We start from the raw sequence: 72,089 nt of genomic DNA on the forward strand, positions 1-72,089 counted from the left end.
TTTTTCATTTTTATGAATCAATTTGTGAAGCACCTGGGGTTCCAAGTGCTCACTGTGAATCTAGATAGGTGCCTTGGGGGGTCTAGTTTCCAAAATGGGGTCACTTGTGGGGGAGCTCCAATGTTTGGGCACACAGGGACTCTCCAAATGCAACATGATATCCGCTAACAAATTGTCGGCTCAAATTGTTAGCGGATATCATGTTGCATTTGGAGAGTCCCTGTGTGCCCAAACATTGGAGCTCCCCCACAAGTGACCCCATTTTGGAAACTAGACCCCCCAAGGCACCTATCTAGATGCATAGTGAGCACTTGGAACCCCAGGTGCTTCACAAATTGATTCATAAAAATGGAAAAGTGTTTTTTTTTTCACTTTTTCATTATTACGAATCAATTTGTGAAGCACCTGGGGGTTCCAAGTGCTCACTATGCATCTAGAAAGGTGCCTTGGGGGGTCTAGTTTCCAAAATGGGGTTACTTGTGGGGGAGCTCCAAAGTTTGGGCACAGAGGGGCTCTCCAAACGCAATGTGGTGTCCACTAACAATTTGAGCCGATTTTCCATTCAATTTGTTAGCGGATACCATGTTGCATTTAGAGAGTCCCTGTGTGCCCAAACATTGGAGCTCCCCCACAAGTGACCCCATTTTGGAAACTAGACCCCCCAAGGCACCTATCTAGATGCATAGTGAGCACTTGGAACCCCTAGGTGCTTCACAAATTGATTCGTAAAATGAAAAAGTGTTTTTTTTTTCACTTTTTCATTATTACGAATCAATTTGTGAAGCACCTGGGGGTTCCAAGTGCTCACTATGCATCTAGAAAGGTGCCTTGGGGGGTCTAGTTTCCAAAATGGGGTCACTTGTGGGGGAGCTCCAAAGTTTGGGCACAGAGGGGCTCTCCAAACGCAATGTGGTGTCCGCTAACAATTTGAGCCGATTTTCCATTCAATTTGTTAGCGGATACCATGTTGCATTTAGAGAGTCCCTGTGTGCCCAAACATTGGAGCTCCCCCACAAGTGACCCCATTTTGGAAACTAGACCCCCCAAGGCACCTATCTAGATGCATAGTGAGCACTTGGAACCCCTAGGTGCTTCACAAATTGATTCGTAAAAATGAAAAAGTGTTTTTTTTTTCACTTTTTCATTATTACGAATCAATTTGTGAAGCACCTGGGGGTTCCAAGTGCTCACTATGCATCTAGAAAGGTGCCTTGGGGGGTCTAGTTTCCAAAATGGGGTCACTTGTGGGGGAGCTCCAAAGTTTGGGCACACAGGGGCTCTCCAAACACAACATGGCGTCCGCTAATTATTCAAGCAAATTTTGCAATCAAAAAGTCAAATGGCGCTCCTTCCCTTCCGAGCCCTGCCGTGCGCCCAAACAGTGTTTCTTCCCCAAATATTGGGTATCTGCGTGCCCAGGGGAAATTGCACAACAAATTTTGGGGTCCATTTTTTCTTGTTACCCATGTGAAAATAAAAAAAATTGGGTCTAAAGTAACATTTTTGTGAAAAAAGTTAAATGTTCATTTTTTTCTTCCACATTCAAAAAATTCCTGTGAAGCACCTGAAGGGTTAATAAAGTTCTTGAATGTGGTTTTGAGCACCTTGAGGGGTGCAGTTTTTAGAATGGTGTCACTTTTGGGTATTTTCTGTCATAAAGACCTCTCCAAGTGACTTCAAATGTGATGTGGTCCCTAAAAAAAATGGTTTTATAAATTTTGTTGGAAAAATGAGAAATCACTGGTCACCTTTTAACCCTTATAGCTCCCTAACAAAAAAAAATTTTGGTTCCAAAATTGTGCTGATGTAAAGTAGACATGTGGGAAATGTTATTTATTAACTCTTTTGTGTGACATATCGCTCTGATTTCAGGGCTTAAAAATTCAAATTTTGAAAATTGCAAAATTTTCAAAATTTTCGCCAAATTTCCGTTTTTTTCACAAATAAACGCAAGTGATATCGAAGAAATTTTTCCACAATCATGAAGTACAATATGTCACGAAAAAACAATCTCAGAATCAGGGGGATCCGTTGAAGCGTTCCAGAGTAATTACCTCATAAAGTGACAGTGGTCAGAATTGTAAAAATTGGCCTGGTCATTAACGTGCAAACCACCCGCGGGGCTTAAGGGGTTAAGGACAATTGTACCAAATACTACTGAAATGGATGGAAAGTTTTGACTTTGTTTTAAGCATTTTTATTACTTACTGCATTCTCGCTCTCTCATTATTCTGGGATTTGGCAAATATTAAAAATGATGGTAATCCTAATTGACCTAAAACAGGAAAGGTTTATTCTGATTTCATGTCAGATATGGAGAGAAACATGCATATACTGTATGTCTTTTTATATAGTGTATGGAAACTTCTGGTTTCAACTGTATATGAGATATTGAAATGTAATTGGTCATATTGTAATTTATTTTGCATGAAGTAAGTGAATTCCCACATTAATTTGACATTATATAATAATGTCTTTATATTTAAATAAATCTCAAGTGATTTCAACAATACAACAGGATGTTATTTTCTTATAATAAAAAAATTAAAATAAAAAATTCTATTGTGGTGTTAATTTTGTAATATTGATTTCTTTATCTGTTTCATTTATGTCTCAGTGTTTGAAAAAGGCCTTTTGCATAAGGCTGAAATGTTACATTGAATTTTGGGATTTCTTTATGAAATAAAGAATTGCATTATCATTATGAATATTTGAGTGCCGAGTATCTATATATACACTGGCATGCCAGGCATGTCAATCTCCACTAGGAGAAAAATGACCCTTTAGATCCCAGTGAGAAGCCTCTCATACAGTCAAATCGGATCTCATGCTTTGTACTGACGAGGAGCAATACCCTGAAACACCGTGGCTGCAAATTGAGATTCTGGTTTGGCTTTTATCCCAAGTCATGTGACAAGGCTCGTTAAAGGGTCGATATTGACTTTTAGGATTGCTACTTCCAATAGACTTGTCACTTATCTCACTTTTAGCAAATCAGAATATACCGTAGATCTTATATAATAGAAATAATCATTATCCACTGTCTGTCTTTCCAAAAGTGATAATAGGAAGTGCAGCCATATCGGTTGTGGCCTTTGAATTAATTTCTCAGAAACAGACAGTGAACAGTCATTTTGTCAGGATGTTATATCAATGACTAAGTCATTAGTTTCCAAGAAGCTGCTTTAAAATTGACAAACTACTTCTTCCTATTTTTGCAGCGGTGCAATATTGCCATCTTATTAGAGAAGAGCAGTTAAAGAGAATGTGTTATCAAACAATAACCAATTGTTTAAATTACCTTTTTACATGAAATTTATTATTTTTTTTAACTTTTTTTTAACTATAGTAACCATCTAAACTAAAAAAACACACCCACAGATCCTGCAATTATCACCCTGGCCAAAATTAGTTTCATATTTCCTGTTGTATGCAGAAGATTTTTCAGCAGTTTTATTATCATCAGTGAAAATGACAATGAAAGATGACACCTCTATATAAAGCAGATAAAGTAGCCACCATTCACAAGAAATGATAGTCACAGCTCACCTCCTCACCCTTCCTTCACAATGAGTCTATTCTTAGGACTAGTGGCCAGTGTGAAAATTGTAAGACTTCAGGATTGTTTTTTTTGATTGTGATGTTAAAAAGTGAAATTCTAAAAAAATGACATTTAAAGTAAATTGAATGTAATCCCTTCTCACCATGGACAGTTTTAGTTTTTGGGCTTTTTCTTTGTTCCTCGCCTTCTTTCTCCCCTTTCGTGTGACATAGCTGTATGAGGGCTGTTTTTTTTTACCCTACAATATACTGGAAAACTGGAACAAAAATTCCAAGTGAAGTTAAATGGGATTGCGTTTTTCATTGTTTTTGGGTTTTGTTTCTAAGGTTTCATTGTGCAGTGAAAATGACCTGTGAACATGATTCTTCACGTCGAGCAAACTTGAAAAACCAGATATCAAACTTGTATAGTTTTATTTTGATGGTGAAAACATTTCAGAGATTCGGTCGATAGAGCTTTATGAGGGCTTGTTAATTGCTGAGGTTTTCATTAATAACATTTTTTGGGTTATATACGATGTTTCAATCCCACTTTTTCATGTACCAACATGGCAGCCATGGGGGCGGTCAGCAGGCTCATGGTTGCCACTGAAATCCATAAGCAGCACTTTCACTTAGTGAAGGGGGGTGGAAGGCAACATCCCATGGGCATCCAAAATGGTGAACCTCTGGGACATCGCACCTTAACTACCACGGTCAGGGATTTACTGCAGCATCTAAGGGGTTAACAGCAGCAACCAGAGCTGCTCTAATAGCGGCTTTTACAGACAAATACCGGCAGTATAACACAGCTGGAATCTGCAGGTATATTGCGGGTGGAGTTACAGAGTCCACTCCACACACTCGCACCCAACATGCACTATACATGTAGGGCAGATAGGGGTTAAACAACAGAGGACACGTTCCTTTTAAGCACTTAAGAATTTATTTATTTTTTACTTTGCAGATAGTATACTGGCATATGCTCTGTACTTAAAAGGAATGTCTGCATTAGTCAATGTCTTTTTGTTAGAAGGGCCCCAATATGCTGACTAAAGGATGATCTGTTGCTGGCAATCTCAGCGATAAGCCATTTGTTGAAAAATCTGGCAACAAGCATTTAATTCTCCTGCACTGCCACCAAAGGAAACAGGAGGTACTGCACAGTATCCAGTGAAATCAATAAGCTGACTATGTAATGAATGAAGTCCTGGGACCTTCAAAGTGGGAATGACTCCATGTAACTGCTCTCTAGTCTGCATAAAATGGGTTCAGGTTTACAACAGAGAATCCCCACTATTAACCTGTATAGTGCCCCAAGTATGTGCAAGTGGTTTCTAAACCAGACAACCTCATTAAGTCTCATAACACCTTTGTCAATAAACAGGTATTCTCAAGTTACTAAGTTGCTTTAATTAGTTAAACAGCATAAAAATGCGCAAGTTTGCCACTGACTTGCTTTTTCTATCTGCTGTCATTCTCCTGCAATGAGAGCTTTTATCTTACATAGTGTAAAGCTCATTTCCATGGAGTTCAGCCACTAGTAGACCTTGGTAGAGAGTGTGCAGTAGTCACATTCCAGGAGAAAAGTTAATTCCTAACATACCGTTATCTCTGTCCAGCCCATTCATTTCTATACACCAGTTAGCTGCTCCCTGCCTTCTCCCTTTAGGCTTTTGACGAGATGCTCTTATCCATCCTGTAGAATCACAATTCCTGCACCCAGTATCTAGGCTCTCACTGTCTGTGGCTGTGTGCTTGCTCATCAGAGCTATCACTCAGGGAGAAGAGCCCGTCCTGCCAGAAATCAGGAAGTAAGGAGACTGCATAGCTCTGAGCTGCTCAAGAGATCACTTATGAAAACTCCTTTTAGGCATCAAACATTTCCTTTGTTCAAATAGAAAGAATATAGATCTACATATTTTAGAATGTGTATGAACTACATGTCTGAAATAAAAATAAATGATTCTAAATAATATATATATATATATATATATATATATATATATATATATATATATATATAGTACAGACCAAAAGTTTGGATACACCTTCTCATTTAAAGATTGTTCTGTATTTTCATGACTATGAAAATTGTACATTCACACTGAAGGCATCAAGACTATGAATTAACACAGGTGGAATTATATACTTAACACAAAAAATTTGGGAAACAACTGAAAATATGTCTTATATTCTAGGTTCTTCAAAGTAGCCACCTTTAGCTTTGATAACTGCTTTGCACACTCTTGGCATTCTCTTGATGAGCTTCAAGAGGTAGTCACCGGAAATGGTCTTCCAACAATCTTGAAGGAGTTCCAAGAGATGCTTAGAACTTGTTGGCCCTTTTGCCTTCACTCTGCGGTCCAGCTCACCCCAAACCATCTCGATTGGGTTCAGGTCTGGTGACTGTGGAGGCCAGGTCATCTGGCGTAGCACCCCATCACTCTCATTTTGGTCAAATAGCCCTTACACAGCCTGCAGGTGTGTTTGGAGTCATTGTCTTGTTCAAAAATAAATGATGGTCCAACTGAACGCAAACCGGATGGAATAGCATGCCGCTGCAAGATGCTGTGGTAGCCCTGCTGGTTCAGTATGCCTTCAATTTTGAATAAATCCCCAACAGTGTCACCAGCAAAGCACCCCCACACCATCACACCTCCTCCTCCATGCTTCACGGTGGGAACCAGGCATGTAGAGTCCATCCGTTCACCTTTTCTGCATCGCACAAAGACACGGTGGTTGGAACCAAAGATCTCAAATTTGGACTCATCAGACCAAAGCACAGATCTCCACTGGTTTAATGTCCATTCCTTGTGTTCTTTAGCCCAAACAAGTCTCTTCTGCTTGTTGCCTGTCCTTAGCAGTGGTTTCCTAGCAGCTATTTTACCATGAAGGCCTGCTGCACAAAGTCTCCTCCTAACAGTTGTTGTAGAGATGTGTCTGCTGCTAGAACTCTGAGGAAGCCATACGGCGAGAGCGTGGGTTCGGGGATAGGCTGACGACCTGGTGCGGGCTGCACACACATGGGTATGCATTGTTTCTGACTGTTTCTCTCTCTACTTTTTGGGGAAGCTCCTCTTATATTCATGCTTTTATGGCATGCCTAATACATTCTTTACTGAGGGCTCCCATGTATAGGTATCTCACCTGTCATTAGTGGCACATTATTGCAGGGACTGTGATTATACAATCTACTGGGTAATCTATTGCATAGAGCTTTTGCATGGAACATTGAATGGATTACTACTATTATTATTTATTTTTCTTTGCGCAAGACACCTGCACTTTATGATTCATTGGGGAGATTATTACATGGACCTCTGCACGTAATATTGTATGGACTACCAATATATGTTTAACCCCCCCCTTCCCCTTTTTTTTCTCTCTGCAAAGTGCCTGCTATAAGTACTGCCCCATTTTTGTCCAATAAATGCAGCTGATCTCTGCGACCTGTGTATGTGCTGTGCGCCTGGGCACTTCAGCCCTCACTGGGTACTCATCTTTACATCTTAAACTGTATGTTAAATTATGTATGCAAGTTTTTAAGAAATTGAATTAATAAAAATTATGTTTTTTATCGCTAAACTCAATGTCCTTCTCTCTTTCTGCTAGAACTCTGTGTGGCATTGACCTAGTCTCTAATCTGAGCTGCTATTAACCTGCGATTTCTGAGGCTGGTGACTCGGATAAACTTATCCTCAGAAGCAGAGGTGACTCTTGGTCTTCCTTTCTTGGGGCGGTCCTCATGTGAGCCAGTTTCTTTGTAGCGCTTGATGGTTTTTGCAACTTCACTTGGGGACACTTTCAAAGTTTGCCCAATTTTTCGGACTGACTGACATTTATTTCTTAAAGTAATGATGGCCACTCATTTTTTCTATAATTAGCTGCTTTTTTCTTGCCATAATACAAATTCTAACAGTCTATTCAGTAGGACTCTCAGCTGTGTATCCACATGACTTCTGCACAACTGATGCTCCCAACCTAATTTATAAGGCAAGAAATTCCACTTATTAAACCTGACAGGGCACACCTGTGAAGTGAAAACCATTTCCGGTGACTACTTCTTAAAGCTCATCAAGAGAATGCCAAGAGTGTGCAAAGCAGTCATCAAAGCAAAAGGTGGCTACTTTGAAGAACCTAGAATATAAGACATATTTTCAGTTGTTTCACACTTTTTGTTAAGTATATAATTCCACATGTGTTAATTCATAGTTTTGATGCCTTCAGTCCAAAATTTATCCAAAATTAATGGGTATGCTTCAGATTTTTCCGCAATGATAATCCGCAGCGTAAATTTCCGCAGCATGTGCACAGTGTTGCACAGCTTCTGGATACCCACAGTTGCAGTATAAAACTTCACAAAGCAGATTACATGGGATAACAAGCTTTTACTTCTCAGAACATGAGGTAAAGGAAAAAACGCACAGTCACACAGTACTGCATCAGGAAGTAAGAACAAAATAGAAAATACAAGAGAGACTTTTTTTCTTTCACAATACAGTAAACAAGGAAACTTTACACAACATCGCCATCTACTGTCAGATCAGCATAAACTCCTCCTTCACACAAACAAAGAAGTCCACAACTGTTGCATATACCAACACACAGCACATGCGGGTTATCAGTGAGGACCATGGGGCACGCATTACCAAGCGTTTAAGCGTTTTCGCTTCGAAAATTCCGCAGCAAAAACGCTTGAAAAACGCACAGTGGGCACGCAGCCTCAAAGTCACTTCAAAACTGAACAGGTCCCTATAAAAATAAGTTTTGTAAATTTCCTTGAAAAAAATGAAAAATAACTGCTACATTTTTAAATCTTCTAAAATGCTAACAAAATAAAACAACATTTTACAAATGGTGCTGATGTAAAGCAGACATGAGGGAAATGTTATTTATTACTGTTTTTGTGTGGTATGACTATTGGGATTAAAGGCATAATCAATCAAAGTTTGAAAAGTGCAATTTTTAAAACATTTTTGCCAAGTTTCTGATATTTTTATAAATAAACGCAAACCATATCAGCCTAAATTTACCATTATTATAAAGTATCATGCATCACAAAAAACAGTCTCGAAAGCTATGGGATATGTTGAAGCATTCCAGAGTTATTACTATATAAAGTGACACTGGTCAGATTTAAAAAAAATTGGTTTGGTCATGAAGGGGTTAAGCCACTTTGTTACCATTTTGGCAGTATGCTTCGGGTCATTGTCCATTTGGAGGACCTATTTCTGCTCAAGCTTTAACTTCCTGGCTGATATCTTGAGATGTTGCTTCAGTATTGCCACATAATCTTCTTTTCTCATGAAGCCATCTATTTTGTGATGTGCACCAAGTCCCTCTTGCAGCAAAGGAACCCCACAACATGATGCTGCTGCCCCCGTGTTTCACAGTTGGGATGGTGTTCTTAGGCTTCTAAGCTTCTCCCTTTTTCCTCTAAACTTAACGATGGTCATTATGCACAAAAAGTTCAATTCTAGTTTCATCAGACCACAGGACATGTCTCCAAAAATTAAGGTCTTTGTTCCTGTGTGCATTTGCAAACATTAATCTGGCTTTTTTATGTTTCTTTTGGATTAATGGCTTCTTCCTGGCAGAGTGGTCTTTCAGCCCATGTTGATACAGTACTCGTTTCACTGTGAATTGTCACTCTGACAATCTTACTAGCTTCTGCCATCCTCTTCACAAGGTCTTTTGCTTTTGTCCTGGGGTTGATATGCACATGTCGGACCAAAGCACGTTCATCTCTGGGACACAGAACCCGTCTCTTTCCTGAGTGGTATGATGGCTGGACATTCCAATCTTGTTTGTACTTGCATATAATTGTTTGTACAGATGAACGAGGCACCTTCAGATATCTTGAAATTGTACCTAAGGATAAGCCAGACTTGTGCAAGTCTACAATTCTCTTCCTGATATCTTGGCTGATTTCTTTACACTTTCCCATGATGCTACACATAGAAGCAGTGTGTTTCAGGTGTGCATTAAAATACATCCACAGGTGTGTCTCTAATTAACTCAGATGTTGCCCAAAAAACTATTAGAAGCTTCCAAACACATGGCATCATCATATGGGCAGTCGAGAATTGTTTAAATACATAGTAATCTTAGTGTATGTAAACTTTTGACTTTGCAGTAAGTAATAAAAATGCCTTAAAACATTATCTCTCTCTCATTATTCTGGCATTTGGCAAATATTAAAAATGATGGTAATCCTAATTGACCTAAAACGGGAAAGGTTTATACTTATTTCATGTCAGATATTGAGAAAAACATGCATATGTGTCTTTTTATATAGTGTATGTAAACTTCTGGTTTCAAATGTGCACATCTCATTGCTATAGCAAATCAGTGGGAGTCATGAACAGTGATAAAGTAATAGAAAAAAGGAAGAAAATTGAATCCTTAGAGGAAAAGTAAGATAATTTGTCTAAAAAATGCCAGTGTAAGGAGGCTCATAAGCTCCCCGGGGAGCCATTGCATGGTTTATAAGCCTCCTTACTCTGGCATTTCACTCTCCTCACTGGGATCTAAGGGGTAAAGTTTTTCCTTCTGAAGTCTCTCACACAGCTAAATCAGATCTCATGCTTTGCACTGCTGAGGGGCAACACCCCGAAACACCATGGCTGCAAATTGAGATTCTAGTTTGCCATTTATCCTAAATCATGTGGCAAGGCTTGTTAAAAGGTTGATATTGACTTTTAGGATTGCTACTTCTAATAGGTTGCACTGGAAGAGACAGTTTGCAAGTTTTAGGTGGAATTTCTCTTCAATAAAAATACTTTTTGATTACACCAGTGATTTTTTTCCTTTCTTACAGACTGGACCAGTCATTGGGGAAGCCCTCACTGTTTCTTTCTGGATAGATTCCACTTCCTACCACTATGAAATGGAATAAATGCTATGTTTTAGAGAAATTAACAATAGTAATGGTAATAATCTGACACCATATGATGGCAAATCCAAGCAACATGCCGTCATTTGTAACAATGGGAAAGCCTTTTTTTAAGAGGTTGTCCAGAATAAGGATGCCATATTTCATCGCTTTGTGGAAGAATAGGTAAATCGTTTCTCATGTTATATTCTCTGAACTGTAAATCGTAAACGGTTTCACAAATTTGGTTGAATGCCAGTGGACCCAAAAAATGCTAATTTCTAATAGTAAATTTAAAAATGACTTTTTTTTACTTTTATTTATTTCCAGATAAAGTGAAAGATCGAGGCTCTAATACAATTGGGTCAAGATTGAACCGTGTCGAGGACAAGGTAAGAAAATAAGATAAAACCATATATATTTATATTATGCACAGCTACTACTTACACATACACACATGGAGTACAGGATATACAGACAATTACCACATACTACATACAGAATATTCCTCACTCTCTGAAAAAGTGTAAAATACATAATGGTGCATCCAGACACCAATTCTACAGCGCTGCTCATACACTGCAAAGAGTCTAAATACCTGTGGTCATCTGTGACTTGCACACACAAGTTAAGGTGGCCACACACAATAACTGAACGTTGATTGCTGGTTCGGCCGTCCACTACCTCTCCCAACTCTCATACACGAGAAGGTTTGGCTTGGTTAAATGTTCATGTGTTTTCAAAGTGGAGAACTATGAAAATCACTGCCAAACGGCTCTGGCAGCAGCTTATCACCTGAATAACAAAAGGGTCAGGCATTAAGGGTCAGGCAGTTTGAATTTTACCTCCTCTGACCTCATCTGTCAGGGAAGAGTCTGGATGTCCCCTTAGACTATTAGCTTAGTCTATTGTGTATGGAGGCTTAAAGGGGTTTTCCATTACTCAGACAACTCCTTCTCAATCCATATGTGTGTCCCCCAGTAAAATAATAACACCTATACTCACCTCCAGTGCCAGCACTATTCCAGCGGTGTCTGCACTGGCTCTCCTGGGGATTGCGTGTGTCATGGGTGTGTCAGAAGTGACAGACAGTCATCCTGCAGTTGGTTGCAGGAGATCTCTTCATTTGGCCTTACAGACAACTTCTTAGAATATGTATCTCTAGGACGCAGGGGCTAGCTTCCTCGGGCTAATTAACACCCTGGCCTGGATGTATAAATACCTGTTGTGAGCCAGAGGGAAGTGCCGGCGATATTCATTACCCCTTGTGAAGGCTTGAGCAAGAGCAGTACTTCTATCTCTCTGGTGCTAGAGAACGTGTGCGCATTTGTCTGGAGTCGAGTAAAGCTAAGCGATTTTCCCTTGTTTGTCCCCCCTTGTTGTCTTTAGTGTTCAGTGGGGATCAACTAGTGCTCATCCTTTCTGTTCCCTAGCCTGAGCCTAATGCCAGGGATAGACAGGCTGAGGTATGCGTGCGGCGATTGGTGAAGAACCAATAAAGGGACATTAGTGGAGACAGGGTGACACTAGATCAGCCTAGGAGTTCTCCACTCCCCACTTTCCCTAGTCTGGGTTCCCTTTCCGTTTTCCCTTTGTGTTGCACTTAGTCTTTCCCACACCTTGCGTGACAGCATGACATTATGTCTCATGATTCCTAGGGGCAATCAGTGCTGACTTTACTCTCCCCGCCTTTGGCCAACTTGCATACATCCAGAGGAAGTGAGAGATGTTGCTGCTCTTACTTCCTCCGGATGTACAGGTATGTGCTATAACTGGAGGCAGGAAGAGTGAAGCCAGCGCTGATTGGCAGCAGGGATCACTTGACATAACAATGTCACGTGATCCCAAGGAGAGCCAATGCCGACACGGCTGGAACACTGGAAGGGAGTATAGGTGTTATTATTTTACTGAGGGCAAAAATATATATATGGAGAAGGAGATGTCCGAGTAGTAGAAAACCCCTTTAACTGTTGGCTACTACTTTCATGGATGTGGACAGAAAGCTCTTTCTGAGTTCATTAAGCAGTTCAATCTGACAAAGGTTTCCAACAGAGTTGGTGCGAGTCAATTCGCAGGACCCAGTCCATCAGCCACATCCATAATCTGTGACCGCTGCATCGGAGCCCTGAGAACCACCTCCTACATCCCGGCATCCACTGCTGTTCTACTGATTAGCCGGCCTGATGCAATGTCACATATGCATCATGCTGTAACCATAAAGATGCAGCTAATCAGAAGAGAAGCAGGGAATCTTGGAAGGTAGAAGGCAGGTCTTGAGGCTCCTGTCCAGCATCCAAAGATTACTGACGTGGCCGATGGACCCAGTGCTGCGAAACGAATCGCACCAACTCTAGTTTTCAATTAAAACAACAATGTCTAAATGGCTAACCAATATTGCATTAAAGGATCTATCTACTTTATTTCTCCCCAAAACTGTGCCTCTCTTGTCCATGGGGTGTGTCTGGTATTGCAACTCAGTGCCCCATTGATTTGGTTAGGGATAAGCTACAATATCAGGCAGCACTCATGGGTAGTGTGAAATGTGTATGGAGTGTGGTCTGTATCTATGCTATTCTCTTTGTTTGAATTTTTTTTTATACATTTGTAGGTAACTCAAATGGATCATAAACTCAATCTCATAACCGATATGATTCACCACCTGATAGCAAACCAACAAAGCGGTCAGTCTACAAACAGAACACCGCACCGGAGCAACTCTCTGAACGACGGGAGCAACCTCTCCAGTACTCTGCCTACCAACAGTTAACAGTGCCAAGACGAGACCAAGATAATGCATCTTGATGAACAAACACAAACTAGTTCTTCTACTGTCCTCAATGCAGATATTCATTATTTTAATGAATGCATTTATAAGCAGAAAGTAAAATGAATGATGAAATTAGACTGAGTATCGAGTAAGTGTGTAACACTGTAAAGGACGTCTTGTCTATTCTCTGTAGATCCTATCAGGGTTCATTGAAGGTTTCTTAGAGGAAGGGACATGGAACATATGTGTATTGCTCCATGTAGAAACATGCAAGAAAGCATCTGATACATTGATGAATCCTTTCTCAGGAAGATTGTAGCTCATCGGCCTGTGGGATCGTAAATCGCTACGGGTCGTGCTGTAAAACTGGCAATACAACTGAACACTTACCCTGATTTTTTTATTGTATTAAAATACACTTTTTACATTGATTTTCAATTCTTGGGGGCCTAAAATGACAATTCTTTTGAGAAAAATAGAAATAAATATTGTACTGTAGAAAATTACACTTCTTTTTTTTTACAATGTATTTTTGGTAAAAATGGTATTAAAGAGTTAATTTTTCTTTAGGATTTCTGATCACAATTTTTTTTTTCTGGAATATTTTTTGACATCTGATCAAATGTATTGTATTTTCTCAAAAATGTTGATATTTGCACATTGATTGGTTTAAAGCAGTGATGGCGAATCTTTTAGAGACCGAGTGCCCAAACTGCATTCCAAAACCCACTTATTTATGGCCAAGTGCCAACACGGCAATTTATCCTAAATATTGAGGTTTTACTGATACAAACAACTGATACAAAGAGCAGACGAGGGCAGCATAGAGCAGCCACAGACAGGAGCAGGGGTAAGAGACTGCAGAAATAAAGAATGTGCTCACCCACATCCTGGTATATATGCTGGCCCTCCCCTCAATCCTGGTATATATGCTGGCCCTCCCCTCAATCCTGGTATATATGCTGGCCCCCCCTCAATCCTGGTATATATGCTGGCCCTCCCCTCAATCCTGGTATATATGCTGGCCCCCCCCTCAATCCTGGTATATATGCTGGCCCTCCCCTCAATCCTGGTATATATGCTGGCCCTCCCCTCAATCCTGGTATATATGCTGGCCCTCCCCTCAATCCTGGTATATATGCTGGCCCTCCCCTCAATCCTGGTATATATGCTGCCCCTCCCCTCAATCCTGGTATATATGCTGGCCACCCCCTCAATCCTGGTATATATGCTGGCCCTCCCCTCAATCCTGGTATATATGCTGCCCCTCCCCTCAATCCTGGTATATATGCTGGCCCTCTCCTCAATCCTGGTATATATGCTGCCCCCCCTCAATCCTGGTATATATGCTGGCCCTCCCCTCAATCCTGGTATATATGGTGGGCCTCTCCTCAATCCTGGTATATATGCTGGCCCTCCCCTCAATCCTGGTATATATGCTGGCCCTCCCCTCAATCCTGGTATATATGCTGGCCCTCCCCTCAATCCTGGTATATATGCTGCCCCCCCTCAATCCTGGTATATATGCTGGCCCTCCCCTCAATCCTGGTATATATGGTGGGCCTCCCCTCAATCCTGGTATATATGCTGGCCCTCCCCTCAATCCTGGTATATATGCTGGCCCTCCCCTCAATCCTGGTATATATGCTGGCCCTCCCCTCAATCCTGGTATATATGCTGCCCCCCCTCAATCCTGGTATATATGCTGGCCCTCCCCTCAATCCTGGTATATATGCTGGCCCTCCCCTCAATCCTGGTATATATGCTGCCCCCCCTCAATCCTGGTATATATGCTGGCCCTCCCCTCAATCCTGGTATATATGGTGGGCCTCCCCTCAATCCTGGTATATATGCTGGCCCTCCCCTCAATCCTGGTATATATGCTCCTCCCCCCCCCCCAGCCATTGTGCATCCCATATTAAAAAAAAAACAAAACACATAATAAACCCTCCTCCTCACCTTCCTTCTTCTCCCGCGCAGCGTCCTCTCCTGTAGTCGGCACATCTAGCTGAAGTGTATTGCCGCGCACGTACTAGCCAGGCCCGTGCGCGCTGCAGTACACGCTGCCGGCCAATCAGAGGCCAGCGGCCGCTGGCCTCTGATTGGCCAGCCGACGTCATGCTGGCCTCTGATTTGCCGGCAGCCGCTTCTGATTGTCCGGAAGCCACTAGCCTCTGATTGTCCGGCCAACGTCATGCTGGTCTCTGATTGGTCAGAAGCCGCAGGCCTCTAATTGGCCGGCCGAATTCATGCTGGCCTCTGATTGGAAGGAAGCCGCTGGCCTCTGATTGGCCGGTCGACGTCATGCTGGCCTCTGATTGGCCGGCAGACGCTGGCCTCTGATTGACCGGTCGACGTCATGCTGGCCTCTGATTGGCCGGCAGCCGCTTCTGATTGTCCGGAAGCCGCTAGCCTCTGATTGTCCGGCTGAATTCATGCTGGCCTCTGATTGACCGGCAGGCGTGATGCTGGCCTCTGATTGACCGGCCGACGTCATGCTGGCCTCTGATTGGGCGGCAGCCGCTGGCCTCTGATTGGCCGGCAGCGTGTATTGCCGCGCACAGGCCTGGCTAGTTCGTGCGCTGCAATACACTCCAGCTCGATGTGTTTCCGTCCGAGAGAGATCGCACATCTAGCTGCAGTAGCGGAGCTGGTGCCGGCACTCGGCGGCTCAGAGTTCTCCCCCGCCGGCCCTATCCAGTAGCGCTAGTGCTGCGGCCATGGTGCCCCCCAGGAGGGCTCTGCTGCCCCCTCTGCACGCTGCCATAGGTTCCCAGCACTGGTGTAAAGCATTTCTTCTTTTACAGCTGACGACCCAAAATTGGGGATTTTCTGAAAAAAAAATAAAAAATGGCCAGTCTGCATTATATATGGTGGAAGTGAGAATGTATCATCTGGATAAGGGGGTGGTCTTCACAGAGGGGTCTATGGAGAGATGTCACTTTATAAGAAGCACATAGCATGGAATACCGGGGGGAAGCCTTCTGGCTCCTTATGTTGCACCAGTCCGGAATGCTCCACTATGGTCCATCCTTCTATAGTTCCTCTCTTACACTTTCTGCTGGTCGGTATATGGACGTATTCGCTCTATGCTGACAGGCACTCCCTTAGTATAGCCCATGTAATGAACGGCACCACAATGTTGTAGGTTCTGACTACTGTGTAAAAAAACACCCACCCAGAGACCGGCCATAATCTTATAGTCTGGGTGTGAATACGCTGTAGGTAGAGCTACACTTTTGTTGTGGAAATTTTGGTAATTTTATTTACCTTTTTGCATTTAGGCTATGTGCCCACGATGCAGAAATGAAGCAGAAAATTTCTGCAGCATTTCTGCATCTCCCTGGCAGAAAAAACTCATGCAGATTGACAAGCGCTTTCCAGGCGATTTTAGCATCACTTGGAAAGTGCTTGACAACTAGGTCACACTGTATAAATTCATGGAAACAGCATGGATTTATATAGTGTGAACCGTAAAAATGAAAACAAATAAAGCTATACTCACCCCTGATGCCCGACGTGGCTGCAGCGCTGCTTCCTGTCTGGTTCCTGGATGCCGGCATATCGCGAGACAGAGCGGTGAAGGGCCTGCGGTCACATGATTGTGACGTCACCGCAGGTCCTCAAGCGATGCCGGCATTCAGAGAGAAGCCGCCGGACAGGTGAATATAAACTTTATTTGTTTTTTTATTCTTTTTTTACAGGTACAATGGTACCCAGGTCTGGATGAGAGTCTCCTCTTCACCAGAACTGGGTACCATCCGCACATAGAGACGCATAGAAGCCGCTTGTAAAAATGTACAGTCGCGGTTTCTATGCGTCTCAATGCAAGTCAATGGCGGGGCTTCCGCTGCGCTTCTGCAAAATTAAATGACATGCTGCAGATTTTTGTACGCAGCATAAACGCTGCGGAAAAATCCGCAGCATGTGCATAGAACATGCGGAATCCCCTTGGGGACCATGGGGTGTGGATTACCTAGCGTTTCACAAGCGTTTATGCTGCGGAAATTCCGCAGCATAAACGCTTGAAAAGCGCTACGTGGGCACTCAGCCTTACCCGAATGAGGCTTGTGAGAAATCCTTAAATATGCTGCAGATTTCTCCTGTATGATGCTGACCAATCATAAGCAAGCAGCAACACTCAAAGAAAAGAAGAACACGCCCCCACCATAGCTCAAAGCGGGTTTCTTAGGGTATAAAGCTACGTTCTCACTATGAGTTTTTAGTGAGTTTTTACGCTGCATATTTTAGAAATAATGCAAGTAACCTATCTTAATGGGTGCAGAAATTCTGCAACATCAAAAACTCACCAAAAGCTCATCGTGGGAACCTAGCCTAAGATGTGTAATGATGGAGAGTCCTGATCTCCTGGTCTAACCTTCTGCATGATTAGAAAGCAGAGGTAACAGCTCTTAGACAAGGAAGGAGCCACACAGCTGAGTTTCTCTGTGTCACATTACAAACCCTTTTATTGACTCTCCTGATTATGGAGTGTGCCAGTATCACACTTATGTCTTCTGTGCTCAAGCAACTTGTATTCTTTCTGCAGTGATATTAGGCTGTTATTACACCTCACAGAGGAGCAGTGTGTTCTGGGTTACTTCTATGGTGAAATGCAATGACAGTCTGCTCTAATCTCACTGCAGAATGAGTACAAGTTGAGCACAACGGATCTAAGTGTGATACTGACACTGTGCTCTCATTTCTGGACAGGCAGTTTGGGATAGGCGCAGAACAGCAGAGGTGAGAGTGCCATAAGAGGAGGAAAGCTGTTAGAAAGGTTTGTAATGTTGCACAACTAAACTCTCTTGTGCTGCCCCTTCACCCACAGAGACCTTAACTGAAAGGTATTAGTCAGTTGTGTGCTCTAATCATGCAGGAGGTTAGCCCAGGAGACCAGGTCTGTATCCTTACATCTTAGACACTGAGAAATCTGCTCTAAGCTATGGTGGGGATGTGATCATCTTTCTTTTCAGTGTTGTCGTCTGCTTATAATTGGTCAGCATCATGCAGGGAGAAGAATTTCGCACCCCCAGTGAAATCTCTGATAACATCTACTTGGACTTAATTTTTTTTAACTCATTAGGCGCCAAATACTTTCATTGCTAATATCTCTGCAAATGAAAGATAAAATAGAAAGAGCATGGATGAGATACCAGGACACTGTGTGTGGCACTTTATTATTATTATTATTTATTATTCTAGCTCCATTTATTCCATGGTGCTTTACATGTGAAAAAGGGGGTATACATAGCAAACACAATTGCAAAAATCTTGAACAAAAACGCAATGGCAAACTGGTACTGGAGGAGAGAGAACCCTACCTGCGATGTCTCACAATCTTCAAGGGATGGGTGAGGATACAGTAGGTGAGGGTAGAGCTGGTCATGCAGCGGTGTGGTGGAGCAATGATTACTGCAGGTTGTAGGCTTTTCGGAAGAGGTGGGTTTTCAGGTTCCTTTAGAAGGTTTCCACGGTAGGCGAGAGTCTGATGAGAGTCTGATGTTTTGGGGTAGAGAGTTCTAGAGTAGGGGGGATGCACGGGAGAAATCTTGTATGCAATTGTGAGAAGAAACGATAAGAGGGGAGTAGAGAAGGAGATCTTGTGAGGATCGTAGGTTGCGTGTAGGTGTGTACCGGGAGACTAGGTCACAGATGTATGGAGGAGACAGGTAGTGGATGGCTTGGTATGCCACGGTTAGGGTTTTGAACTGGAGTCTCTGGGCAATTGGGAGTCGGTGAGCCATTTGACAGAGAGGAGAGGCCGGGGAGTAGGCGGAAGGCAGGTGGATTAGTCGGGCAGCAGAGTTTATAATAGATTGGAGGGGTACGGGAGTGTTAGCGGGGAGGCCACAGAGCAGGAGGTTGTAGTAGTCGAGGCGGGAGATGATGAGGGCGTGCACTAGTGTTTTTGCAGATTCATGGTTGAGGAATATGCGGATCCATGTTTTTGAGTTGGAGTCGGCAGGAGGAGGAAAGGGCTTTGATATGTGGCTTGAAGGAGAGGTTAGAGTCCAGGGTTACTCTGATGCAGCGAGCTTGTGGGACTGGGGAAAGTGGACAGCCATTGATTTTGATGGATAGGTCAGATGGGGAGGCTGAGTGAAATGGGGGAAAGATGATGAATTCTGTTTTATCCATGTTAAGTTTTAGAAATCTAGCAGAGAAGAAGGATGAGATAGCGAACAGACATTTTGGGGTTCTGGTTAGTAAGGAGGTGATATCAGGTCCAGAGAGGTAAATCTGTGTGTCGTTAGCATAGAGATGATACTGAAAGCCGTGGGACTCTATGAGCTGTCCCAGGTCGAAGGTGTAGATGGAGAAGAGCAGTGGTCCTATGACTTAACCTTGGGGAACACTGACAGATAGGATGCGAGATGAGGAGGTGGTGTGTGAGTGAGAAACACTGAAGGTTCTGTCTGTTAAGTATGAGTAGATCCAAGATTATTATGATCTGCAACATAAACTAGGGAAAGAAGGGGAGAGCTGTCCCCACAGTAAGACTAAGCTGAGTCCCTACGTTGTAGCAGGCAACCTGTTCCTTGTGAACAGACCCGCCTTCGTCCTCGGCTAGTCTGAACGGAGACCTATAGAGAAAGGAAGGGGTCCCTAAAAGAACTAAGGACTGGGACAAAAATGGGACACCTCCTAACAGAAGTTGTTGCAGAGCAAAAGAAAAACTGACAAAAGTACTAGAGGTCCAGAGGACCAAGCAAACTAGAGATAGATAGGCACAAAAGCACCTGGCTAGAAAGACAGTCTAAACAACACTGAAGTCTAGCAAGGCCAGAAGGGCGGAGCTGGAATAAATAGGAAGATGGTCACGTGACCGCAAAACACAAGATAGAAACAAAAACAAACAGGAGGGTTCTAACAGTACCCCCTCTTTTATGAGGATCCTCCGGATCCTCCAGGCCCAGGCCTATCTGGAAATCTCCTGTGGAAAGCTCTGACAAGTCTAGGGGCAGAGACATCATCCGCCTTAACCCAGGAGTTATTCCTCGGGACCGAAACCTTTCCAAGCGACGAGATACTGCAATCTCCCTCTATGCTCTCTGGAATTCAGGATACGAGAAATTTCATATTCGCCGTCTTCCACCACCGGAGGAACTGTGACAGTGGCCTCCCTATCCGATACATCAGCCTTTTTCAACAAAGAAACATGAAACACAGGATTAATCTTCCAGGAGGAGGGAACCTCCAACCTAATAGCAGACTGGTTAACCACCTGAAGCACCTTAAAAGGCCCCACAAACTTCGGACCCAATTTTTTAGAGGAAATCCTCAATCGCAGATTCTTTGAGGACAACCAAACCATGTCACCCACAGTAAACAAAACCTCTTTACATTTCCTGTTAAAATACTTCTTGGACTTTTTGTTAGCCTCTTGAAGGTTACAACGTACATTAGTCCAAACTCCAAATCACCGGAAAAATTCTCCTCCTCCGGCACCGCCGACCGCAATTTGGAGAACGAACCAAAAGACGGATGTCTCCCAGTACAACAAAAAAAGAACACCCAGCAGAGGAGGATGTATGGTTGTTAAGAGCAAATTCTGCGAGTGGCAGAAACTCAGACCACCTCTCTTGATTGTCTGCCACAAATCAGCGCAAAAACTGTTCCACATCCTGGTTCTTTCTTTCAGTCTGTCCATTAGACTCAGGATGATAACCAGACGAAAATGACAAATGAACTCCCAACCTGTCATAAAAAGCACACCAAAAGCGAGCCACAAACTGAGGTCTCCTATCAGAAACAATGTCGGTGAGAACGCCATGGTGCCTGACAATTTCCTTAACAAACGCCTTAGCGAGTGTCTTAGCGCAGGGTAGCTTAATGAATGGAACCAAATGACACATCTTGCTAAAACGGTCCATGACCACCCAGATGTCAGTGAAACCCTCGGACACAGGAAGGTCAGTAATAAAATCCATTGCCAAATGCGTCCAAGGCGCACTAGGAACCTCCAGAGGTCAAAGCAACCCCGCAGCAGGGGTATGGGAAGCCTTTGACCTAGCACACACCGTACACTGACGCACCCGCTTGATGACTTCCTTCTGCCACCCGGGCCACCAAAAACTGCGACTGATAAGTCTCTTAGTCCCAGAAATTCCTGGATGACCTGCCAACTGAGACTCATGATACCCCACAAACAAATCTCTCCTAGAGGTTCTAGGCACAAACAATCTCCCATGAGGAGTGTTAGATGGGGCATCCTCTTGGGCTTTCAGAATCCCTTCTTCCAAAACAGAGTCTAATGCTGCTACCACAACTCCTTCCTGTAAAATGCTCTCCTCCTCCTCGGTACCAACCATGGGGGAAAAGCTGCGAGATAAAGCATCGGCTTTAACATTCCTAGTACCAGGGATATAGGTAACAGAAAAATTAAACCGAGAAAAAAAAAGTGCCCACCTAGCTTGACGGGCATTCAAGCGTTTGGCAGCATCCAGATAGATCAAATTCTTATGATCTGTGAAAACCTGAACAGGAAATGTAGCACTTTCCAAGAAATGATGCCAATGTTCAAACGCAAGTTTAATAGCCAACAATTCCCGATTACCAACATCGTAATTAAGTTCGGTTTCTGAAAATTTTTTTGAAAAAAAATCACAGGGATGTACTCCATCCTTGTTCTCCTGAGACAAAACTGCACTGACCCCCACCGAAGAAGCATCAACCTCGACCAAAAAAGGCTTGGTCTCGTCAGGCTGCATAAGGGTAGGGGCAGAACTGAACCTCTCCTTGAGATACACAAAAGCTTCAATGGCCTCAGTAGTCCACTGGACCGTATTCGCACCTTTCCTGGTGAGATCAGTCAGTGGCTTAACAATTATAGAAAAATTCTTAATGAATTTCCTGTAATAACTGGCGAAACCCAAAAATCTCTGTATCGATTTCAAACCAATAGGCCTAGGCCATTCCTGCACAGCCTGAACTTTCACCGGGTCCATCTCAAAGCCCTCGCTGGAGATAATGTAGCCCAAAAAACTAATTCTCTTCACAGTGAACTCACATTTCTCCAGCTTAGCAAAAAGTGAATTATCACTCAATAACTGCAACACCTCACGTATGCTCTACCAATGGGAATCCAGATCTGGTGAATAAATCAGAATGTCATCCAAATACACAACCACATTCTTGCCAATCAAAGGTCTCAGGATGTCATTAATAAGGTTCTGAAAAAACGCGGGTGCATTGGTAAGACCGAAGGGCATCACCAGATTCACAAAATGACCTACCGGAGTGTTAAAAGCAGTTTTCCATTCATCACCCTCCTTCATTCGTAACAAATTGTATGCCCCCCGGAGATCAATTTTATAGAACCACTTGGTCCCCACTAACTGGTTAAACAAGTCTGGAATTAACGGCAATGGGTAGGAATTGCGTACGGTAATCTTATTAATTTCACGAAAGTCCAGACATGGACGTAAACCACCGTCTTTTTTTTTAACAAAGAAAAATCCAACGGCCACAGGCGACTTAGAAGGTCTGATGTGACCAGCAGCCAAGCTCGTCTGTATGTATTCCTCCAAGGCCTTTCTTTCAGGGATAGTCAGATTTAATAAGCGACTCTTGGGAAGAGTAGCTCCAGAAACAAACTCAATGGTGCAATCATAGTCCCTATGAGGAGGTAAAACTTGCGACTCCTCCTCTGAAAAAACCTTCCAAAAATCCTGAATAGGTACAGGTAATTCCCCTTTTTCCACAGCCGCAATGCGACCATTACAACATTTATCATAGCACTTAGGACTCCAAGACTTAATCTCATTAGTAGACCAGTCCAGTAAAGGATTGTGCAGTTTTAACCAAGGCAAACCTACACATGCGGATTTCAATTGGGGAACATTGCTGCCCTTCTACCATGCGTTTTTCATGCGTTTCCGCGGCGTTTCCGCAACTGCAAAAATGCCGCGGAAACGCATGAAAAACGCATCGTGTGAACTCAGCCTCAGGCTATGTGCCCACGTTGCAGAAATGAAGCAGAAAATTTCTGCTTCATTTCTGCAAGTCCTCTCCCGGAAAAACGCATGCGGAATTCCGCACGCATTTATCGCGCGTTTTTCGTACGTTTATCTCACGTATTCCACATGCGGAATTGCCTTGCGTTTTTAATGCATTGCACAAGGCAATTCCGCTTGCGGAAACGCAAAATTAATTGACATGCTGCGGATTTTTGAACGCAGCATAAAAGCTGCGGAAAAATCCGCAGCATGTGCATAGAACTTGCGGAATCCCCTTGGGGACCATGGGGTGCGGATTACCATGCGTTTTACAAGTATTTCCGCTGCGGAAATTCCGCATCAAAAACGCTTGTAATCCGCAACGTGGGCACTCAGCCTAAAAGCAAAAGTATAAATACTAATTATTTATCAAAGCTGGACAAAATCTAGAAACCATATAATAAAACTGGCATAAAATATAGTGCTGAACAAGAGTTTAGGGAGAGATGTACAACTGGCACTGGCCTTTGAAAGGGATTGTGTAATCGCACAAAACTAGCAAAAATGTAAAGTGCCTGTAAAACAAGGAACGTGCAATTTACCTCTTAGTAAAAATCCTATTCTTTCTCAAGAACGGGAGGAATTTTAATTTCATGATTTTTTTTTAATCAAATAATTTTTATTGAAAAACTCCAAATACAAATTTTCCATCTTTCAAATAACATACATGACATAGTAATTCCATAGTATAAAACATGAACAAAGTATCTGAACTTCAATTCCCTAACCCACCCTAAACCCAAATCCCAACACTCCAGAGAGAACCATTTTCAGAGCAGTTCTAGAATAACGGACTACAGCATTCGTAGAAGGGGGAAGAAGATAAAAAAGTGACTAACAAAGGGAGAGCAGCGTTTTAATTTTATCATTTACTGCTTGATGCGTGAGCCGGGAAGTGCACGCTTGAAAACTGTTGCAGGCTGCTGTAATCACAGGACACAAGCAAACAGCATGGCATTTCCTATCAGCAGGGAGGAAGTAAAGGGAACAGTAATGAAAGTCTCCTCCTACTCCGCTCCATAATGAAATGAACAGTGTGCATCCTACAAATGCGATGCATACAGCAAACAATTCATTTTCCATACACAGGTTGTGAGTTGACCACTGGATATACACATGTGTATAACTAATTACCAGAACTGGAAATCGAAAAAAACGACGAGCAAGTTTGGGGTGAATCCTGCCTTCATTACTGCACAGCCGCTCATAGAGGGATCTGTACTAGGAACAGCAGGAGTGCCGGCGATGTTCACAGATTTACCTGCTGCGGGACTGAAGGAGTCTGATAGTGTTCGGCTCTAAGCTTTTTACCTTGTTTACGACAGGAATAATTGAAAGCTGTGCTTCAAAGGCGAGGAAGAAATTGGTCACCGTCTGCGCTTGAATACCCTTAAGGGGGGAAAAAATATATATATACATATATACAAATACTGAAACATCTAAATGCATTAGAACATCAAACCTGGTGAAGCGGTAAATGACTTGTCCTCCAGGGATACAGGCTACTGTCATTCAGTAATTATTTCATAGGAATTTTACATTTTATGTGATCACCACGCTAGAATGTAAATGATAAAAACACAACACAACTCCTCACCATATGAAGATATTTTGTGTTTTAGGCTGTGTGCCCACGTAGCATTTTTCAAGCGTATATGCTGCGGATTTTCCGCAGCGTAAACGCTTGAAAAACGCATGTATATCCGCACCCCATGTTCCCCAATGGGATTCCGCAAGTTCTATGCACATGCTGCGGATTTTTCCGCAGCGTTTATGCCGCGTTCAAAAATCCGCAGCATGTCATTTAATTTTGCGGAAGTGCAGCGGAATTGCCTTTGTCCAATGCATAAAAAACGCAAGGCAATTCCGCATGTGGAAAACGCGTGATAAACGCGCGAAAAATGCGCGATAAACGCGTGCGGAATTCCGCATGCGTTTTTCCGGGAGAGGACTTGCATTTATGCAGCAGAAATTTTCTGCTTCATAAATGCAACGTGGGCACATAGCCTTAGGCTATGTGCCCACAATGCAGAAATGAAGCAGAAAATTTCTGCAGCATTTCTGCATCTCCCTGGCAGAAAAAAACGCATGCAGATTGTGCATGCGTTTTTCCTGCAGAATACATGCGGATCCACATGCGGATTTACATGCATTTCTGCATGCAGATTGACAAGCACTTTCCAGGCGATTAGCATCACTTGGAAACTGCTTGACAACTAGGTCACACTATATAAATCCATGGAAACAGCATGGATTTATACAGTGTGAACCGTAAAAATTAAAACAAATAAAGCTATACTCACCCCCGAGGCCCCGGCGTGGCTGCAGCGCTGCTTCCTGGCTGGTTCCCGGCTGCCGGCATATCGCGAGACAGAGCGGTGAAGGGCCTGCGGTCACATGACTGTGACGTCACCGAAGGTCCTTCAGCGCTGCTGGCATTCAGAGAGAAGACGCCGGACAGGTGAATATAAACTTTATTTGTTATTTTATTCTTTTTTTTACAGGTACAATGGTACCCAGGTCTGGATCAGAGTCTCCTCTCCTCCAGAACTGGGTACCATCCGCACTTAGAGACGCATAGAAGCCGCTTGTAAAAATGTACAGTCGCGGTTTCTGTGCGTCTCAATGCAAGTCAATGGCGGGAATTCCGCTGCACTTCCGCAAAATTAAATGACATGCTGCGGATTTTTGTACGCAGCATAAACGCTGCGGAAAAATCCGCAGCATGTGCATAGAACATGCGGAATCCCCTTGGGGACCATGGGGTGCGGATTACCTAGCGTTTTACAAGCGTTTCCGCTGCGGAAATTCCGCAGCATAAACGCTTGAAAAACGCTACGTGGGCACACAGCCTTATAGAACAGCATTTCTGTGGAATAACACGACTGATTTACTGTGTATGCACCATAGCCTTCATTTGATGTCACTTACTGTCACCTGTCACCTTGCCCTAACTCTGCAATCCCCAATATCAGTCCATGACCTCAATGGGGTCACTATAAAATTCTAAAGAGGACTGGTCATGTCTCTATTAGAAAATAGACAAACTTAGGATAGAAACAATATGAGCATATACCCTGCTATAAGTAAGTAAAAAGCAATAGTGAATATATATAATATAGGGTACTTAGTAAACATGGTTTTTGATTTAAAAAAAGCCATCCCACCCGCACCAAGGTGTACCCAGTCAGTTATGTGAAATATATAATAAAATACACTTTAGTACAATATTAGTGTTTTGTCCCTTTAAATCTGCTGCTACTTCTGTCACCATGGTAACTGCATTCATGCTCAGCCAATAGGATTGCTCGGTTTGAATTTGGAAAAAAAAAAAAAAGTCCTATATCGTCAGTTTGTTCCTTCTCATCTGAGTGTGAAGACAGACACCTGCGATCAGCGAGAGATTATAGGTATAAGACGTGATATAATATAACGGACGGAGCCACATCCCATCACACGCACTCAGCGACCACAACTCACAGGAATCAGCACATTTACCAGACAATAAGTTATTATTCCCCAACACATAATACGCTGAGACACCAGTGGGGGGCGCCGCACTCGTTACATCTCCCATCTGGATGGATCCAGCGACGAGATCCTGATATTTCCCCCCAGCTCCGCTCCTCCATAGGGAATGGCCCAGATGCACGCAGAACGGACCGAAGTGTAATACTGCTAGAACTCTGCATGATATCACATCCTCCATATATACCACATAATAAAGGGGTGCTCCCACTGGGACAGGTCATCACCTATCCAGAGATCAGTGATAACTTGTTCCAACTAGACATCCCCTTTAATGGAAGAGATCACATCTCTAACAGTCAATACGCTATTCATTCCCAATCTTCCCTGGCCCCAGTAATGCCCCTGAGTATATCGCCAATATGAGCCAATCATCAAACCCTCTGCTGACTGTTCCCGATGTTTTATAGAGTTTGGAGACGTTGCTACAAGAGAAGATATCAGCGGACACCATGGGGGTGGAGTATTCTGCCAGCGATGGAGCAGGTAGTATCCACCAGTCTGTGATATCTGACCTTCCTCCATATTCTGCTCTTACATGCGTTTCTTCAGCTTTACCCCTTCCCGACATAACCAATTTATGTTTTTTTTCTGTTTTTTCCTCCGCTTTTTCCAACTTTTCTAACTTTTTGATATCTGTCCACATAGTGTGAGGTCTTGTTATTTTGTAGGATGAGCTGTCCTTATAAATGACACCATTCATTTACCACATAGTCCTAGAAAACGGTAAAAACATTCCAAGTGCAGTAAAAGTGCGAAAAAAAAAGCCTGACATTGTTTTTCTGGGAACGGTTTTAACGGCGTACATTGTGTGGTAAAAATGACCTGGTAATAGGATCCTATCCTCAGTGTGATTACAGCAAGACCAAACTTCTCCAATAGTTTTGGCAAAAGAAAAAAACTTTTTTTTGATGCTGTCACCATTTTTTCTGAGACCCGTAACATTTTCAGTTTCCGGGTTGATGGAGCTGTGTGGGGGCTTATTTTTTGAAGGGCAAGAGGACTTTATTGATAACATTTTGGGACACATATGTCATGGTCATCGCTTCTTACAGGATTTTCTGCAGTATTGAGGCGAACGAAAAAATGCAATTTTGTCTTTTTGAATTTTTTTCTGTGTTCACTGATCGTTTTTTTTTTTATATTTTGATAGATTGTATTTCTCTGAAAGAGACCAAACCACAAAATGTGTATATTTTTATTATCTTTATTTTTAGTGGGAGGTGAGTTGAACGTGTGGGGTTTTAATAAATATATATATACTTTTTTTCACTGTATTTGTATACATCATCTGATTGCTTGTGCTATATACAGCGATACCACAGTAATGCTCCATATAGCAAAACCACGGTCTTCTTTACAGCCCAAATGAAGCTTTATGATGACAGGCACGGAGGCTTCAGCAGACCCCCGGATGTCATAGCAGTCCATCGGCGCCCTATGATCGCGTCACAGGAGAGCCGGTGGGCGTATGGAACGACGCGTCCCAATGCTGGCGCGCTGTTAATGCTGCTGTTAGAGATTGACAGCAGCACTGAACAGGTTAACAGTGGTGGGCAGATCTTCGCTCCACTCGCAGCTGTTAGAGGCAGGTCCTGGTTGTTTGTCACAGCCATTATCTGCCATGTACGGGGCAAGCTGACCCTGCTCCATACACCCGCTACTGACTTATACCATACATGTACAGCAGATGTTGGTAAGGAGTTAAAGCGGTTGTCCAGCTTTGGGGCCATTTTTTTTACTTTAATGCAAGTATTTGGGGCTAAAATCGATTTCTGTAATTGAGTTTCATTAAAAATGTTGCCTTCTGTAGCATCTGTGCTGCACTGTCTATTGCTGGCTGCAAAATTAGCTAACTGAGAATCTATCAGTGAGCTCCTTAGTCTTAAGGGAGAGTTTGTAGATCTTTAATCTGTTTTTTTTTCCTGAGTGCCTATTAGCTGATCTATGCCCAAAGAAAACACAAAACTTGAATGTGCAGGGAAACAATAAGTCTGTAATAGTCGGTGTAAAACACTTAATGAAACCTAAATGTAAAAATTACTTTTAGTAGTAAATACATGACATGAGAAAATATACACTGCTCAAAAAAATAAAGGGAACACTTAAACAACAGAATATAACTCCAAGTAAATCAAACTTCTGTGAAATCAAACTGTCCACTTAGGAAGCAACACTGATTGACAATCAATTTCACATGCTGTTGTGCAAATGGAAGACAATAGATGGAAATTATTGGCAATTATCAAGACACACTCAATAAAGGAGTGGTTCTGCAGGTGGAGACCACAGACCACATCTCAGTACCAATTCTTTCTGGCTGATGTTTTGGTCACTTTTGAATGTTGGTTGTGCTTTCACACTCGTGGTAGCATGAGACGGACTCTACAACCCACAGAAGTTGCTCAGGTAGTGCAGCTCATCCAGGATGGCACATCATTGCGAGCTGTGGCAAGAAGGTTTGCTGCGTCTGTCAGCGTAGTGTCCAGAGGCTGGAGGCGCTACCAGGAGACATGCCAGTACACCAGGAGACGTGGAGGGGGCCATAGCAGGGCAACAACCCAGCAGCAGGACCCCTACCTCTGCCTTTGTGCAAGGAGGAACAGGAGGAGCACTTCCAGAGCCATGTAAAATGACCTCCAGCAGGCCACAAATGTGCATGTGTCTGCATAAACGGTTAGAAACCGACTCCATGAGAGTGGGATGAGGGCCAGACGTCCACAGATGGGGGTTGTGCCCAATGCCAGACCTCATGTGGCTGGAGTATGTCAGCAGTTCCTGCAAGATGAAGGCATTGAAGCTATGGACTAGCCCACCCGTTCCCCAGACCTGAATCCCATTGAGCACATCTGGGACATCATGTCTCACTCCATCCACCAACGTCACGTAGCACCACAGACTGTCCAGGAGTTGGTGGATGCTTTAGTCCAGGTCTGGGAGGAGATCCCACAGGAGACCATCCGCAACCTCATCAGGAGCATGTCCAGGCATTGTAGGGAGGTTATACAGGCACGTGGAGGCCACACACAATACTGAGCCTCATTTTGACTTGTTTCAAGGACATTACATCAAAGTTGGATCAGCCTGTAGTGTGTTTTTCCACTTTAATTTTGGGGGTGACTCCGAATCCAGGCCTCCATTGGTTAATAAATTTGATTTCCATTGATGATTTTTGTGTGATTTTGTTGTCAACACATTCAACTTTGTACAGAACAAAGTATTCAATGAGAATATTTCATTCATTCAGATCTAGGATGTGTTATTTGAGTGTTCCCTTTATTTTTTTGAGCAGTGTGTATATATAATATAAATAATTACTGCAGCTTTAATGCTATTTATTACGTCTCAGGAGGAGGACGGAAGAGGAAGAGGACGGAAGAGGCGGAGGACGGAAGAGATGGAGGACGGAAGAGGCGGAGGACGGAAGAGGAGGAGGACAGAAGAGGAGGAGGACGGAAAAGGAGGAGGACGGAAGAGGAGGAGGATGGAAGAGAAGGAGGACGGAAGAGGCGGAGGACGGAAGAGGCGGAGGATGGAAGAGGCAGAGGACAGAAGAGGCGGAGGACGGAAGAGGCGGAGAACGGAAGAGAAGGAGGACGGAAGAGGAGGAGGACGGAAGATGAGGAGGAACGAAGAGGAGGAGCACGTAAGAGGAAGAGGACGGAAGAGGAAGAGGACGAAAGAGGCGGAGGACAGAAAAGGCGGAGGACGGAAGAGGCGGAGGACAGAAGAGGCGGAGGACGGAAGAGGCGGAGGACAGAAGAGGAGGAGGACGGAAGAGAAGGAGGACGGAAGAGGAGGAGGACGGAAGAGGAGGAGGACAGAAGAGGAGGAGGACGGAAGAGGAAGAGGATGGAAGAGGAGGAGGACGAAAGTGGAGGAGGATGGAAGAGGAGGAGGACAGAATAGGAGGAGGAGGACAGAACTGCACCTTAAGATCCCTAGGGGGAAAGGGATGGTAGTAATATAGTGGTAGTATATCCGTATTAGTGTAATATGAGTAATAATACTAGTGATAATAGTAAGAAAGTAATAAAATAACAGTAGTAATAGTAGTAGGTAGAATAGCAGTGTGATCCAGGGTCCTAGGACTGATCGCCTTTTCTCGGGGTCAAGAAGGAATTTTTCCCCTGTGACACAAATTGGCTGAAGGTGTCCTGGGGTTTTTGCCTTCTTCTGGATCAACACTGTAGGTATAGGGCAGTATTAGTAGTGATAGGAAAGAAGAATAATACTGTAATAAGATAGCACAATGTAATAATAACCATATCAAATAGATTTATAAAAACAAATTAAAATAACTCCAGTAGTACAATAATTAGTGTAATATTATATAACTTGTAATAACATTAATAGGTTTGATCCAGGGTCCTAGGACTGATCGCCTTTTCCCGGGGTCAAGAAGGAATTTTTCCCCTGTGACACAAATTGGCTGAAGGTGTCCTGGGGTTTTTGCCTTCTTCTGGATCAACACTGTAGGTATAGGGCAGTATTAGTAGTGAAAGGAAAGAAGAATAATACTGTAATAAGATAGCACAATGTAATAATAACCATATCAAATAGATTTATAAAAACAAATTAAAATAACTCCAGTAGTACAATAATTAGTGTAATATTAGATAACTTGTAATAACATTATTAGGTTTGATCCAGGGTCCTAGGACTGATCGCCTTTTCCCGGGGTCAAGAAGGAATTTTTCCCCTGTGACACAAATTGGCTGAAGGTGTCCTGGGGTTTTTGCCTTCTTCTGGATCAACAGCTTTAGGCATAGGGATTTTAGTAATACCATTATTAGAATCACAAGATTAATAAAAAAAAATTAGAATTACATTTTTTTAATTCGTTTTATAACAGTTACAATTAATTGCATTAATGCAATAATAATAAATAGTAAAAATGGTGGTAATAATAATAATACAAAAAACTAGTCCCAGTTAGTAAGTTAGTGTAATGTTAGTGTAGGGACCCATCTGAAGAGGTCGCCTTGACGTTGGCAGATGGGCTCGCACAATTTGCTCAAAATGTGCGCTAAGAACCTCATATTTCTATGTACAGGAGATCTAGCAGTAATACCATTCAGGAGATATCTGTGTACACACATTTTGTTATATACTTTTGTGCAGCACACAGGGCAGGTATACAGGTACAGGGCGAGAGTGTTACAGTGATATTATAACTCGGCCTTAAGGATAAAATGCTGATAACTACAGATCCTGGAAACACATTCGAAACTAGACCTTGTAAGTAACTGGTTCCCAGCTAGTGGTAAATATGTACAGGGCAGTCCGGTACCAAGACCTGCTCTATAGGACACATTATCATCAGGCAGGTCCTTACAAGATCTGCGGCAGAAGTGTGGCTGTGTAACACAGTCCTGCTCCTGCCTCAGCTGCCCACAGTGGAGCCAACCTTGATCCTGGCAGCTTAATCCATTGTATGACACAGTAGGGGGCTTCCACAGCATTTAGGCATTTTAGACAGGAGAAGGAGGCATGATCATGGTGCCAATGAGTTTCTATGGCAGCTGAGATCTAACAATGGACCCCATGACGGCCATTTTACTGCTCCTATTAGACCCCGGCTGAGGAAAGGTCTATGAGGACACCGGTCAGACTTATGTCGCCTGCTCTGCACATATTAGAAATACCTAGGGCTGATTAGTTTGCCATTTGTAAATCTGATCCAGCAGCGCTGGGCTACCACTTACGTGATCAGGGCTATTGAGCTCCTAGATTGGGCAGAGGAGCTCAGTATTCAGCAGGAGCTGGCCGAGGAGAGCAGAGCAACTTGCATGGGGCTGCTGCACAAGAAGCAACTCACAAGGTGGAGATTTACCCGGAGACGCTGTGCTCGGGCTGTGATCTGCTGTGCAGGCTGCATAGTAGATGCCTCGAAGGACCCGAACTTCACCCCTAACAGGCACAGCAGAGCTCGGACGGCTGCAAGTGAACAGAGAGCGGCTGATTAGTAACTGCTGCGTCTCCTGCAGCTCAGATAAGAGCCGCACAGAGCGGGGGTTCAGTAATGATGAATATGGGAAGTGTCCGCCCCTCACATGTCCTAAATGCGGCCTCCAGAGGTAAAGTTTCCCCTGTAACCAGCGCCTCCTCCCACCTTCTCTGCTGGCATGCTCCATTACTTAAAGGGGATGTCTGTAGAAAACAAGTTATCACTTATCCACAGGCTCGGTGATCACTTACTGATCGTGGGGTCTGACCGCTGCGAGCCATCGTCTGATCGGGAAGGAGTGGAAAGTCAGGGATCAACTGCTGCTCCATTCATTCTCTATGGGGCTCCGGAAAAGCCGAGCTCAGCGCTTGAATGTCACATAGGGAATGAATGGAGCGGATCCTGGAGTAATAACATGCCCTCCTCTCCTCAGCTTTCTGTCTGTGTAAGTGGCTCAGCCCTTGTCTCCCCTTCTGCTCCGGCTTCTGTGCTGGTCCTTGTGAGGAAGAGGAAACCCTCTGCCCTTCTGCTCCGGCTTCTGTGCTGGTCCCTGTGAGGAAGAGGAAACCCTCTGCCCTTCTGCTCTCATTCCTCTGCGACTTTTCACAATCGCTCAGTGCACCCATTATATGTAATAAGGATCATTCTTCATCCCTTGTCCAGCTTTCATCCCCCCCAGTCTGACCAGCGGACAAGATAATAAACATGTGAGTGGAAGGTTCACAATTATTAGATGTGTTGTGAAAAGTCTCCACAGCATTATCCGGAGAAAACTGCAGGGTGACCGCTTGTGAAACCAGCGCAAAATCCAGCGGACAGCGCTTCCCTGCCCCCCGCCGGTCTCTGTATCCTGGCATTCAGCTATTCCATTTGGTGCTTATTCTGGAAGGAAAACAAAAATGTGATGTTCTTACACAGACGCCTGAAGACGCAGCTTTTCATCATCCATTTTGGGCTGTTGTATGACGTGTGGATTACTCTGCTTGCTGGATTCTTGCATTACCACAAACACTGCCTTTATTTTGTGATTTCTGTGCCGCTTCCCACATCTATTGGCACTGTGATATATCAGCACGTGAGGGCTGCCACAATCATGTGTCAATAGGTTATTGCTGGAGCCTGTGATATAGAGACCATCCTGGACCAGGGAAGACTTGGTACAGAAGCACCTAGAGAGGGGGGTACAGGGGCTTCATTTCAATTTTAAACTTAGCTGGATTGTGTTTAGCTACAAGAATGGAAAGTAAAATAATAAAATCTTAATTTTTTTTTTCTATTTGGCAAAATCGTCCATCAGAGGTTTGGCCACTACCGAAAAGTTTTTGATGAACTTACAGTAGTAGCTGGCGAAACCCAAAAAACTTTGTAATGCCTTTAAGTCTTGAATATAATACCAATCCAGTACCGTCCGGACTTTGGCCAGATCCATGCAAAAACAGTGAATGATAAGAACTAACCCTGAATGGAGAACATACATTTCTCTGGTTTGACAAATAATTTATTATCTTTGAGTATCTGTAAGACCTGCCTGATATGTACCTGATGTGACTGGAGGTAAGTAAATTAATATGTCATCAAGATTGGTTTGTTGTGATCTACCTGCCAGATGACTAAAAATGTCACTAACAGTGTTGAAAGAAAGCGGGAGCATTAGTCAACCCAAATGCCATCACAAGCTTTTCATAGTGCCCCTCAGGAGTATTGAAGGCCATCTTCCACTCATCTCCTCAATGTGAATGAGATTATAAGCCCCCCTGAGGTCTAGTTTAATCAAATCGTAGGAGCCAAATTTTTTTCTAAAGAGGTCGGGGATGAGAGGGAGAGGATATGCATCCCAGACCGTGATCCGATTAAACTCGCGAAAATCAAGGCGGGGGCGCAACCCCCAGTCTTTTTTTTTGACAAATAAAAACCCCACTGCAACGGGAGATGAAGAACGTCTTATAGGGCCCAATGGTAGACTGACTGACCATTCTGTTCTGAACTGCCACCCTAAGATGGCTTCCCATTATATACCTACTGTATAAGTGCTCCCTCTAACAGCTTCCTCCACCCACACCCACTACTGGTTCCCCCTACCTTTGGGTTCCCCCCACTCCAGCCAGGGACAGGGCTCAGCAGCTGCACTCTGCATGTTGGATGCAGGTGTTTTGGGGGGTTCTGTGCAGCACTCCCATCTTACCTGAGTGAAGGGAGACACCACACCTCTGGGTGAGGTGCAGTACCACTGTGGCGACTGAACACTCAGGGGCGCCACATTCCCCCCCCCGGTAAAACACAGCACGTCCGCGGGCTGGAACAGAGCAAAACCAGGCATAACTGACATGCAAAATTTTTAAGATGCATCAGCATATTTGACCATAAAACAACATTTCTTCCCTTTATGGGAGGCACATTTCTTTTAACGTTACTGGTTACATTATAAAACATCATAAGAGTATTGTCATATAAAACAATTTTCAAGACAGTTCCAGCACCAGGGTGCAACAGTAGCAGCATGAGGGACCCGTCCACAAACCCTCAACGTAGGCCCTGGGCATGGCTGCAGGGCATAGACGATCCAATCCTGGACCTCGTCTTCCGCCACGCCAAACGGGTTTTTGTTCTGAGGTATATTTGTAATTATTAAACCAATAGGATGCACTTTAAGAAGTGCTAAACTAAGTACAATGTCAACGTCCGGCTTCTCACAGTTCTCAGCCTGTCAGTCTCTGTACCCTGACGGGTAACTGGGCAGCAAACATGAAGTCAACTGCACCCTTCCGGGCAACTTATGTACAGTCCAGTTAACTAAAACAGTTTAACAGTGGGGCCCCCTCCGGGGGAACCCCTGGTTTCTGCAGGCTGACCCAGCCTGGTCATCAGCCTCAGGCTGCAGGGGGACCAGGGATGGAGCAGCGCCAGCCGCATTTGGGACAGGGACATCACTCCGACCTGCTCCCGCGACTGCGTCAGCTCGGCCTGACACCTCCCGGTCTTTACGCAGCTTCTCTCCACCGCCTCTCCTCTTTCGGTGGCGGTCCCATGGCACTTTGCTGTCGGTCACTCCCTGTGTCGGCCTCCCCGCTTTGACGGACACATCTATGCGGACAGTCACTGTTGCAAGGGGCAGGGCCTGCTTTTGGAGCCATTCTGGGACCCGGCCCACGACGGGAGGTTCCATTCTGTTGTTCTTTAGCACGCACATAATGGCGCCCGTTCTTCTGGGGCGGGCGCCACATTCAAGGCAGAAAACACTTCTTTAGGCGCACATTACCCGCAGATGGCAGGCTGGTCACGTATCCTGTTCGTGACGCCAAGTGGTGACTCGCTGCCCCCTGGGCCGCGGGGCACACGGCAGCCGGGCCGTATGGCTGCTTTGGGGAATATCACGGTGGCTGGCCCGGGGCGGTCAGTGCAAAAGGGATTATTTATAGGATTTGTCGTGAAGCCACCTGTGGTGTCTGGTGAGGATCACCAGCGCTGCAACAGTCCTCTGAGGCAGATGTTAGGGCAGCTAGAGATGGAACGGCTCCCCACAGGTGGAGCGGGCCTCAGGGCAGTGTAAATAGATGGAGGGTGCGCTGGGCGTTGTAGTGCAGGGAGGGAAATGGCACCAGTGAAGGAATAGACGGAGGCAACTCAGTGCAGTCGTCCAAGATTTTAATTCACAGTTCTTTAGGAAACACAAAAGTGCAAGTTACAGGTGAAGGCCTCCCACGTTGCGCCGTGTTCACCCTGGCAGGGGTTCAATCCTTCCTCAGGATGTTTAGGAATGCTTGGCAGAACCCCACTTTCTCGTGTTCCTACTTTGACCGTCTTCACACTAGGTCCTTCTCCCTGCTGCCCTGCGCTGCCCACTCTCAATCCCGCTCGGGTATGCTGAAGTCCTTCCTGTACGTCGGATCCGGGACCAACCTGACCCCCTGGAGATTAGAATGGGGCAACCGATCCCTCTGTCTTCTGACAGATGCGGGGCGTATGGGTGCTGTCCTGCACGCGCCGTACCCCTGGGATCCCTTCTTAGAATGGAGCCTACTCCCTTCTCCCCTCCGGGGCCTCTATCCCGGGCCCTTCTTGTGGAGCAGAGCTCCTGCTGAGCCTCTGCTCCCAGACAGTCCTCACTGACCGTCTGTACTGTACTGACTGACCATTCTGTTCTGAACTGCCACCCTAAGATTGCTTCCCATTATATACCTACTGTGTGCTCCTTCTAACTGCTTCCTCCACCCACACCCACTACTGGTTCCCCCTACCTTTGGGTTTCCCCCACTCCAGCCAGGGACAGGGCTCAGCAGCTGCGCTCTGCATGTTGCCCTTCCAGCCGGTCTGAAGCAGTGTAATGTTGGATGCAGGTGTTTTGGGGGGTTCTCTGCAGCACTCCCATCTTACCTGAGTGAAGGGAGACACCACACCTCTGGGTGAGGTGCAGTACCTCTGTGGCGACTGAACCCTCAGGGGCGCCACATGCCCACGATGCAGAAATGCTCCGGATTTTTCCTGAGTGTTTCTGCATCTCCCTGGCAGAAAAAACGCATGCAGATTTTACATGCGTTTTTCCTGCCAGGGACAAACGTAAGTGAAGCATTTTTCACATGCATGTCCGCATGCGGGTTGTCAACCGCTTTCCAAGCGATTTTAGCATCACTTGGAAAGTGCTTGACAACTTGGTCACACTATATAAATCCTTGCAACCGGCATGTATTTATATAGTGTGAACAAGTTAATAGTTGAAAAAAAGAATAAAAATGGTAAAAAAAAAAAAATAGAATTAGACTTACCGGTAATTCTGTTTCTAAGACCCTCCACGACAGCACACCTGGAGGTAGCCTCCCCATCCTAATTAGGGACAGGAAAACAAGATGTTAAATAGCCCCTCCCTGCTACAATCCCCAGTGTTTTCAAAGGACCCCACAGTATGAATGCTCTAAATATTTATTAACACTAAGGATTTTTCCAATCAAAGAAATGGAGGGAACTACCCATGCTGTTGTGGAGGGTCTTAGAAACCGAATTACTGGTAAGTCTAATTCTATCTTCTCCAATCCCCTCCATGACAGCACACCTGGAGTAATACCAAAGAATGAATTTTAGGGAGCGACAACAGCCTGAAGGACTTTCCTTCCAAATGCTAAGTCTCTATTAGATATTACATCTAGTCTATAATGCTTAGCAAAGGTATGGACAGACGACCATGTAGCTGCCCTGCAAATCTGCTCAATGGATGCACTAGCTTTTTCTGCCCAGGAGACCCACATAGCTCTAGTAGAAAGAGCTTTCAAGGATTTCAGAGGAGGCAAATCTTGAACTATGTATGTTTCACAAATTGCTTTCTTAATCCAATTTGCTAGCATATTTTTGCAATTTTCTTTCCTTTATTGGGGCTTCCATATTGGACAAATAGGTTCTGATCCTTCCTCCAGGTTTCAGTCTGCCTCAAATAGCGGATTATAGTCCTTCTTGCATCCAACGCGTGGAATTCTTCTTCCTTGCTATTTGATGGATTTTGACAGAATGACGGAAGAATTATTGGCTGAGACATATGAAAATTAGACGACACTTTAGGTAGAAAAGAAGGATCCAACTGGAGGATGATCCTGTCCTCCAAAATACGACAATAAGTCTCTCTGATAGACAGGGCTTGGATTTCACTCACTCTTCTGGCTGTAGTCAGAGCTATAAGCAATGCCGCTTTCCAAGACAATTTGTCTATGTGTGCCTCGGCTATTGGCTCGAAAGGATGCATAGTTAGGCCTCTAAGAACTACGTTGAGATCCCAAGGTGGAACTATTTTAGCTCTTGTTGGATTAATCCAAGAAGCAGCTATCATGAACCTCTTAATCCATCTGTTTTGGGACAAATCAGCATCAAAATAGGAACTTAAAGGCGAGACTTGGACCTTCAGCGTGCTTGGTCTTAATCCTTTAGACAGACCGTTCTGTAGGAAATCCAAGATTCTGGCCACGTCAGGCCGAAAGGGATCTAATGGACGAGGCTCATACCATAGCTTGAAAGCTTTCTAGATTTTTCCATAGATGGAAATTGTGACTGGTTTTCTGCTTTTCTGCAGTGTATGTGACTCGCCCCCAGGGGTGTCGCGGGGCACCCGGCAGCCGGGCCTAAGACTGCCTGCGGGGATTATCGCGGTGGCTGGCCCAGGGCGGTCAGTGCCAAAAGGAATTATTTGTAGGGAATTTGTTGTGACGGCACCTGTGGTGTCTGGTGAGGATCACCAGCGCTGCAACAGTCCTCTGAGGCAGATGTCAGGACAGCTTGAGATGGAACGGCTCCCCACAGGTGGAGCAGGCCTCAGGGCAGTATAAATGATGCAGGTTGCGCTGAGCATTGTGGTGCAGGGAAAGCGATGGCACAGCAGGAGTAACGGACAGAGACAGGGGATTTGCTTCATTTCCTTTACTGGTACAGCTGTTAGGTACGGTCCAGGGTATTCCAGATGAAGGGCGCACTTTTGGACTTCTCCCCAGGGAGCAGGTATAGGGCCTCCTGATCCGTGTCTGTCCCTATGTATGCTCCTGGCCAGCCTGCAACTGGGCCTAGCTTATGTGTCCTGCTTTTACTTCACCAGATGCTCAGAAATAGGACCTCTGGTTGGTAACCACTTTCCCTGGACGTCGAGGCCTTCGTGGTTACTGATCCTGTGTGTGTCTAGCCTTCAGGTTTGTCAGGGACTTGTAGTCCTCCTGGGATTCCGGTTATCCCCACTGGGTGTAAAGGGTCCCTGTAGGCGCGGATCCGGTGTCCAGTAGATATAATGGGGTGAGCTTATTGTGCTCCTCTGCCACCTTGGTTTAACTCCCCTTTTTCTCCTTGCCGTCGGCCACACTCGGGGCCCTCACTACTAGGCAGCTGACGTGCTGCGTCTTCACCGCTGAGTGTCGGCACGCTCTCAGGCTCTCTCTCAGCCTGCCTGCTCTGCTCTGACTCTGAGCACTCACTAATCAACTGAGCTGCCTGGCTCCACCTTCCCTATATATATCCCTATCTGGGCTCCCTCTGCTGGTATGAGTTGGAAGGTAGAGGTGTTTGTATCTAGTGAGGGCCTCTTGTGGAGAAATCCATCCATGCACCCTTCTGGGTTCTGTGGCACCAATGCACAGCAGGGCGCCACATTTGGATCACCTGTACTGAGAAGCCTCTGGCTTTTCAGAGGGCGGTCTCAGAAGCCAAGCTGCTAGAGCCAAATTCTGAGGGGCCGGATGGAAAATCTGGCCCTAATGCAGCAGATCGTGGATTCGAGGAAGCATCAATGGATCATCCATTCTTAGACTGCTCAATGTTCTGAACCATGCTTTTTTTGGCCACATTGGAGCTATTAGGATAGTCTTGAGCCCTTCCGACCTGATATTTTGTAAAGTCCTTGGTATTAACAGAATCAGGGGAAAAGCATTAGCGAGCCCAACTTTCCAAGGGTGAGCGAATGCATCTATCCCTGTTGCTGAATCCTCGGGTTTCAAAGAGAAAAAGGCTCTTACTTTTGCGTTTTCCTGGTTCGCAAACAGGTCCACATCTGGGTATTCCCACTTTTGAACAATCATCTGAAATATCTTCGAGTTCATGCTCCACTCCCCTGGATGAATGTATTTTCTGGTCAGAAGATCTGCATGATAGTTGTCGGAGCCCCTCAGATGCAGAGCCGATAAGGATAGTAGATTATGCTCCGCCCAGTGGAAGATCCTTTCGGAGATCATCTGTAACCTCCTGTTTCTTGTACTTCCCTGATGTCTCAAGTGGGCTATAGTTGTCATATTGTCCAAGTAGACTCTGACATTCGACCCCTGAAGCACAGTAGTGGCTGCCCATAGGGTTTCTTCCACCACTTTCATTTCTCTTAAGTTTTAGTACTGCTCTGCTATTTCTTGCGACCAGACCCCTTGGAAGGCCAAGACTACTGCTCCCCATCCTCTTTTGCTTGCGTCTGTTTTGACGGATAACAAGGGAAGTTGAATCCATGCTGAACTTTTCTCCAGATTTCCTGGACAGAGCCACCAATTTAAAGATGCTTTCACCTTCTCTGGCAGATGAATTCTGTTGGAGAGGGAACTTGGAGATCTGTCCCAACAGGAAAGGATGTAGTTTTGAAGGACCCTTGAATGCGCTTGAGCCCAAGGTACCGCCTAAATAAATGAGGTCATGGACCCGAGGACGGACATGGCGAATCTTAATGACACTCCTCTCTGGTTCTTTAGTGCATAAACTTTCGACCTCAACTGAATCTGCTTCTCTTTTGGCAGAAAAGAGGCTTGTTGCTGAGAATCCAGGAGAATTCCCAAGGAGGTCTTCCTGGTGGAGGGAATCAGATCTGACTTTTGGTAGTTTATCAACCATCCCAAGGATTCCAGGATCTGGAGGGTCATCTGGAGGTCTCTTTCCAAACTTGAAACCGAGGGAACCATCACCAAAAAATTGTCTAAATATGGGACGATGCAGATATTCAGTTTCCTTAGATAAACCTACTACCTCTGCCATGATCTTTGTAAACAGGCGGGGTGCTAACGAAATGCCGAAGGGGAGTACATTGAATTGAAAATGAAGTACCTCTCGGTTCTGAGTTACAGCAAATCTGAGAAATTTTCTGTAATCCGGATGAATTGGCACGTGGTAGTAAGCCTCTGGCTGGTCTACTGTTGCCACGACAAATCCTTTTCCAATCAATAAGCTGCCATTGAGGAAGGAAGCTCACAATTCTGCCTCCTACCTTCTTGGCGTCATTGTCTGTCCTGCCTAGAACCTTGAAAGATATTCCTACCTCTTCCCCCTTTTGTGTAACTCCAGCGACCAGTTTTACCCTTGCCTCTGTACTGAAATGCTTGCTGCTGTTGTTGTTGAGGGAGAAGAAATGGTCTCTTTCTGAAACTTTTTGGATTCTTTGGCTCTGGCAGAGACTTCTTCTTGTCGGATGCTTTCTCCAACAACTCGTCTAGCACCGCCCCAAACATATACTCTCCTTTAAATGGAATGGAACAAAGCTTAGATTTTGATGCGTTGTCCCCACTCCACATCTTCAACCACAGAGCTCTTCTCATAGAATTTGATAATGCTGCCGATCTTGCCGCAATCTTGACCGACTCCGCCAAGGCATCCGCTAGGAATCCAGTGGCCTTCTGCAGAAAAGGAAGAGATGCTAGGAGGTCCTCTTGAGTGGTACCTTTCCAGAGATGTTCCTCTAGTTGTTGGAGCCAGAGGAACATGGAACGAGCTACACAAGTTGAAGCGATATTAGTCTTCAGTGAAGCCGCCGATGTTTCCCATGCCTTCCTTAGAAGGCTGTCCATCTTCCTATCCATAGGATTTTTGAGCTGTGACGAGTCTTCAAAGGGAAGAGTTGTTTTCTTCGCAACCCTTGCCACCTGTACATCAACCTTCGGGACTTCCATCCATAGCTTAGCCGCCTTTTCATCTAGAGGGAATCTATCCTTCATTTCTCCTGCCATACTAAGCCTTTTCTCAGGTGACTCCCATTCATCCAAAATAAGACTCCAAATGTTGTCATGCACAGGGAACACTACCTTCTTCTTGGATTTCAGACCGCCAAACATTTCATCCTGAACTGTACGGGTTTCCTTCTCCTCTTCCACCTGCATCGTGTCTCTCACCTGCGACAACAATTCCTCCATATTCTCAGACGAAAAGTAATATTTCCTATCTTCCTCATGATCTTCACTTAGGACCCCTTCTTCCGGTTCCTCCATAGACCCTAATTCTGAATCAGAGGTCTCCCTAACCGTATATTTTCTCCTTTTGGGGGGAGATGGACCTTCAGCTCTGGCTTGTGAGAAGGAGGCTAGGGAAGATTGTATTTCCTGCCGAACCATTCCCCTGACTTCTTCCATAAGGGAAGGCTGTTCTTCCTTCATAATGTTGTCAGTGCATTTCCAGCATAGAGGTTTCTTATGCCCTGAAGCCAGCTTTTTTATACAGATGGCACATTTGCGAACTGTAGTGCTTTCTCCCACTGTCGGTGCCGGATCCTTGTCTCCCTAAATTAAAAATAAAAAAAGGGGAGATTTAAAATATATTTAGGATCCTGCTCAAAAGAGAGTGGGGAATAACCTAGGACCTAGTACTTACTGGGGCCGGGTTAGCGCTGGGCTCTGCAGACGCAGGCTTTGGAACAGCACCCTCCATAGTAGCAGAATATTCTGTCCTACCTTAATGGAGTCTTCTCATCTGGGTCTTTTATAGGGGAGACCGAGATCCAGTGCCAAATTTTCACCTATCTGGTGAAGGATCCTCATTTTCAGGGCAAACCGCGGCTTCTCCTTTTGAATTTCCCGCCGCGGCCCCATGCGTTCCACGGTGGAACGCACCAGAAGTGACGTCCCGCTGGCCAAAAGCCTGACTTCCGGCACGCCGCCATGGAGGACAGAGGAGACTCCGGCCGGGGAGCTACAGGAGGCCCCCAGCCCCCAAAACCCTACTCGGCTTTACACGCAGGCGAGTGTGTGTGGGGGGGGTCTCGCTCTCAAGGAGACACGGGAGCTGCAAAGGAAGGAAGGTCGGAGGCGATCGCTCCCTGCAGCCCGGCAGGTAAATTTAATAGGGCCCTGCTTGCCGGCTGTAGGCACCCCAGGTAACCTCTTCATCCCATAGGAACAGGAAAACACTGGGGATTGTAGCGGGAAGGGGCTATTTAACCTCTTGTTTTCCTGTCCCTAATTAGGATGGGGAGGCTACCTCCAGGTGTGCTGTCATGGAGGGGATTGGAGAAAATAACATTATACTTACCTTCTGATGGCCCCCGGTCTTTTCTCCACTGCGTCCGGTCTCTTGTACGGCTCGCGGTGGTGTGAAAGGACCTTCCATGACATCATTTAGTTATGTGACAGGTCACGCGACCGCCGTGACCAGTTGAACATCCGCAACAAGACCACAGAGAAACAAATCAAGAAGAAACGTCACACTCACCGGAGTGTTGATCAGGTTCAGGAGATACTTCTTTCCCTCGTAAGTGTAAAACAGAGACGCAGTCAGGGCCTTCACCGTAATCCCGCACTCCCTCTCCACCTGCAGCTTGTCCAGAACTTGCTTATTGGAGGAGACTTTTGGCATACAACCTGAGGGAAGGAGCGAGACACCAGAATCCACACTGTTAGATCGTAGTGGCAGTGTCTCCCTCCATACTAGTCTGTCAATGGTAGCTTGTTTCTGTGTTTTATATATGTATTTTAGGTGTGTAAACCCTCTTCATGTGTACAGCAGCCTGGAATGAACGCTGCTTAAAAAATAAATAATAGAGTAAGGCCTCATTCAGACTTTCATCAGCTTTGTTTTGCATCCGAGAAGCTCTAAACTTTGATTTGGATCAAAGTCCGACAGGTCAACGTGTTTCGGTGAAAAATACACGGTCCACAGAAATATGTGAACAGCCCTAGACGATAATAGATATGAGCTCTGTGAAAAACATGGATCGAGCTCGTACGAAATCCAACATTTCATTCTATAAATCTACATAAATTAAGTAACGTGCCAAATTGCTTTTTTTTTGGTTTATGTTTTGTTTATGTACGGAGGGAAAGTTCCCAGTGCTAGTGTCTAGCTCACTGATTTTCCTTGCTTGGTGCCTGACGTCCCAAAAAACTGACAGTGAGCTATCAATCAAGATAAAGAGGCTGGTGCTGGGCAGGGAAGCAACCTTGGAAGGCTGAGGCTTGGTTAGTGCTCCGTTACACCCAGAGCACTCAGAAATGCAGCAACAGATAAAAGATATAGAGGTGTCTATGGATTTAGCTTTCCAAATCCTGCATGGTCATGAATGGGAATTGGAGGGAGGGGTATATCTGATGGATACCCTTAAATTGTTAATTGGCAATTGCAGTTCACATAGTTGCATATTACTTAATCATTAGAGCTACAAAAATTTGCACTTCAAGCACCAGTAAAACAGAGGCCAAAAAAGATTCCTTAGAGGCATCTGGTCACTATTAGTGATGATCGAGCGTGTTCTATCAACCCCTTCGGCGAGCACGCTCAGGTGCTCGCCGAGTATTTTGGCATGCTCGGCATTTCTTTTAAGGTCGCCGTGCCTGCAAGTGTCACGGCTGTTAGACAGTGTGCTCGCTGAATGGGTTCATAGAACACGCTCAATCATCACTAGTCACTATACATTAGTATACAATAAAAAAACACATATCACATAGTGAATATCACAGACACTATTCAATACAGCAGGGTTGAGGTGTACTTTGTGGGACAAAATTACAGCATTTTTGAAAGACGCCATTCACTTTACTGTGCAACATATAGAAAAAAAAGGGCAATGAATTCCAAATAAAGTGAAATGGTGCAGAAGAAAACGAAAACATTTTACTGCTTTTAAAAAATTCTAAACTTTGCAAACAAATTGTTTGGCTTGTGTTTCAATTTTCTAAGACCGTTTTTAATACCATTTTGGGGTACAACTTTTTCATTGCTCCATCAAATGTATAGTCGTAAGTTACTTACCGGTAACGGGATTTTTCAGAGACAGCACCACGAGAGAGGGGATCCGCCCACCAAGGAGAGGAAACCTACAGGCTTAAAAGGGCGCCACCTCTCTCCCGCCTCAGTTGGGATTACAGAGCATTGAGAGGACTGCCAGGTTAATAAACACAGCAAACAATCACAAAATTGCCATACCAGACGACACCTATTGAGTGTGATATTATAATTAATAAAAGGGGAGTGTTCCCACAAACGTGAAAGGAGGAAATATAAGGGTGCTGTCATGGTCTCCGAAAAATTCCATTACCGGTATGTAATTTAAGATTTTATCGGTCGACCATGACAGCACCACGAGAGAATTACAGAGATGAAGTAATCTATTGAAGGACCACAGCCTGGAACACTCTTCTCCCAAAGGTGAGGTCAGCCGATACACCCATATCTAACCTATCGTGTCTATGGAATGTAGAGGGACAGGACCAGGTAGCAGCCTTACATATGTCTTCTATCGAGACACCTGTCTTCTCAGCCCAGGAGGGGTGGGGTGGGATGAGCCTTCAGCCCTTCTGGCACTTCCTCGCCGCTAGATGTACAGACCAAAAGTTTGGACACATCTTCTCATTTAAAGATTCTTCTGTATTTTCATGACTATGAAAATTGTACATTCACACTGAAGGCATCAAAACTATGAATTAACACATGTGGAATTATATACTTAACAAAAAAGTGTGAAACAACTGAAAATATGTCTTATATTCTAGGTTCTTCAAAGTAGCCACCTTTTGCTTTGATGACTGCTTTGCACACTCTTAGCATTCTCTTGATGAGCTTCAAGAGGTAGTCACCGGAAATTGTTTTCACTTCACAGGTATGCCTTGTCAGGTTTAATAAGTGGGATTTCTTGCCTTATAAATGGGGTTGGGACCATCAGTTGTGTTGTGCAGAAGTCTGGTGGATACACAGCTGATAGTCCTACTGAACAGACTGTTAGAATTTGTATTATGGCAAGAAAAAAGCAGCTAAGTAAAGAAAAACGAGTGGCCATCATTACTTTAAGAAATGAAGGTCAGTCAGTCCGAAAAATTGGGAAAACTTTGAAAGTGTCCCCAAGTGCAGTTGCAAAAACCATCAAGCGCTACAAAGAAACTGGCTCACATGAGGACCGCCCCAGGAAAGGAAGACCAAGAGTCACCTCTGCTTCTGAGGATAAGTTTATCTGAGTCACCAGCTTCAGAAATCGCAGTTTAACAGCAGCTCAGATTAGAGACCAGTTCAATGCCACACAGAGTTCTAGCAGCAGACACATCTCTTCAACAACTGTTAAGAGGAGACTTTGTGCAGCAGGCCTTCATGGTAAAATAGCTGCTAGGAAACCACTGCTAAGGACGGGCAACAAGCAGAAGAGACTTGCTTGGGCTAAAGAACACAAGGAATGGACATTAGACCAGTGGAAATCTGTGCTTTGGTCTGATGAGTCCAAATTTGAGATCTTTGGTTCCAACCACCGTGTCTTTGTGCGACGCAGAAAAGGTGAACGGATGGACTCTACATGCCTGGTTCCCACCGTGAAGCATGGAGGAGGAGGTGTGATGGTGTGGGGGTGCTTTGCTGGTGACACGGTTGGGGATTTATTCAAAATTGAAGGCATACTGAACCAGCATGGCTACCACAGCATCTTGCAGCGGCATGCTATTCCATCTGGTTTGCGTTTAGTTGGACCATCATTTATTTTTCAACAGGACAATGACCCCAAACACACCTCCAGGCTGTGTAAGGGCTATTTGACCAAGAAGGAGAGTGATGGGGTGCTACGCCAGATAACCTGGCCTTCACAGTCACCAGACCTGAACCCAGTTGTTTCACACTTTTTTGTTAAATATATAATTCCACATGTGTTAATTCATAGTTTTGATGCCTTCAGTGTGAATGTACAATTTCCATAGTCAAGAAAATACAGTAAAATCTTTAAATGCGAAGGTGTGTCCAAACTTTTGGTCTATACTGTATATGATAGAGAAATGGCCTCCTAATTCCATCTAGCTATGGTGGACTTCGTGACCTTAGACCGTTCCTAGCCCCTTGGTAGGATATAAACAACGAGTTATCTTTCCTAAAGCTTTTGGTAACTGAATGGTACCTAACCACACATCTCCTCACTTCTAACGTATGTAACTCCACCTCTTTCTGGTTACTAGGATGTGGACAAAAGGAGGGTAGGAGGACTTCCTGAAGTCTGTGGAAACGAGTAGCTACCTTAGGGAGAGAGAGTGATTTTTAGACCAGATCCTGCCTATCATCCAGAATTTGAGTAAACGGCGAGGCCATAGACAGGGTCTGGATGTCACTAATGCTCCTGGCCGAGGTTAAAGATATTAAAGCGGTCTTAAGAGAGAGGGATTTAAGAGTTGCTGACTATTAGCTCAAACGGCGAGCTAGTCAAGGCCTTTAGAACCAAATTTAAATCCCAGGGAACCAAGCTGCTTTTAATAATGAGTCTAGATCTAAAAGCTGCCTTAATGAACCGAGAAACCCAGTAGCTACAAGCTACATCACAGCTATATAGGGCACCCAAGGCAGAAATCTGTACTTTAAGGGTGCTGGTGGATAACCCTAGTTCAAGACCTTTTTGTAAAAACTCCAAAGATTTGTCCTATTGGCACCCCTTCCCCATCAACCCCAGAACCAGAGAAAGACAAAAACTTTCTCCAACTTGTGGCATAAATCTGGGTTGTAACAGGTTTTCTGCTGTGCAGGATGGTTACTAGACCTTTGGAAAAACCTTTCTGATTTGGCAGTGTCCTTTCAAGTTCCACACCGTCAAGTGGAGGCCAGTTGCTTGAGGATGGAATATCGGACCCCGGAGAAGGAGATATGGAATCTCTGGAAGAACCCAAGGATCAGAGATGGACATGTTCCTCAGGCATGAGAACCAGGGCCTCCTGGGCCAAAAGGGTGCGATCAGCAGAACCCTGGCCTTCTCCTCCCTGATCTTTCTTATTACCATGAGAAGAACAGCCAACCAGGGGGGGAGGAGTCATACGCCAGGCTGAAATACCAACGTATCAGGAAAGCGTCCACAGCTAGGGGATTTAGGGAACACAAGATCTTTGTCTTCCGATTTAATTTTGTGGCAAACGGATCTACCTGACCGGAGGCCCCCCCATCTTCGGCTATTTGGGTAAAAATTCCTTGATTTAGTTCCCATTCCCCTTGCATCAGAGGATAGCAGCTTAGGAAATCTGCTCTCATGTTTTCTTTTTCCATTATATGGAGGGCCATCAGGGAAAGGAGGTGACTTTCTGTAATCTGGAAGAGATGATCTGTCACTCTCATCAGCGATCTTGACCATGTATCCCCCTGGTGGTTCACATATGCTACCGCAACTAGATTATCCAAGAGGATCTTTACATTCTGGCCCTGAAGGAAAGGTAAGAAATTATTCACCGCCTTGTCTACCGCCAGAAGTTCTTTTGAATTGGAGGAGAGACCCTTTTCAATATCTGACCAAGTCCCCTGGGCTACCATATCTCCCAGATGGGCTCCCCACCCTCTCGGACTCGCATCTGTGGTAATTGTTCTAGTGACCCTAAGTACCCAGGGAACCCCTCGAGATAGGTTAGGCTCATCCTGCCACCACTATAAAGATTTTACTGACCGGGGTGATAAGGACATCTTCCAAGTGCCCCTTAAGAGAAACTTCATTATGTAGCAGATCCCACTGTAGAACTGTGGCGCCCCTGAAGGTTCGACCGCCACAGGGATGCTGCACTTCTGTAATGGAGTGTAGTGTTCCTCCTCCGAGGTAAGAACAGCGTGATGGTCGGGACCCAACCTTTGCATCCAACACCACATTTCTCCACCAGGGGGGCTAGTATGCACCAGGTGCTGCCCTCCTGGTTACAGGGAGACTGGGGAACCAAGAGTGAGGGGAACCAGTTAGTGGGTGAGGGTTGAGGACTTACAATTTAGTGACACTTTAAATTTCATATTTAATAAAAAGCCATCTTTGGTTTTGGTCTTTGTGCTGTTAATTACTGTGAGGTATTGTGATCTCCCACCCTGAACGTGGATCCTGTGTGGACCTGCAGTGGATGGAGACACAGCCCTCATACCCCAGCCTTGAGACGGGGGGCAGGTTGCAGACGAGGAATGTCTCAACCCGGTCAAGGACCACGACCAAGAAGGCCCGGAGCTTAAGAGTGTAGCTCCACAGCTAATGGATCCCGGGGAGGATGCAGACGGAGCAGTGTACGCCACCTGTCCTCACCATCTGATATATTCAGAGGGAGTCCGGCTGCAAGAGGGGTACCGGCCCCGACACCCGACCTTGCTTCTCCATGTCCTGGTTGGTAAAGCCTGGTAGGCCCAGAGGATCCCATCGGGTATCGGAAGGAGCGGAGCTGCCACCCGTGCCCTTGTTCTGAGAGGAGTTCAGAGGGAGACCCGGCCTATCTACACACACAGACAGGAGAGGATACGGTCTGTAGTTCAGGAACACTCTGGTGCGGGGTCCCGATTGAATGCTGGACTTGCTCGGAGGTTGTCGAACCCCCATCCCTGGTGACTGCAGGACTCCGTGGGGATCAGGGAGTCGCCTTCCTTCTGCCATCTCTAATGTGAGTAAAGCCTTGGAAGTTCACCCCTATGGCCTCCGGACTGTTTATTCTGCGCTACACCGCGCGACGTGGCATCCGTTCTTCCTCCACTACTACCCCCTCCATCGTTCCTGTCCCTCTGCCCTGAGGCCTTGCTCCGCCTGTGGGGAGTAGTAATAACTCTGGCCGCCGTAACACTATGCCTCAGCGGACTGCAGCGGCGCTGGTGGCCTTCACCAGGTGCCACAGGTGGCGTAGTCGTAAATCAGCCACTCAACCCGGATAAGCCCACACCATCTCATTTAATGTGACGGCCCTGAGCACGGGTCGGGTCCGGGCCACGGCTGCACCCCATCTCTCCATCACAGGACCCGACTCCGAGTCCCCCATCTCCCAGGGTAAAGAAAAGGGCTTTTTCGAGTAAGAGACGTCACGCTATCACTTGTGGGGGGTTTCTGCTGTTTTCGCATGTCAGGGGCTCTCCAAATGTGATATGGCATCCACTTTTTTCATATGGCATTTTGTTTTCATAATGGCATTACGGCATTCATTTTAATATGGTGATATGGCATTCAGTCTTTTTTGCGTTCAAAAAGTCGAAACGGTGCTCCTTCCCTCATGACCCCTGTCATGTGCCCAAACAATAGTTTTCCCCCACATATGGGGTATCAACATGCTCAGTAGAAATTACACAACAAATTTTGTGGTTCATTTTATCTTGTTACCCTTGTGAAAATAAAAAAATTGGGGCTATAGTAAAATTTTTGTGAAAAAAAGTAAAATGTTCATTTTTCTTTCCACATTGCTTTAGTTCCTTTTGGGTATTTTCTGTCATAAAGGCCCCTCAAAGTCACTTCAAATGTGATGTGGTCCCTAAAAAAATGGTTTTGTAAATTTTGTTGGAAAAATAAGAAATCGCTGGTCAACTTTTAAACCTTCTAACTTCCTAACAAAAAAAATGTTTTAAAAATTGTGCTGATGTAAAGTAAACATATGAGAAATGTTATTTATTAACTATTTTGTGTGACATAACTCTCTGGAATTAAAAGTTTGAAAATTGCAAAATTATCAAAATTTTCACCAAATTGTCGTATCAAAATTGGTTACCACTATCATGAAGTACAATATGTCACTAAACACAATCTCAGAATCAGTGGGATCCATTGTAAAATAAGAAGAAAATAATAAAATCCTTATACTCACATGTCCTATGTGTCCCTAGCTGTAATTCTCTGACCGCTGACGCTGAGGAGCCGAGGAGAATGAGCCGCTCCGGCGAGCGGGCCCCGAAGCTGAGCTCAGGAGCGGTGTCCTGTCACTCAGTGAGCGCAGCTCCGGGGCCACTATCCGGGGAACACTTAGGACCATAGGCAGATTATAATGAGGGCAATCTGGGCTACCGCCCGGGGCCCCGGGGCTCCGGGGAGCCCCGGGGGGTCCATGGCCAAGCTTAAAGGATCCCTCACTTTACACACTTAACACCAAGCATAGAGATAAACAGAATGTAAATAAAGACAATACAGCTGTCCTTACCTGCAGTTGAAAGGTTGTATTGTCTTTATTTACATTCTGTTTATCTCTATGCCTGATGATTCCATTTGTTTATTTCTATGCTTGGTGATACCATCTGTATTTTGTGGGCCATGATTGACTTTGCCCTATATTGACACTTGTCTACCACTTGTGGGCTTTATGGCTTCTCTCTATATGACCTATTGACATATTTATAGATATATACTTTCATGGCATTTTGACTACATTTATCTATGCTGGATACTTTAAGGTATGTACTTGTTATCCACTAATGCTTACTAGATGAATGAATTTTGGATACTGATCCTTTTACTTATTTATTTATTTAATTCTTCATGTATTTATCACTGGGTTCATTGATATGATCTCCTTTTGTAAGTCTTGTTAAACAGAATAAATGATTGACTACCCTTGTTACTAGCACTGCAGGCACCTTCATTGGTTCACTTCCCCTTTATGTGTGTTTTATAAATTTCTTTTAAATAATTCAATAAAAGTTCCAAATCTTTTTATCAAACTTGTGCATCTATACTTCTTTGACCTGATTGAGTGTTTGTTGAATAGAAGTATTGTACCAAATAGGCTTTTTACTTTTTGGACTAATAGAATGGAAGTATTAGTAGGATATTTTGCAATTATTGGGCTTTTGTTTTGCAGTATATGACAACGCACCCCCTGAGGAAGCGATAGGTGAAACACGCATCAAGCTGTGGGTGGCTGCCCGATCTCCATCATTTCCACTTGATCACATTTGATTGATCTTTCTCATTGTGTACCTAGTGGGCACTTATGATTTTGGTTACTTAGTCCCACTTTGGTTTATGCCCACTATGGATAAAATGCACATTACTTCTGTTATACTATAACTGGGCTGCAATCCTCCTCCTCCTCCTAATCTTTGTGCAGTATCACTTCTAATTGTATATCTATATATTTTTATGCTCTAATAAAGATTGTTATTTTCCATGGATTTTGTATCGTTCACCTTATCCGCATTGTTATACATAGTGGGGAAATCTGTCTGTCTTAGGGGATATATACAGTAGACATTATCCATTATGGAGTGGATAGGATTGTAGTGTTATAGGATTGTATTTTGCAGTGTATAGTAATATAGGAATGAGGCTTCAGATTCAGGATTGGTTATTACTTTCTATGGACGTCGCTGTATTGTACAGATCTGTAATACTATAGTGTGCAGGGGCCCTGATGCTTTTTAGTCTAATATATATATTTGTTAAAGTAATCAAATTATACAGATCATTACATTGCTGGAGCTACACAATACATCTCCGTATATTCAGAAGAAAACAGAAGAAACTTACAAAAGTCACCAACAATATAAATAATATAAATTACTACTTAAATAAAATAATCTATGACGATGTGTAATGTGAAGTGTAACCACCAGATCTGATGTTACTATGTAACTGACGCGCCCCTGGGCCTGTGTCGCGCTGCGTTGCGCACGCGGGAGCTTACCCGGAGCCGGATCTCTTGAGGGTTGTAGTCTCGTGGCGGTGATCCGGTCCGTGCCCAGGGAGTCAGACTAAGTGGCGCTGTATTAGCGGTAGATGTTGGACGACTACGCCACCCGTTGAGTACAGCTGAGGAGCTGCTGCTGCAGGGCAGACCGCTGAGGCCGGTGGTAGGATTGTGCAGCGTGATAGTATAACCCCCAACGGGAGGGGTATGGCCTCAGGGCAGCCGACGTGGATGATGGGGGTAGCAGGAACCACTCGGAGACGGTACGGTGTAGTTCAGGGTCTTTACTGGTGACAAAGATAGACCCTCCCGGAGTACTGGCTAGCGATTGGGGCCTGGTCAGTCCTTGAGCAGATGGGATCTCCCCTGGCCAGGCGGAGTTGTAGGCCTCCCAAACTAACGATACTCTTCTGGCTACCTTGCTAGAGGCGGGTATAAGTAGCCCACGTCCCTGAGTGTACCGTGTGGTGCTCACCCGTATGGCCGGTGACTCGGGGCCTTCTAGTAGCTTTCGCTCCACGACGGCGGTGCTGGTCCCACGCGTGTGACCGTGCCTTCGGGTTTCTGGGCCAGAGGACCTGCAATCCCCTGCCGGTCGGTTTCTGCTGCTGGATAGGAGTTAGTCCCCACAGCCTCGGACTCCGGGTCCGGTGATAACTTCTCAGTCAGGGCGAGCTCTGCAGCTGCCAGCCCCTGACTCTTTGTAACACTGCTCCCACAGAGCTCCTGTTGTTTCTTCCTATGCTGCTTCTCTGTCTCTACTTCTTCTCTACTCCCTAACCCTGCCTCAGCCCTAGGTTTATATAGGGGAAGTTCTTCCCCTCCCAGGACTGGGCAGGAGGTGTGGCATGCATAGGATCCCTGACCAAGAGACCTCCCACCTGCTCTCAGACGTAATATCTCTATCACTGTGGCAACCAGACCCCTGGGGTGTCACATTCCCCCCTAGTGAAATTTAGTACTCCGGGACTAAACATATTTTTAGAAAAACATAACAAGGTATAAACAATAATAATACAATAAGAAAAACACATAAAGATGGTTACGGCGTGTCCACAACCGGGTGCAGTTTTGAAGAAAACAAAGGTGTCCATTTCACCAAAACAGGGAGACGTAACCAGGTAGGGGTCTGTCCTGCCCCGAGTCCTTAACAGTCTTTAGTCCGTCCTGGGTTACGCTCCAACTATACACAAAGGATTCCCGGTAAATCCACCAAAGACTCCTGTAAATAACTAGAAACACAAAATTATACACAAGCAACAATAACAGACAAACATTAATAAAATAACTTAAACACTTAGATCCTCCAACGTGCGGGTAACTGGCCTCTAGTGGCCCTAGTGGACCTACGGAGCTGACTGTCTAGCCCTGAACTACAGGGTGTAGGAGCTGTCAAGGGTAAACTGGGCAGCTGTCTACCGGCTCTTTGGCTCACTAGGGGTACGGCAGGCTCACTATAAGCAGAGGGTTGATCCTCCTGTTGTGCTTGTGTGGAGTCTTCTGCCTCCTGGACCAGCTGCTCTTCCAGCTCTACCTGTTGCTCCGTAGGCACTTGGGATGCTGGTTGGAGGAACGTGAGGACGGGTACCACAACTGCACCATTGACTTGAGTCCAGGACCGAGGGAAGTCTCCGAGCACAGTACTAACCATATCTTCCCTTTCCTCTATGGGTCGATGGTCTTCTTGTTCCTCTTCAGGGTTCCGTAGCTGTTCAGGACACTTCTTCAGGTGATCCCGGGATACAATGGCTATGGTCTCCCCTCCGTCTTTACTGATGGTACAGACTTTCGGGTTCTCGTGGCTTGAGGGCAGTACGGTGTACGGGTCCTTCTCCCACTGGTCGTCCAACTTGTGGAGCCGTCTTTTCCTCTTCAAGACCTGCTCTCCGGGTACCAGGGGAACAGCGGGAGCATACTGGTTGTAAGTTTTCTCTTGTCTTTCCCTAGCCTGACAGAGACTTCGCTCCACGCTCTCCTGTACTTTCCGGTACTGCTGCTGCCTCTCTGTGTCCCAGTCTGCTTCTGGTGAAGTGTCCTCGGGTGTCAGGACTCCCATTTCCAGGTCAACAGGTAACTTACCAGGTCTCGCCCTCATTAGGTAAGCTGGGGTACAGTTGGTGGAACCTACCGGGATGTGGTTGTATAGGTCCACCAGATCGGGCAGCTTCTCAGGCCACAGACTGCGTTCTTCCAGGGGCAACGTTTTCAGGAGATCCATTACCACCTGGTTCATTTTCTCACAAAGTCCATTAGTTTGCGGATGATAGGGTGTCGTCCTTATCTTCCGGCAGCCATACAGATTGCAGAATTCCTGGAAGACCTCCGCTTCAAAGGCAGGTCCCTGGTCCGTCAGCACTTGGTCCGGGTACCCGTGTGGACGGCAGAAGTGCTGCTGGAAGGCTCTAGCTGCTGTTTGAGCCGTTAAGTCCTTGACGGGGACGACAACCAAGAACCGGGAGTAATGATCCACAATGGTTAACGCGTAGACGTAGCCACTTCTGCTTGGGGTCAGTTTTACATGATCCAAGGCTACCAGTTCCAACGGCTGCCGGGTGACGATGGACTGCAGGGGAGTCTTCTGGCTGGCACGGTCCTTCCTTCTTAGGTTGCACGGGCCACAGTCTCTGCACCACCTCTCGATGGTTCCCCTCATGCCTACCCAGTGGAACCGCCCACGCAGCAGGAACTCCAGCTTCTTCCATCTGAAGTGTCCAGCCCCGTCGTGGTATGCCTCCATCACCATGGCTGCGTCTCTCCGTGGCACCACTACTTGCCAGATTAGTTCATGCGTCCGGGAGTTAACCATTCTGCGGCACAACTTCCCCTTGTAAAGGAACAGTCGACTCTTCTCAGCCCACAGTTGCTTGGCTTCCTCCGGAGCGTCTGGGTCAAGGCGAGCCTCTGGCCGAGTCAGCATCTCTTTTACCAGCTGGACGGCAGGGTCACTGTCTTGCGTTTCCTCCCAGTCGTAGTGAGGCAAGGGGTTAAACGTAGCGGCTTGCTTACTCCTTACCCGATGGGAATACTGGATAGTCCCATGACGGTGGAACGCGGGGAGTTCGACTTCTTCCAGTCCCTCTGGATCTTCTCCTACGTCCGGTAGGTTTGGCATCCTGGACAGGGCGTCCGCGTTGGTATTGGAGCGTCCTGCCCGGCATTTGATTGTGAACTCGTAGTTGGACAGACGGGCCATCCATCTCTGCTCTAGGGCACCGAGTCTTGCCGTGTCCAGGTGTGTCAACGGGTTGTTATCCGTGTACACGGTGAACCGGGAAGAAGCGAGGTAGTGCTTAAAGCGTTCGGTGACTGCCCACACCACTGCCAGGAACTCTAGCTTAAATGAGCTGTAATTCTCAGGGTTTCTTTCGGTGGGTCGCAGTTTTCGGCTAGCGTAAGCGATTACTCGTTCTTTCCCCTGCTGGATCTGGGACAGTACGGCTCCTAGCCCGATGTTACTTGCGTCGGTGTAGAGGATAAAGGGCTGGCTGTAATCAGGGTACGCCAGGATTTCATCCCCCGTGAGGGCCATCTTCAGCTGGCGGAAGGACTCTTCTTCTAACTTCTCCCATTTGAAGGGCGGCTTCTGGTTCTTGCCCTTCCGGGACTGGCCTATCAGGAGGTCCTGCATAGGAGCTGCCTTTTTGGTGAAACCGGGGATGAATCTGCGGTAATAGCCTACCAACCCGAGGAACTGCCGCACTTCCTTTACACTGGAGGGACTTGGCCATTCCTTAATTGCGGTGATCTTATCAGGGTCGGGAGCCACTCCATCAGCGCTCACCACGTGTCCCAGGTACTGCACCTTTGGTTTCAGGAGGTGACACTTGGAGGGTTTCACCTTTAGGCCGTAGCTTGCCAGAGCTTCGAACACTTCCGCCAGGTGTTTCAGGTGGTCCTCATACGTCTTGGAATATACGATGACATCGTCCAGGTACAACAGGACCGTCTCAAAGTTTCTGTGGCCCAGACAACACTCCATTAATCGCTGGAAGGTTCCTGGTGCATTGCAGAGTCCGAACGGCATGCAGGTAAACTCGCTAAGTCCCATCGGGGTGGTGAATGCGGTCTTCTCCCGGTCCGCCTCTGCTACAGGAACCTGCCAGTACCCACTAGTGAGATCCAAGGTAGAGAAGAAGTTAGCAGATCTTAAAGCAGCCAAAGACTCCTCTATCCTTGGTAAGGGGTACGCATCCTTGTGTGTGATACGGTTGATTTTCCGGTAATCTACACACATCCTCATGGTGTTGTCTTTCTTTTTGACTAAGACTAGTGGAGCTGCCCAGGGGCTACAGCTATCCCTGATCACCCCAGCCTCCTTCATGTCTCTAAGCATCCCCTTGGCGTGTTGGTAGTGTGCAGGGGGTACGGGTCGATACCTCTCTTTTATGGGAGGATGGTCTCCCGTGGGGATGTGGTGTTCTACCCCCTTGACTCGCCCGAAGTCTAACGGGTGTTTACTAAACACTCTCTCGTACTCTTGCACCACCCGATAGACTCCCTGTTTCTGGTGTGAGGGAGTGGAGTCAGTACCCAAATGTAGTTGCTGACACCAGTTCTCCATTGTTTTCTGAGAGCCGTTACCTTCCTCCGGGGAAGATGGAGGCAAGGGTTCTACGGACTGTATGGAATCTTGATTGATGGTATACAATTTGGCTAGCGTGGCATACCGGGGCAGGTACACTTCCCTCTTCCCGATATTTATTATGCGAACGGGCACCCTCCCATGGCGTACATTGACCACCCCCCGTGCTGTCAAAATGGTGGGCCTACTGTCTGAGTAAACTGGTTCTACCATTGCCTGGTAATCTCTACCTCTCAGACCAATAGCTGCCCGGCACCAAATCATCATTTCACTTTTCGGGGGCATGGCAATAGGGAAAGGGTCACACATTCGCACGCTACCAATCTCACCACCGGAGAGTTCTAGCTGTTGCCGTCGCATCAGTGCCCGGATCTCTTTCTGGAGCACTCGCTGCTGGCCGGAGCTGGCGTTCTTGGCAACCTGCTGTAAAAGGAAAATCACCTCTGCAAGACAATTTTCAATTACATTAGTTCCTAGAGTTATCTTTGGGTGACTCTCGTGTTTGTCAATGTCTACAATGATCAGTCCCTGTGCTGCCAGTTCGACTCTACCGATTTTAATGGTCACCTCTTTAAATCCAATCTGTGGCACGGGCTGACCATTGCTGGCGATGATACTCAAGTCGTCGTCAGGGTAGCGGGTGATATCCGAGTCATTCCAGTACTGCTTGAAGAGCACGTACGGGATGGTGGTGACCTGTGACCCGGTGTCCAGTAGGGCACTCATAGGAATGCCATCCAGTACCACGGGTAAGACTGGACGTCCTCCCACATATTTGTCGCGCCAGTTCGATGGGCCTGGTGATCTTTTTCCTGGGGGTTGGCCCTCTACCCCAGGTTGTGCCAGTTTAAAGGACAGTACCTTGCCATATGTCCGGGTTGATTGCAGCGGCGGCAGATGGGTCGTCCGTCCTCGTTGTATCGGTCGCTGGGTCTTCCTCTGGCCGGTGGGGTCCTCCTTGGTCGACGCCACAGGATGTCCTCCGGTCCGGATGCCAGCTGGATCTTCCCTGGAGTGGAAACCTGTAAAGACTGCACAGTTCGGGTTAGCGCAGCAACGCTTTTAGCTAGCTCTTGGACCTGATGGTGCAGGTCTGGAGCCGGGTCATTGTTCAAAGCCTGGGCATCAGCTCCCACAGGCCCTGCCGACAAGGGCGCCGCCTCCTGGTGGTAAGTGGTAGTGGGGCGTCTGGGGGTCACAACGCCACCTGGTGCCGGTTCTCGAAGCACCCGGATGGCTCTGTCCTTGAACTGTGCAAATCCCAGATGAGGGTCCTGTAAGGCCATTGCCCGCAACTGGGTTCGGTGGGCATTGCAATATAAACCCTCTATAAATTGTTCAGTCAACAGCCTGTCCTCGTCTCCCACGCCGTCAGGGTCGGTCTGCTTAATGGCCCTCAGGGCCTCTTGTAGGTTCAGGGCATAGTCCCTTATACTCTCATGTGCCCGCTGTTTGCACCCGTAGAATCTAAGCTTGATCTCGGCTGAGGTGCGGGTATCAAAGGTGTCCCTCAGCCGGGTTAGTATCCCTGCGACAGTCCTCCCCCCAGGTGGCCAGGACTTTACCTCCCTTTGGGCTGCTCCGGTTAATTGGGCCACCAGGATGCTCACTTTTTGCTCCTCTGTGAGGGGGTACACCTGGAAGAGGCTATCCAGCTTTTCTCTAAAGTCATGCAGGGTATGTGACTCCCCTGAGTACTGGGGTAGCCAGGCTGCCCCCGAGATATAGGGCATGGTGAAAGGCATGACCGCAACAGCGGTGGCGCTGGCGGGGGTTGAAGCGGTGAAGCTCTCCTCCGTATCCGACATCCTTCTCCCCCCTAGTGGACCGTGGCCTACCTTGCGATGATCCTCTTCCGTAGGCCGCGGCTCCGCAGTGGATCGTCAGGGTTGAGGACCTTCCGTCGCGCTCCTGTGACGTCGGCGTCTGCTGGGCTCCTTCCAGGACCTTACGCAACGTCCGGATGTGAGGCGGGGCTTCAGTTCTCGCGCGCTTTCGGAGTCCACGCCCCTCTTCTTCCCGCGCGGCGTCCTCAAGATGGCGTCCAATGGCGGGAAAACTCCACATATGGCGGGAAGAAGGCCGAAGATGGCGCCGGATGGCGGGAAAACTCCACCGATGGCGGGAAGGAAGCGGAAGATGGCGCCGGATGGCGGGAATCTTCACCACAGGTAAGTTTGAACAGTCTTTTTCAGGCACGCAGTACCCGGTGGTTGCGGGCACGAAATCCTGCCGACTACGCCAAAAGTTGACGCGCCCCTGGGCCTGTGTCGCGCTGCGTTGCGCACGCGGGAGCTTACCCGGAGCCGGATCTCTTGAGGGTTGTAGTCTCGTGGCGGTGATCCGATCCGTGCCCAGGGAGTCAGACTAAGTGGCGCTGTATTAGCGGTAGATGTTGGACGACTACGCCATCCGTTGAGTACAGCTGAGGAGCTGCTGCTGCAGGGCAGACCGCTGAGGCCGGTGGTAGGATTGTGCAGCGTGATAGTATAACCCCCAACAGGAGGGGTATGGCCTCAGGGCAGCCGACGTGGATGATGGGGGTAGCAGGAACCACTCGGAGACGGTACGGTGTAGTTCAGGGTCTTTACTGGTGACAAAGATAGACCCTCCCGGAGTACTGGCTAGCGATTGGGGCCTGGTCAGTCCTTGAGCAGATGGGATCTCCCCTGGCCAGGCGGAGTTGTAGGCCTCCCAAACTAACGATACTCTTCTGGCTACCTTGCTAGAGGCGGGTATAAGTAGCCCACGTCCCTGAGTGTACCGTGTGGTGCTCACCCGTATGGCCGGTGACTCGGGGCCTTCTAGTAGCTTTCGCTCCACGACGGCGGTGCTGGTCCCACGCGTGTGACTGTGCCTTCGGGTTTCTGGGCCAGAGGACCTGCAATCCCCTGCCGGTCGGTTTCTGCTGCTGGATAGGAGTTAGTCCCCACAGCCTCGGACTCTGGGTCCGGTGATAACTTCTCAGTCAGGGCGAGCTCTGCAGCTGTCAGCCCCTGACTCTTTGTAACACTGCTCCCACAGAGCTCCTGTTGTTTCTTCCTATGCTGCTTCTCTGTCTCTACTTCTTCTCTACTCCCTAACCCTGCCTCAGCCCTAGGTTTATATAGGGGAAGTTCTTCCCCTCCCAGGACTGGGCAGGAGGTGTGGCATGCATAGGATCCCTGACCAAGAGACCTCCCACCTGCTCTCAGACGTAATATCTCTATCACTGTGGCAACCAGACCCCTGGGGTGTCACATAACCATTAGTGTCATTTACATTAGATACAAGGGGGCGGAGCTATTACCACTGACCCCTCCCCCAAATGTAGTGTCCCAGTCCTATATAAAGAGGCCTCTTCCATCTGCTCCTCACTTCTTACCTGTAGTCATACAGAAGCGAGGACCACCATGCAGGCCACTTACCTTCTCCTCCTCTGCTGCGTGACTCCCATATTTTCTGCCACTCGTAAGTCCAGTTCCTTTATCTATTGTCTGATTTCTTACAGCTTCTTAGTATATGTAATAGTTATATCATAATATCTTATGCTCTAGTGGTTTAATCCTGTAAGAATCTAAATCCGACATCAATGTCTTCAATTAATTAAACACTCAAATGCACAATGTTCCATTATATGTATCTATTGTCTGACTTCTTACTGCTTCTTATTATATGTAATATTTGTATGGTAATATCTTATGCTCTATTGTTGTAATCCTGTAAGAATATAAATCCAACATCAATGTGTTCATTTAATTCCACTATTAATTACAGACTCTTCTATGGGGAATCCCTGGGTAGACCTTACTTTGGACACAGCTTAGGCGGCATTATGTGGCTTTATGTGTGATAGCATTCTTGGACACACCAAGCAGTTAAATATTTCTATCTGTTGATGAATCTTGCTACAAGAACGGCTTCTGCGATTGTCGCCCTCCACATAATGTAGATAGTTTACATTGTGTAACTTATTTTCCAATAATTCTATTGGTCATTACCATAGGTAATAGTAATAGTATATACAGTTATATGAAAAAGTTTGGGCACCCCTATTAATCTTAAGCTTATTGTTTTATAAAAATTGATGTTTTTGCAACAGCTATTTCAGTTTGATATATGGAATAACTGTTGGACACAGTAATGTTTCTGCCTTGAAATGAGGTTTATTGTACTAACAGAAAATGTGCAATCTGCATTCAAACAAAATTTGACATGTGCATAAGTATGGGCACCTCACCAGAAAAGTGACATTAATATTTAGTAGATCCTCCTTTTGCAAAAATAACAGCTTCTAGTCGCTTCCTGTAGCTTTTAATGAGTTCCTGGATCCTGGATGAAGGTATTTTTGACCATTCCTCTTTACAAAACATTTCCAGTTCAGTTAAGTTTGATGGTCGCCGAGCATGGACAGCCCCCTTCAAATGATCCCACAGATGTTCAATGAACATGATGGAACCTCCACCAAATTTTACTGTGGGTAGCAAGTGTTTTTCTTGGAATGCTGTGTTTTTTTGCCGCCATGCATAACGCCTTTTTGTATGACCAAACAACTCAATCTTGGTTTCATCGGTCCACAGGACCTTCTTCCAAAAAGAAATTGGCTTCTCCAAATGTGCTTTTGCATACCTCAGCCGACTCTGTTTGTGGCGTGCTTGCAGAAACGGCTTCTTTCGCATCACTCTCCCATACAGCTTCTCCTTGTGCAAAGTGCGTTGTATAGTTGACCGATGCACAGTGACACCATCTGCAGCAAGTTGATGCTGCAGCTCTCTGGAGGTGGTCTGAGGATTGTCCTTGACTGATCTCACCATTCTTCTTCTCTGCCTTTCTGATGTTTTTCTTGGCCTTCCACTTCTGGCCTTAACAAGAACTGTCCCTGTGTTCTTCCATTTCCTTACTATGTTCCTCACAGTGGAAACTGACAGGTTAAATCTCAGAGACTGCTTTTTGTATCCTTCCCCTGAACAACTATGTTGAATAATCTTTGTTTTCAGATCATTTGACATTTGTTTTGAGGAGCCTATGATGCCACTCTTCAGAGGAGATTCAAACAGGAGAACAACTTGCAAGTGGCCACTTTAAGTAGCTTTTCTCATGATTGCATACACCTGGCTTTGAAGTTCAAAGCTCAATGAGGTTACAAAACCAAAAATAGTGCTTTAGTAAGTCAGTAAAATGTAGGTAGGAGTATTTAAAACAAGAAAATGATAAGGGTGCCCATACTTATGCACCTGTCAAATTTTGTTTGAATGCAGATTGCACATTTTCTGTTAGTACAATAAACCTCATTTCAAGGCAGAAACATTACTGTGTCCAACAGTTATTACATATATCAAACTGAAATAGCAGTTGCAAAAACACAAATTTTTATAAAACATTAAGCTTAAGATTAATAGGGGTGCCCAAACTTTTTCATATAACTGTATTACAGCGAGACCTAAAGGGGAAAATTAAGATTGCCCGTGAGGCATTCAGAGTTAAATTAGAAAATCAATTTGCACAAAAAAGCTCCAGAGAGGTGTGGGCTGGAATGAAGCTAGTGACTGGGTTTAAGGCAAGGTCGGAGCAGGGGGGTGGTGGACTTAGAATGGCTAATGAAATGAATGAGTTCTTCAATAGATTCAGCAATAAAGGTGCGGTAGCAGCAGGGAAGGGGGAGGAGGCCGGGGAACAACTAGCTAAATTAACAGGGGGTGAAATAGATCATTTCTCGGTCTCCAAAAATGACGTGAGGGACCAGTTTAGTAAGCTGGCCATTGGCAAAGCAGCAGGGCCTGACGGTCTCAGTCCACGTGTCCTCAGAGTGTGTGCAAATGAGTTGTGTACTGTCTTCCAGCATCTCTTTAACCAGAGCTTACAATCAAAGAGAGTACCAGTGCTATGGAAGACTTCCTGCCTGGTGCCGGTTCCCAAGACTACCTTCCCGGCTTCCCCGGGGGACTATAGACCGGTGGCCTTAACATCGCATGCGATGAAGTCCTTGGAGAGAATAGTACTTGCTCACTTGTGTCCGAGGGTGATGGCGTATACTGATGCTCTTCAGTTTGCGTACCGGCAGGGACTGGGGGTGGACGATGCTGTAGCGTCTCTGCTACAAACAGTACATTCCTTTTTGGACAATGATGGAACCACAGTGCGTGCTTTGTTCTTTGATTTCTCTAGTGCGTTCAACACATTACAGCCACTCTTACTGCGTGGAAAGTTGATTAAAATGGCGGTGGATGAGGGACTTGTGAATTGGATAATTGACTACCTGTCGGATAGGCCACAGTTTGTTAGGTGGGGGACGGCTACATCAGATAGTGTACTGAGCAGTGTCGGAGCCCCGCAGGGAACAGTGCTGTCGCCATTCCTCTTTACATTGTACACAGCTGACTTTCAGTATAAATCAGACCGTTGTCACCTCCAGAAGTACTCGGATGACTCTGTGATAGTTGGCGGTATTGGGAAGGACCAGGATGAAGAGGAATATAGAAGGGTAGTTGCGGACTTTGTAGTATGGTGCCAGGCTAACCATCTAGAACTAAATGTTAAGAAAACCAGGGAGTTGGTGATGAGCTATGGAAGGTGCAAGAAGGTATGCCTACCTGTTACCATTGACGGTCAGGATGTGGAGATGGTGGACAGTTTCAAATATTTGGGGGTTTACCTGGATAGCAAGCTAGACTGGAAGTGCCACATGGAGAAGGTCTACAAGAAGGGGATGAGTAGATTGTACTTCCTAAGGAAGTTAAGGTCTTTTAATGTGTGTGGCAAAATGCTTGAGGTGTTCTACCAATCCATTGTGGCTAGTGCCACCTTTGCGGCAATAATTTGCTGGGGTAACAGTGTGCGTGTTGCTGACGCCAACAAGCTCAACAAACTTATAAAGAAGGCTAGCGCGACGGTGGGCCTACAGCTTGGGACTTTTGAAGAGGTGGTAGAGGATAGGATTAAGAAGAAGTGCAGAGCTATAATGGGCAACAACACACACCCGCTTTATGAACTGTTTGCGAAACAGAAGAGCACATTCAGCAATCGCCTAATACAACTAAGGTGTAAAAAGGAAAAATACAGGAGATCGTTTGTTCCAACAGCTATGGGGGTGTTTAACAAATGTCTGAAAAGCAATGTCTAAAGCATTCCAAATGTTATGTGTCATGTTCGAGATCTGTGTTCTGCTGCTGTGATACCGCAATTTCCTCCGGGATAAATAAAGTATATCTTATCTTATCTTATCTTATCTTATCTTATTGTAATCGTAATAGTATATATTATAATATTTAGAGTATTCTAAACATAATTACTGTATATATTATAGTTTACTGCTAAGAACAAATGTAATAATTTAACAAGTAATTACAAATTTATAATGTGATATATATTAACTTGATGTTCATGTGCACACTATCTATGAAGTGGCATAAGGAACAAAATGGCTGAATTTTTGCATTTCTACCATGGTTGCACATACACCAATGTGATACATTTGCTGCAATTAGTGACATTTTTAAAGACTAGTAAATTCATGCCCTCTCTCTGATAATTTTAATAAATATCCCCAATTGAGCTGTTTTATAATCTAATTCTTCCCACGTGAATAAACCCCAGCGCGTTGTGTTCCTTAACACACAAAGCTGCTCTTGGATACTAATCTGCTTGTTCTTTTGTAGTTTTAATATTTTTTTGCTGTTTAGTAACTAATTATGAAATTGATGGCTGCTAACTATTGAATTTTTTAGTTTTTGAAGGATCTGGATTAGGATCTGGCGAGGAATTTGTCACAATAATCGGTCAAGATGAAGGATCTGGCATTGTCATCACTCCAGAAGGATCTGGCTCTGTAATCGGTCAAGATCAGGGATCTGGCATTGTCCTCACTCCAGAATAAGGATCTGGCTCTGTAATCGGTCAAGATGAAGGATCTGGCATTATCATCACTCCAGAAGAAGGATCTGGCGCTATAATCGGTCAAGATGAGGGATCTGGCATTGTGATCACTCCAGAAGAAGGATCTGGCGACATAATCGGTCAAGATGAAGGATCTGGCATTATCATCACTCCAGAAGAAGGATCTGGCACAATAATCAGTCAAGATGAAGGATCTGGCATTGTCATCACTCCAGAAGAAGGATCTGGCGCAATAGTTGGTCAAGATGAAGGATCTGGCATTGTCATCACTCCAGAAGAAGGATCTGGTGCAACAATTGGTCAAGATGAAGGATCTGGCATAATCATCACTCCAGAAGAAGGATCTGGCACTATAATCGGTCAAGATGAAAGATCTGGTATTGTCATCCCTCCAGAAGAAGGATCTGGCACAAAATAATTGATCAAAATGAAGAATCTGGCATTTCAATCCCTCCAGAAGAAGGATCTGGCACACAATAATTGATCAAAATGAAGGATCTGGCATTTCAATCCCTCCAGAAGAAGGATCAGGCACTAGTTATTTCTCTAAAAAATAAACTGGTTGAAAATATATACTATTGGGAAACCAGATCACTTTTGGACATTAAGGAGATGCCCCATCACATGTTTGTTAGTGTGATTTCTTCTTTTAGGTGCTTATTTTATGAACTTAATTCCACAAAGCCGAAATAAGGCAAAGTAATCCAACCTGCACTGTATTCATGCATTTATCTTGTGCCTTGTGTCCAGTTCACAGTTGAATATCAGTATCTTATATTTTTTTCAATAATAAAAATAACTTTTGCAACATATTTCACTTCATTTCATATGAATTCTATTAATATTACAATGAGAAAATTAATTTAAAAAACTCCATTTGATCTCTGTAAACCAGGGCCGGACTGGGACAAAAAAGCAGCCCTGCAAGACAAACCCCACCAGCCCACATACTGTAACACTCATTACCCCAGATCAGTAAATTTGGCTTTACTTAGTCGTGCCCCTCATCACTCCCTTTAAGGAGTTATTTGATGAGCCACATGTGAATAGTGCAGCAGTGTGTATGATCCACCATAGCCCCACTAACATGGTGCTCTTCAGAGCTCTGGATCTCGGGATTATGGGGGTCTCAGTGGACGGACCCCCAGTGATTGGAAAGTTCTCAGGATAGGGGATACTTGGGATGTTTAAATTAGTTTTTCAATATTTATTCTTATTTTATCATAGGAATATTGAAAATAATAAACCAATATTAACCCAACCAAAGTCTAATGTTGCCTCACGACAACAGGACACAAAAAGTGGTACTGTGCAGTGTATATGTATATACAGGAAACAAGAAGTGGTACTGTGCAGTGTATATATACACGACAGGAGAAGTGGTACTGTGCAGTATATATATATACAGGAAAGGAGAAGTGGGACTGTGCAGTGTATATAAACAGGAGAAGTGGTACTGTGCAGTGTATATACACAGGACAGGAGAAGTGGTACTGTGCAGGAAAGGAGAAGTGGTACTGTTCTGTGTATATATACAGGACAGGAGGAGTGGTGCTGTGCAGTGTATATATACAGGAAACAAGAAGTGGTACTGTGCAGTGTATATTTACACGACAGGAGAAGTGGTACTGTGCAGTATATATATACAGGAAAGGAGAAGTGGGACTGTGCAGTGTATATATACAGGAGAAGTGGTACTGTGCAGTGTATATACACAGGACAGGAGAAGTGGTACTGTGCAGTATATATATATACAGGAAAGGAGAAGTGGTACTGTGCAGTGTATATATACAGGACAGGAGGAGTGGTGCTGTGCAGTGTATATATACAGGAAACAAGAAGTGGTACTGTGCAGTGTATATTTACACGACAGGAGAAGTGGTACTGTGCAGTATATATATACAGGAAAGGAGAAGTGGGACTGTGCAGTGTATATATACAGGAGAAGTGGTACTGTGCAGTGTATATACACAGGACAGGAGAAGTGGTACTGTGCAGTATATATATACAGGAAAGGAGAAGTGGTACTGTGCAGTGTATATATACAGGACAGGAGGAGTGGTGCTGTGCAGTGTATATATACAGGAAACAAGAAGTGGTACTGTGCAGTGTATATTTACACGACAGGAGAAGTGGTACTGTGCAGTATATATATACAGGACAGGAGAAGTGCGACTGTGGAGTGTATATATACAGGAGAAGTGGTACTGTGCAGTGTATATATACAGGAGAATTGGTACTGTGCAGTGTATATGTAGCGCCCCGAGGGTTCGGCCGCTACAGGGGTATTGCACCTCAGACCAGAGGTGTGATATTCCACTCCCGGGTAAGGATGGAGTATGGACCAGGGCTCAGTTAGCTGCATACAGCACACACACCCCATTTCCGAGGGACAGCTCAGCGGTGCTCCCACTAGACAGAAGTGCAGGCACGACCAACTATGTCCCTGTCTGGAGTGGGGAGGGGGGTGGAACACCCAGTGCTGTAGGGGCAGATAGGGGTTGGTTCCTGAGCGTAGATAGGAGCTCATTGGTTGCTGGTCCCCTGGGCTCATGGCTAGAGGGAGGTATAAAAGGTGGGCACCATCTTAGATCTAGGTTCTGTCCAGAGAAGAGAAGACAGGTAGTAGAGGCTCTGTAGGAGCTCTACTCCAGAGTGGGCCTAGTGAGAGGCCGAGGAGGAGAGTGGAGAGAGAGAGAGAGGAGGTGAAGTGGAGCTGAGATTACGTCTCATCCCAGCTCCACGAGAAAGGAACAGAAAAGGAGAAGAAGAGAGAGAGAGAGAAACAGAAGGGCTCAGGAACAAGAAGGTGGAAGGGACCCTAAGAACCCACGAGAATCCAGGGTGAAGGGTCAGGCAGATTAAGGGTACCAGATCCCAAGTTGGTGGAGGAGAAACAACCCTCAGCCAAAGACCGGAGGTCGTGATCATTTATTGGTGCGACACCTCATCAAACCTGCTAGGAAGGCACCATATAGGACAGCGGAGGACGGGGCCCACGTTTAACCGCACAAGTCCGCGGTAGCTGGACAAAAGTGGGTCACTGGTGAGGCAGGCCAGAGAAAGGACAAAAGGGGGTCTTGAGCCATACTCCTGAGCTGTCTGGGGGTTGACCGAGCCCCTCACCTGGTGGACGCAGCACTGCTCGGGCAGTCATTCCCCGCAGAAGTGACTTGGATATTAACCGTGAGTAAAGACCCTGGACTGCAGTACGTTGTCTGTGTGCTTTTTCACTCCTCCGGCATTACCGGTACTGGGACTCTCACCACCATCACTCCCACCATCCACTACACTGCCCTGGGGCCGCACTCTTCCCGTGGGGAGTCACACCATCCCAGCTGCATACATCATCGGCCCCAGCGGTCTGCCCTGCAGCGGCGGTTCCTAATAACCGCAATCCACGGGTGGCGTAGTCGGACATTATCTAAAACATCTAAAAGACTGCCACTGGTCTGACCACCCTGAGCCACGGGACCGGGTCGCCACTACTACCCCCATCGTCTCCCTATTGCCCGGTTCTGAGTGCCCCACGGCCCAGGGTGCGAGTCATATATACACAGGACAGGAGAAGTGGTACTGTGCAGTATACAGTATATACAGGAAAGGAGAAATGGGACTGTGCAGTGTATATATACAGGACTGTGTATATATATAGTGTATATGTACAGTGTATATATACAGGACTGTATTCAGGACTGTATATATACAGTCTATATATACTGTATATATACAGGTATATATACAGGACTGTATATATACAGGACTGTATATATACTGTATATATGTATATATACAGGTACTGTGCAGTGTATATACTGTATACAGGAGAACTGGTACTTTGCAGTGTATATATACAGTACACAGGACAGGAGGAGTGGTGCTGAGAGTAGCACCTGCCTCCTGAGCTCAAGCACTTCCAGGAGGAGGGTCGTCGTCTGCCTCTCTTCTCCCTAGGGAGAGGCAGGCCTACTGGGAGGCCGGCATGGCTTCCCAGCCTCCTATCCCCCGGTCTATGCCGGCGGGGGAGAAGGAGCCTCAACAACCGGCCCAGAAGGGAGTGAGGAGATCGGGAAGGGTGAGGAAGAGTACATCCACCTACTCCAACCCCGAGACTGTTCACCGCCCGCCCAGAGAGGGAGACCGGGGCACCCCAGACCCCAGGAACAAGAGCCCAGCAAGATCCTGGGGGGAGATGAGCTCTTGCGAGTCCACAAGTTCCTTCTCCTCCCGAGTGGTCGCCATGTTGCAAGAGTACGAGGACGCCGGCAAAGCACTAACCCAGCTGAAAGAGGAGCTGAGGGAGGCCTGGGTCCTGAACACCCGGGCGTCCAACAAGGAAAGACCCGCGACCTCCCAGAGGTTTAAAGCCCTCAGAGATGAGATGGTCAGGTTAGTGCTCCTCCGGGAGGGGATTGAGAAAAGCGCAGGTCCCTTCCTGGAAAGGTTTAAGAACCAGCGGTGGTTCTCAGAAATGAAGGGGTTAAACACCTCAGGAGAACCGCCAACCGGCGTCCTTAGTGAAGAGGAGGAGGAGGATGAAGAGGTGACTGGAGTTTCAGTTGCTGGAGCCAGTGAGGGGCAGAGCCGGAGCCCAAGTGGTCTACCTGCAGGGCAGAGGACTCCGACAGCAGAGGCTGGAGTGTTGGGGGAGGAGGAGGAAGGAGGATTGCTGAGGGAGATCCGACTGCTGGAGTTTCCAGTGGACCTGACGCGGTTTTCCTTCGGTGAGAACAAACCAGTGGAGGAGACCAAGAGGAGGAAGAGGAAGACCGGAGGAGCCGCACAGGAGGTGGTGAGTTACAAGTATGTACCAATGTCTGATGTTGAGCCTGCCACCTTCTGTTTAAACCCCACCAAACCTAAAGACACGGGCTCTGCAGTGGGCTCGAGGCAGAGGCAAGGTGGGGAGAGGAGAAGGATGTCCGGCGATGCTGCCATCTGTGCAGGGAACAGTGCAGAGGGCGAGGCTGTGGAGGTACTCACAGCGCCGGACATAGGAAGTTCTGTGGAGTTTCCCTCCCTGCCCTCTGCGGCTAAGCCAGTTATCACCGGGGCTGGGGGGGCCGGGAGGGATGTGAAAAACACATCTGCGAGGAACACTGGGCACACTGCTGCGACAGGGGGGCAGTGTGCCCCAGCGCCCAAAAAGGACACTAAGACCCCAAAGTCTGTGGGTGCAGGGCGGGCAGCGGTGCCCAACAAACAGTCTGCCCAGCACAAGGACCAAAATGCTGCAGTAGGGGGGCAGGGCGCTCCAGGAGACGACCTGCAGAAAGCCAGCAGCAACCAAAGGGAAAAGGGTGTGGTGCTGCAGGGAAAGGAGTCTCTGGAAGTGCTCCCCTCCCCCGGCCCAGCAGGTGGGAGTAATGGTCCTGCGAATGGTGGGAGTAGTAGTGAAGTGAATGGTGGGAGCAGCACTGGTGTTGGTGGGGGGAAAGTAGGTGCTGGTCCCGCTGCCCCCCCCAGCATTGGCGGGGGCTTCAGCCAAAAGCTATTCAGGAGCTGTCAGTGCTGGGGGTAGTAGTGCGCCCTCGTCTGGTGGCCCTGGGGATGGTGACTTGCAACAGCAGCTCCTGGACGCCCTGAGGAGAGGGGAGAGCTCCATCACTATAGAGGGGAGGGAGGTTGATCTGTCTTTCTGGATAGAGAGACATGGTCTTTCAGCCTTCCGAGATAGAGGGGCAGAGACTGTCTGGTCTCTGTCGACAATGGGGCAGAGGAGTAACCATAGGAACGTGGTCCGTCTCCAGTGGGTAAGCAAGGATGCCTGTCCTGATAGGTGGAAGGTGGTTGAGCTCCTGCTGGGGATGGGCTTTGCGGCATATGACATCTTTGCCTTGATCCATCCCTACGGGACCTCCTACTTCGATGTCAGCTTCGTGAGACCGGAGGGCCTTGAGCTTTTCTGGTCTCGCCATGAGCTGGCTCGGAGTCGCCCCGAATGGCATGGTCTCTTTCCCCTGGCAATAACCCGCCAAGATTCAGTCAGGAAAGTGACCATTTTGACTAGTAACGAGTCGCTTTCCTGTATGGACATTACGACCTGGGTGAGTCGATACGGAGAGGTCACCAATATTCCCGAAAAGAATCTGAATGGCCATAGTAACTGGTCAGGAGCCTGGACCTTCATGGTGAGATTGAAGGTTTCGGGAAACACTATTACCCATATCCCCTCCTCAACCTTTTTGGGGAGGGATAGGATCTTGATTTTCTACCGGGGGCAGCCTAAGGTCTGTCACAGGTGCGGTAGCCCCACACACTTCAGTGCGCAATGTACCACCCTGAAATGCGCACTGTGTGGGGACCTTGGTCATCTTGCTGCTGCCTGTCGCAGGATTAGGTGTAACTTGTGTGGTGACCTCGGTCACCCGTTCAGTCGCTCTCCACGTTCCTTCGCCAATGCTGTCCTGAAAGCGGCGAGTGCGGGACAGGCGAAAGCCAGGACTAATCTTGCCGGTGAAGGGACCAGTAGAGGCGGGGAGGCAGGGAACCGGTGAGGAGCAAGCTGCCGCCATCCACCATCAGGCGGCAGGAGCAGCGCCGTGGGGACAGGGGGCAGGGAGTAATGTCCCTAAACTCTGACCCAGGTACTTCACTTGCAGCTGAGGATCCTAAAGACAGTGAATTGAGCGAGGAGGTCAAGAGACTTGAAAGGGAAGAGCGAGAGGACGCCACGTCTTCCCAGGAACCCTCTTCTGGTGACAGTCTAGATGAGGGAGAGGGGGAGTGGTCACAGAAAAAGAAAAAGGGTAACAGGAAAACGGCCAGAGGTAGGAGGGGGACCAGGTCTCGAGCTGCCTCTTTGGAGTGCGACCCCTCTGACTCTCTGGCCGTGATCCAAGCGCCATTGGAGGGTTCAGCCGCCCCCCCTCTGGTGGATCTCTCCAACCGGTTCGGGGCTCTCCAGGACCTCCCTCTGCAGGGGGGAAATGGGGACCC

This window comes from Phyllobates terribilis, unplaced genomic scaffold, assembly GCF_046119375.1.
Source record: "Phyllobates terribilis strain yellow unplaced genomic scaffold, ASM4611937v1 Scaffold_331__1_contigs__length_2093441, whole genome shotgun sequence".
Classification (NCBI taxonomy): Eukaryota; Metazoa; Chordata; class Amphibia; order Anura; family Dendrobatidae; genus Phyllobates; species Phyllobates terribilis.